Source organism: Peromyscus californicus, unplaced genomic scaffold (genome assembly GCF_007827085.1).
Source record: "Peromyscus californicus insignis strain IS unplaced genomic scaffold, ASM782708v3 Scaffold_17__1_contigs__length_78620276, whole genome shotgun sequence".
In the NCBI taxonomy this organism is placed as follows: Eukaryota; Metazoa; Chordata; class Mammalia; order Rodentia; family Cricetidae; genus Peromyscus; species Peromyscus californicus.
The window spans coordinates 59267-131355 of NW_026294469.1; the positions used below are offsets into that span (position 1 = coordinate 59267).

At 42.2% G+C, this 72089-nt stretch overlaps 1 protein-coding gene across 2 annotated transcripts; it reads right to left on the bottom strand.

The window, feature by feature from the left end:
* Positions 1-13360: 13360 nt before the first annotated feature.
* Positions 13361-40105, bottom strand: LOC128112513 (monoacylglycerol lipase ABHD6-like). Of its 2 annotated transcripts, none has more exons than XM_052741501.1 (4): positions 40019-40105; positions 33020-33074; positions 32736-32836; positions 13361-15416 (listed from the first exon to the last, which is right to left on the bottom strand). In XM_052741501.1, exons 1-4 carry the CDS (start codon positions 40049-40051, stop codon positions 15366-15368), a joined length of 240 nt encoding a protein of 79 aa, XP_052597461.1. In that variant the 5' UTR covers positions 40052-40105; the 3' UTR covers positions 13361-15365. The 2 variants fall into 2 exon arrangements, with proteins under 2 accessions (XP_052597461.1, XP_052597459.1); XM_052741499.1 differs by lacking the exon at positions 40019-40105 and adding an exon at positions 37049-37306.
* Between the last annotated feature and the right edge of the window lie 31984 nt (positions 40106-72089).

The following is a 72089-nucleotide window of genomic DNA, read 5'->3' on the forward strand; positions in this document are numbered from 1 at the left end:
AGCACTCTTCTACTCTACTGTGTTTCCTATAGAGCCAGAAGAATCAGCTGGCTCAGAACAAAGGAACTGTGCTTCCAACACACACGGGCCATATCTAGTTCAACTCTGCTTAGGAAATTGAAAAGAACAGTAGCTTCTCTTGCGTCCAATACACTGTATTGCTGGGAACAGACGCGAGTGCTATTTGCACTGTGTATGGACAATTGAGCACAATAGAGATTCTCCTTACCAGAAAACAACTCTTGCTGCTAGGACGAGAAACTGCATGTGATTCAACTCTGTTTATGAAAGAGAATTTAACTATAGTTCGCCCTACAAGAAACACACTCTGCTTTTGAGAAAGCAGCACTCTTCTACTCTACTGTGTTTCCTATAGAGCCAGAACAGTCAGCTTGCTCAGAACCAAAGAACTGTGCTTCCTACACACAAGGGCCATAACTAGTTCAACTCTGCTTAGGAAATGACAAGAACAGTAGTTTCTCTTGCGTCCAATACACTGCACTTGCTGGGAACAGACGCGAGTGCTATTTGCACTGGATATGGCCAAATGAGCACAATAGTGACTCCCCTTTCCAGAAAACAACTCTTGCTGCTAGGACCAGAAACTGCATGTGATTCAACTCCGTTTATGTAAGGGAATTCAACTCTAGCTCGCCCTACAAGAAACACACTCTGCTTTTTAGAAAGCATCCCTCTTCTACTCTACTGTGTTGCCTATAGAGCCAGAACAGTCAGCTTGCTCAGAACCAAAGACCTGTGCTGTCTACACACACGGGCCATAGCTAGTTCAACTCTGCTTAGGAAACTGACAAGAACAGTAGCTTCTCTTGTTCCAATACAATACACTTGCTGGGGACAGACGCGAAGGCTATTTACACTGTGTATGGCCAATTGAGCACAATAGTGACTCTCCTTACCAGAAAACAACTCTTGCTGCTTATACCAGAAACTGCATGTGATTCAACTCCCTTATTGAAAGAGATTTCAACTCTAGCTCGCCTTACAAGAAACACACGCTGCTTTTGAGAAAGCACCACTCTTCTACTCCTATAGAGCCAGAACAGTCAGCTTGCTCAGAACAAAAGAACTGTGCTTCCTACACACACGGGCCATATCTAGTTCAACTCTGCTTAGGAAACTGACAAGAACAGTAGATTCTCTTGCGTCCAATGCACTGCACCTGCTGGGAAAAGACTCGAGTGCTATTTACACTTTGTATGGCCAATTGAGCACAATAGTGTCTCTCCTTACCAAAAAACAACTCTTGCTGCTAGGAAGAAGAATCTGCATGTGATTCAACTCCGTTTATGAAACGGAAATAAACTATAGCTAGCCTTACAAGAAACACACTCTGCTTTTGAGAAAGCAGCACTCTTCTAGTCTACTGTGTTTCCTATAGAGCCAGAAGAGACAGCTGGCTCAGAACAAAGGAACTGTGCTTCCTACACACACGGACCATATCTAGTTCAACTCTGCTTAGGAAACTGACAAGAACAGTAGCTTCTCTTGCGTCCAATACACTGCACTTGCTGGGAACAGACGCGAGTGCTCTTTGCACTGTGTATGGACAATTGAGCACAATAGAGATTCTCCTTACCAGAAACAACTCTTGCTGCTAGGACCAGAAACTGCATGTGATTCAACTCCTTTTATGAAAGGGAATTCAACTCTAACTCTATTTGACCTGGATGAGCACAATAGTGATACTCCTTACTAGAAAACAACTTTTGCTGCTAGGACCAAAAACTGCATGTGATTCAACTCCATTTATGAAAGGGAATTCAACTCTAGCTTGCCCTACAAGAAACACACTCTGGTTTTTAGAAAGCATCACTCTTCTACTCTACTGTGTTGCCTATAGAGCCAGAACAGTCAGCTTGCTGAGAACCAATGAACTGTGCTTTCTACACACACGGGCCATAGCTAGTTCAACTCTGCTTAGGAAACTGACAAGAACAGTAGCTTCTCTTGTTCCAATACACTGCACTTGCTGGGAACAGACACGAGGGCTATTTACACTGTGTATGGCCAATTGAACACAATAGTGACTCTCCTTACAAGAAAACAACTCTTGGTGCTTATACCAGAAACTGCATGTGATTCAACTCCCTTATTGAAAGAGATTTCAACTCTAGCTTGCCTTACAAGAAACACACGCTGCTTTTGACAAAGCAGCACTCTTCTACTCCTATAGAGCCAGAACAGTCAGCTTGCTCAGAACGAAAGAACTGTGCTTCCTACACACACGGGCCATATCTAGTTCAACTCTGCTTAGGAAACTGACAAGAACAGTAGATTCTCTTTATTCCAATGCACTGCACCTGCTGGGAACCGACGCGAGTGCTATTTACAATGTGTATGGCCAATTGAGCACAATATTGTCTCTCCTTACCAAAAAACAACTCTTGCTGCTAGGACTAGAAACTACATGTGATTCAACTCTGTTTTTGAAACGGAATTCAACTCTAGCTCGCCTTAAGAAACACACTCTGCTTTTTAGAAAGCATCACTCTTCTACTCTACTGTGTTGCCTATAGAGCCAGAACAGTCAGCTTGCTCAGAACCAAAGAACTGTGCTTTCTACACACACGGTCCATAGCTAGTTCAACTCTGCTTAGGAAACTGACAAGAACAGTAGCTTCTCTTGCGTCCAATACACTGCACTTGCTGGGAACAGACGAGAGTGCTATTTGCACTGTGTATGGACAATTGATCACAATAGACATTCTCCTTACCAGAAAACAACTCTTGCTGCTAGGACCAGAAACTGCATGTGATTCAACTCCTTTTATGAAAGGGAATTCAACTCCTACTCTATTTGCCCTGGATGAGCACAATAGTGACACTCCTTACCAGAAAAAAACTTTTGCTGCTAGGACAAGAAACTGCATGTGATTCAACTCCGTTTATGAAAGGGAATTCAACTCTAGCTCTATTTGCCCTGGATGAGCACAATAGTGACACTCCTTACCAGAAAACAACTTTTGCTGCTAGGACCAAAAACTGCATGTGATTCAACTCCGTTTTTGAAATGGAATTCAACTCTAGCTCGCCTTACAAGAAACACACTTCGCTTTTGAGAAAGCAGCACTCTTCTACTCTAGTGTTTCCTATATAGCCAGAACAGTCAGCTTGCTCAGAACCAAAAAAGTGTGCTTCCTACACACACGGGTCATACCTAGTTCAACTCTGCTTAGGAAACTGAAAAGAACAGTAGCTTCTCTTGCGTCCAATACACTGACCTTGCTGGGAACAGACACGAGTGGATTTGCACTGTTTATGGCCCATTGAGCACAATAGTGTCTCTCCTTACTAGAAAACAATTCTTGCTGCTAGGACCCGAAACTGCATGTGATTCAATTCCATTTATGAAAGGGAATTCAACTCTAGCTTGCCCTACAAGAAACACACTCTGGTTTTTAGAAAGCATCACTCTTCTACTCTACTGTGTTGCCTATAGAGCCATCACAGTCAGCTTGCTGAGAACCAAAGAACTGTGCTTTCTACACAAACGGGCCATAGCTAGTTCAACTCTGCTTAGGAAACTGACAAGAACAGTAGCTTCTCTTGTTCCAATACACTGCACCTCCTGGGAACAGACGCGAGGGCTATTTACACTGTGTATGGCCAATTGAGCACAATAGTGACTCTCCTTACCAGAAAACAACTCTTGCTGCTTATACCAGAAACTGCATGTGATTCAACTCCCTTATTGAAAGAGATTTCAACTCTAGCTTGCCTTACAAGAAACACACGCTGCTTTTGAGAAAGCAGCACTCTTGTACTCCTATAGAGCCAGAACAGTCAGCTTGCTCAGAACAAAAGAACTGTGCTTCCTACACACACGGGCCATATCTAGTTCAACTCTGCATAGGAAACTGACAAGAACACTAGATTCTCTTGCGTCCAATGCACTGCACCTGCTGGGAACAGACTCGAGTGCTATTTACACTTTGTATGGCCAATTGAGCACAATAGTGTCTCTCCTTACCAAAAAACAACTCTTGCTGCTAGGAATAAGAATCTGCATGTGATTCAACTACGTTTATGAAACGGAAATAAACTCTAGCTGGCCTTTCAAGAAACACACTCTGCTTTTGAGAAAGCAGCACTCTTCTACTCTACTGTATTTCCTATAGAGCCAGAAGAGTCTGCTGGCTCAGAACAAAGGAACTGTGCTTCCTACACACACGGGCCATATCTAGTTCAACTCTGCTTAGGAAACTGAAAAGAACAGTAGCTTCTCTTGCGTCCAATACACTGCACTTGCTGGGAACAGACGCGAGTGCTATTTGCCCTGGGTATGGCCAAATGAGCACAATAGTGACTCCCCTTACCAGAAAACAACACTTGCTACTAGGACCAGAAACTGCATGTGATTCAACTCCGTTTATGAAAGGGAATTCAACTCTAGCTCGCATTACAAGAAACACAGTCTGCTTTAGAGAAAGTAGCACTCTTCTACTCTACTGTGTTTCCTATAGAGCCAGAACAGTCAGCTTACTCAGAACCAAATAACTGTGCTTCCTACACAAAAGGGCCATATCTACTTCAACTCTGCTTAGGAAACTGACAAGAACAGTAGCTTCTCTTGTTCCAATACACTGCACTTGCTTGGAACAGACGCGAGGGCTATTTACCCTGTGTATGGCCAATTGAGCACAATAGTGACTCTCCTTACCGGAAAACAACACTTGCTGCTTATACCAGAAACTGCATGTGATTCAACTCCCTTATTTAAAGAGATTTCAACTCTAGCACACCTTACAATAAACAAACGCTGCTTTTGAGAAAGCAGCACTCTTCTACTCCTATAGAGCCAGAACAGTCAGCTTGCTCAGAACAAAAGAACTGTGCTTCCTACAAACACGGGCCATATCTAGTTCAACTCTGCTTAGGAAACTGACAAGAACAGTAGATTCTCTTGCGTCCAATGCACTGCACCTGCTGGGAACAGACGCGAGTGCTATTTACAATGTGTATGGCCAATTGAGCACAATATTGTCTCTCCTTACCAAAAAACAACTCTTGCTGATAGGAAGAAGAATCTGCATGTGATTCAACTCCGTTTATGGAACGGAAATAAACTCTAGCTGGCCTTACAAGAAACACACTCTGCTTTTGAGAAAGCAGCACTCTTCTACTCTACTGTGTTTCCTATAGAGCCAGAACAGTCAGCTTGCTCAGAACCAAAGAACTGTGCTTCCTACATACAAGGGCCATAACTATTTAACTCTGCTTATGAAATGACAAGAACAGTAGTTTCTCTTGCGTCCAATACACTGCACTTGCTGGGAACAGACGCGAGTGCTATTTGCACTGGTTATGGCCAAATGAGCACAATAGTGACTCCCCTTTCCAGAAAACAACTCCTGCTCCTAGGACCAGAAGCTGCATGTGATTCAACTCCGTTTATGAAAGGGAATTCAACTCTAGCTCGCCCTACAAGAAACACAATCTGCTTTTTAGAAAGCATCACTCTTCTACTCTACTGTGTTGCCTATAGAGCCAGAACAGTCAGCTTGCTCAGAACCAAAGAACTGTGCTTTCTACACACACGGGCCATAGCTAGTTCAACTCTGCTTAGGAAACTGACAAGAACAGTAGCTTCTCTTGTTCCAATACACTGCACTTGCTGGGAACAGACGCGAGGGCTATTTGCACTGTGTATGGCCAATTGAGCACAATAGTGACTCTCCTTACCAGAAAACAACTCTTGCTGCTTATACCAGAAACTGCATGTGATTCAACTCCCTTATTGAAAGAGATTTCAACTCTAGCTCGCCTTACAAGAAACACATGCTGCTTTTGAGAAAGCAGCACTCTTCTACTCCTATAGAGCCAGAACAGTCAGCTTGCTCAGAACAAAAGAACTGTGCTTCCTACACACATGGGCCATATCTAGTTCAACTCTGCTTAGGAAACTGACAAGAACAGTAGATTCTCTTGCGTCCAATGCACTGCACCTGCTGGGAACAGACTCGAGTGCTATTTACACTTTGTATGGCCAATTGAGCACAATAGTGTTTCTCCTTACCAAAAAACAACTCTTGCTGCTAGGAAGAAGAATCTGCATGTGATTCAACTCCGTTTATGAAACGGAAATAAACTATAGCTAGCCTTACAAGAAACACACTCTGCTTTTGAGAAAGCAGCACTCTTCTACACTACTGTGTTTCCTATAGAGCCAGAAGAGTCAGCTGGCTCAGAACAAAGGAACTGTGCTTCCTACACACACGGGCCATATCTAGTTCAACTCTGCTTAGGAAACTGACAAGAACAGTAGCTTCTCTTGCGTCCAATACACTGCACTTGCTGGGAACAGACGCGAGTGCTATTTGCACTGTGTATGGACAATTGAGCACAATAGAGATTCTCCTTACCAGAAAACAACTCTTTCTGCTAGGACCAGTAACTGCATGTGATTCACCTCCTTTTATGAAAGGGAATTCAACTCTAACTCTATTTGCCCTGGATGAGCACAATAGTGACACTCCTTACCAGAAAACAACTTTTGCTGCTAGGACAAGAAACTGCATGTGATTCAACTCCGTTTATGAAAGGGAATTCAACTCTAGCTCTATTTGCCCTGGATGAGCACAATAGTGACACTCCTTACCAGAAAACAACTTTTGCTGCTATGACCAAAAACTGCATGTGATTCAACTCCGTTTTTGAAACGGAATTCAACTCTAGCTCGCCTTACAAGAAACACACTCTGCTTTTGAGAAAGCAGCACTCTTCTACTCTACTGTTTCCTATATAGCCAGAACAATCAGCTTGCTCAGAACCAAAAAAGTGTGTTTCCTACACACACGGGTCATATCTAGTTCAACTCTGCTTAGGAAACTGAAAAGAACAGTAGCTTCTCTTGCGTCCAATACACTGACCTTGCTGGGAACAGACACTAGAGCTATTTGCACTGTTTATGGCCTATTGAGCACAATAGTGACTCTCCTTACTAGAAAACAATTCTTGCTGCTAGGACCCGAAACTGCATGTGATTCAACTCCGTTTATGAAAGGGAATTCAACCCTAGCTCGCCCTACAAGAAACACACTCTGCTTTTTAGAAAGCATCACTCTTCTACTCAACTGTGTTGCCTATAGAGCCAGAACAGGCAGCTTGCTCAGAACAATAGAACTGTGCTTCCTACACACAAGGGCCATAACTAGTTCAACTCTGCTTAGGAAATGACAAGAACAGTAGTTTCTCTTGCGTGCAATACACTGCACTTGCTGGGAACAGACGCGAGTGCTATTTGCACTGGGTATGGCCAAATGAGCACAATAGTGACTCCCCTTTCCAGAAAACAACTCTTGCTGCTAGGACTAGAAACTGCATGTGATTCAACTCCGTTTATGAAAGGGAATTCAACTCTAGCTCGCCCTACAAGAAACACACTCTGCTTTTTAGAAAGCATCACTCTTCTACTCTATTGTGTTGCCTATAGAGCCAGAACAGTCAGTTTGCTCAGAACCAAAGAACTGTGCTTTCTACACACACGGGCCATAGCTAGTTCAACTCTGCTTAGGAAACTGACAAGAACAGTAGCTTCTCTTGTTCCAATACACTGCACTTGCTGGCAACAGACGCGAGGGCTATTTACACTGTGTATGGCCAATTGAGCACAATAGTGACTCTCCATACCAGAAAACAACTCTTGCTGCTTATACCAGAAACTGCATGTGATTCAACTCCCTTATTGAAAGAGATTTCAACTCTAGCTTGCCTTACAAGAAACACACGCTGCTTTTGAGAAAACGGCACTCTTCTACTCCTATAGAGCCAGAACAGTCAGCTTGCTCAGAACAAAAGAACTGTGCTTCCTACACACACGGGCCATATCTAGTTCAACTCTGCTTAGGAAACTGACAGGAACAGTAGATTCTCTTGCGTCCAATGCACTGCACCTGCTGGGAACAGACTCGAGTGCTAATTACACTTTGAATGGCCAATTGAGCACAATAGTGTCTCTCCTTACCAAAAAACAACTCTTGCTGCTAGGAAGAAGAATCTGCATGTGATTCAACTCCATTTATGGAACGGAAATTAACTCTAGCTGGCCTTACAAGAAACACACTCTGCTTTTGAGAAAGCAGCACTCTTCTACACTACTGTATTTCCTATAGAGCCAGAAGAGTCAGCTGGCTCAGAACAAAGGAACTGTGCTTCCTACACAAAAGGGCCATATCTACTTCAACTCTGCTTAGGAAACTGACAAGAACAGTAGTTTCTTTTGCGTCCAATACACTGCACTTGCGGAGAACAGAAGCGAGTGCTATTTGCACTGTGTATGGCCAATTGAGCACAGTAGTGACTCCCCTTACCAGAAAACAACTCTTGCTGCTAGGAATAGAAACTGCATGTGATTCAACTCCGTTTTTGAAACGGAATTCAACTCTAGCTCGCCTTACAAGAAACTCACTCTGCTTTTGAGAAAGCAGCACTCTTCTACTCTACTGTGTTTCCTATAGAGCCAGAACAGTCAGCTTACTCAGAACCAAAGAACTGTGCTTCCTACACAAAAGGGCCATATCTACTTCAACTCTGCTTAGGAAACTGACAAGAACAGTAGTTTCTTTTGCGTCCAATACACTGCACTTGCGGAGAACAGAAGCGAGTGCTCTTTGCACTGTGTATGGCCAATTGAGCACAGTAGTGACTCCCCTTACCAGAAAACAACTCTTGCTGCTAGGACTAGAAACTGCATGTGATTCAACTCCGTTTTTGAAACGGAATTCAACTCTAGCTCGCCTTACAAGAAACTCACTCTGCTTTTGAGAAAGCAGCACTCTTCTACTCTACTGTGTTTCCTATAGAGCCAGAAGAGTCAGCTGGCTCAGAACAAAGGAACTGTGCTTCCTACACACACGGGCCATATCTAGTTCAACTCTGCTTAGGAAACTGACAAGAACAGTAGCTTCTCTTGCGTCCAATACACTGCACTTGCTGGGAACAGACGCGAGTGCTATTTGCACTGTGTATGGCCAACTGAGAACAATAGTGACTTCCCTTACCAGAAAACATCTCTTGCTGCTAGGACCAGATACTCCATGTGATTCTACTCCGTTTATGAAAGCTCATAGCACTCGCGTCTGTTTCCAGCAAGGACAGTGTATTGGAGGGATGATTAGCTACTGTTCTTGTCAGATTCCTAAGCAGAGTTGAACTAGATATGGCCCGTGTGTGTAGGAAGCCCAGTTCCTTTGTTTTGAGCAAGGTCATTGTTCTGGCCTTACAGGAAACACAGTAGAGTAGAAGAGTTCTCCTTTCTCAAAAGCAGAGTGTGTTTCTTGTAACGTGATCTAGTTTTGCTTTCAACTTCATAAACGGAGTTGAATTACATGCAGTTTCTTGTCCTAGCAGCAAGAGTTGTTCTCGGGTAAGGAGAATCACTAGTGTGCTCCCATTGCCATACATAGTGCAAATAGCACTCGCGTCTGTTGCCAGCAAGGACAGTGTATTGGAGGGAAGTGAAGCTTCCGTTCTTTTCAGTTTCCTAAGCAGAGTTGAACTAGATATGGCCCGTGTGTGTAGGAAGCACAGTTCTTTGGTTCTGAGCAAGCTCAGTGTTCTGGCTCTATAGGAAACACAGTAGAGTAGAAGAGTGCTCCTTTCTCAAAAGCAGAGTGTGTTTCTTGTAAAGCAAGCTAGTGTTGCATTTCCCTTCATAATCGGAGTTGAATCACATGCAGTTTCTGGTCCTAGCAGAAAGACTTGTTATCTGGTAAGGAGAGTCACTAGCGTGCTCCCATTGACATACACAGTGCAAATAGCACCTGTGTCGGTTCCCAGCAAGGACAGTGTTTTGGACTGAATAGAGGCTACAGTTATTTTCAGTTTCCTAAACGGAGTTGAACAAAAATGGCCCGTGTGAGTAGGAAGCACAATTCTTTGCTTCTGAGCAAGGTCACTGTTCTGGCCCTGTAGAAAACACAGTAGAGTAGAAGAGTGCTCCTTTCTCCAAAGCACAGTGTTTTTCTTGTAAGGCGCGCTAATGTTGCTTTTCCCTTCATAAACGGAGTTGAATCACATGCAGTTTCTGGTCCTAGCATCAAGAGTTGTTTTCTGGTAAGGAGAGTCACTTGTGCGTTCCAATTGCCATACGCAGTGCAAATAGAACTCTCGCCTGTTCCCATCAAGGACAGTTATTGAAGGGAAGAGAAGCTACTGTTCTTGTCAGTTTTCTAAGCAGAGTTGAATTAGATATGGCCCGTGTGTGTAGGAAGTGCATTTTTTTCGTTCTGCGCAAGCTCACTATTCTGGCTCTATAGGAAACACAGTAGCGTAGAAGAGTGCTCCTTTCTCAAAAGCAGAGTGTGTTTCTTGTAAGGGGAGCTAGTGTTTCTTTCTCCTTCATAAACGGAGTTGAATGAATGCAGTTTCTGGTCCTAGCAGAAAGAGTTGTTTGCTGGTAAGGACAGTCACTAGTGCGTTCCCATTGCCATACACAGTGCAAATAGCACTCGCGTCTGTTTCCAGCAAGTGCAGTGTATTGGAGGGAAGAGAACCTACTGTTCTTGTCAGTTTCCTAAGCAGAGTTGAAGTAGATATGGCCCTTTGTTGGGGAAGCACAGTTCTTTGGTTCTGAGTAAGCTTACTGTTGTGGCCCTATCGGAAACACAGTAGAGTAGAAGAGTGCTCCTTTTGCAAAAGCAGAGTGTGTTTCTTGTAAGGCGAGGTAGTGTTGCTCTCCCCTTCATAAATGGAGTTGAATCACATGCAGTTTCTGGTCCTAGCAGCAAGAGTTGTTTTCTGGTAAGGAGGGTCACTAGTGTGCTCCCATAGCCATACACAGTGCAAATAGCACTCGCGTCTGTTCCCAGCAAGGACAGTCAATTGGAGGGAAGAGAAGCTACTGTTCTGTGTTTAGAGTAGGTAGGTAGTTAGGCAGGCGGCAGACAGACAGACAGAGAGACAAAACAAATAGAATCAACTTTGAAAAACAAACATAGAACATACATCTGTGTATGAGAATGTACATCTGAGTACAGTTGCCCATAGAAGCCAGAAGAGGCATCAGATCTGGAATTAGAGTTCCAAGCAGTTGTGAGCCAATTGATGTGGGTGCTGGGAACCAAATTTGGGTCATCTGGAAGAGAAGTCTGTGCTCTTAGGCACTGAGCCACCTTTCTAGCCTCTTTTAACCTTTCTTGGATAAATTTTCCACTGTATGAAATGTTTCTGTACTAATTCTACAATGCAGAAAATCATCATCAGGAAAAACAAGAAATTCATTTTGCCCCTTTTTTGTTTCTTACCCACTCACAAAGAAGAAACATTGGGCTCCAAATGGGCAGTTATTTACTGGATATAAACCAAAATTTTAAAACATTTCTGAGTTCATCAAGAAGAATGATTCATCCTTCATGTTTACAGTAGAACCATTGCCAGAGAAAATTATTTTTCCACAGGATTCTTCTCTATTATCAGGGCTCACTCTCACTTTAGTCATAAAATCCATGTAGCTAATGGCAGCGGTCTCACTGATCTGCATTGGATATGCAATCACAACTTCCAGGGACTATGTTTGATATCTACATAGACAAAAGTCATGTTTTCATTCTGGAAGTTGAAATTCTATATATGTGTTTATTTGTTCAGTGTTTAATGCAACAGAGGTTTCCAGCTTTAACTCTGTTCTAGGCCTAGGGGGCTAGGGCTGAGGTCAGTTAATGGCAGCTAGGTTTTTTTCTTTTGTGGTCAACATAGATCAAGTAAAATGCTGTGTGTTTACTGAGTGACTGACTGTTCATAAGTTATGAGATCTACAGGTTGGAAATGCAACAGGCTGCAGCCACACCCGCCAAGGCTGAAGCTTATGTCAGGCCCACGGTAGTGAATGACCTCAGCAGCACTACACCCTGTGATTTTTTTTAATCAGTTTTCTATAGGAAAGCAACCGAGAAGAGAGAATTAGTTATGCAAAGGCAAATTTTTCTCTTGTTCCATCACTGTTTTTCAAAAGCGGAAGAGACATCAACAATGGTTCACAGAAAATGATTTCACTTAAGTCCTGTATGCCTTGAAGTGACAATGTAATGCAAATCGTTGCCTAGGATTGTCCCCTCACCGGTTATATGCAGCTATGTGAAATACCAGGTTTCTTAACCATTGAAACTTGTGTATAACTATGATAAGCAGGCCAGAAGAGGGAACCAGATCTCAGTATAGATGGTTGTGAGCCACCATTTGGTTGCTGAGAATTGAACTCAGGACCTCTGGAACAACAGCCAGTGCCCTTAACCTCTGAGCTATCTCACCAACTCCCCCCCATCTCTTTCTATCAAGATATAATCTGAATTCAAAAGTAGTTTGAGGGATAAACAGAGATGCTATGACTACACAAATCTGTACAATAGAATATTACTACTGATTCATACCTAAAGTAACCTGTATCCCCAAACCCTAGTGCACTAGAACTAAATGTACTAGATGATTTTCTGTTGCTCGCTGTTTTGAACTTTGAAAGTATAAGAATAGTCTACCAATTTGGCCTCTGGCCACTGGGACCTTGGTTATGTCACATCAAACAGCATCATGTCAGGGAAATGAATGGTCGACTACAAACCTCATAAGGTTTTCTTTTCCTATCTATACAAATAAAACACAGTGTTATTTGGCATGGAGTTGTTGTGACATGTACATTCTTATTCAGACCCCCAAACACTGACTAATAACGAATGGGTTTTTGTATTTATACCATACAGACATTCAAAATTGTTGCCATGAATTAATTTTAGGAACTATAATTTGATTCATTGCAAATTTACTTTAAATGTAAGATATTTATACATTATAGCTTATTGGTGTCCCCCCCCCATCACTATACTAATCATCTTTACAGGTGGGTAATTTTTTTTTCGTTTTGGCGTAATGACTCTGTTTTTCAAAGAATTCACAAGCACACCAATTAGATATATGAAGGCAGATTCCAAATAATACTTACAGGAACAGTGTAACCAATCTCTGCCAGAATCGCACCATTTACCTACCAGTATCAAATCCCACAGTGAAGTTGTGTGTGATGGGAAATTGAAACCCTCTCTCAAATCCCACAGTGAAGTTGTGTGTGATGGGAAATTGAAACCCTCTCTCCTTTGTTGTCGGTCTCATATGTTCAGAGTTAGTGAAAGGAGAATATTGGATTATGCACATTTGTCCCATATGAGTCAAAAGCGAATACTCGGGGGGTTGTATGAGACATCACCATTCACTCTTTGAAATAGGAGGGATGAAAAAATATCAGATTGGGTTTGGGGATTTAGCTCAGTGGTAGAGCGCTTACTTAGCAAGCAAAAGGCCCTGGGTGTAGATGTAACCAACCTTCTTATTAAATAAGAAACACAGAACCAATGCAAAGAAGAAAGCCAAGAGGTCAGAGCTAAGAGCTAAAACCTTACCCTTCCTCCTGCGGTGGTCCTACCTCTCCGAACCAGAGCTTCCCGTGTGTTAAAGTCTTTATATAGAGTTCCTGTTCTGCCTTCTCATTGATTGTAAACCCAACCACATGACCGCCTCATCACAGCCTGTCTGTATAGACCTCCAGGTTTTCCATGATCGGTATTGAGATTAAAGGCATGTGTATCCAATACTGGCTGTATCCCAGAACACACAGAGACTTACCCAGCTCTGCCTACCAAGTACTGGGATTACCAGCGTATGCCATCACTGCCCTGCTTTCCTATGGCTTGCTAATAGCTCTGACCCCCGGGCAACTTTATTTATTAACATACAAATAACATTTTAATACAAATAAAATATCACCATAGTTCCCTTTTTCTATTTTAATAAAAAGAAAAAAAGAAAAAGCTTATAATTAACATAAGAAAACCTATATACAAAAGTACAATAACTATATACAATATATACAAGTAATAAATACCTAAACAATGTCTAGTTCATTTGTATTTGACAAATTCAGAGAAAATAAATCCATTATCTACCCTATTGTATCTAATTCACTTTCTATCCTAATTAATCTTCAACTATAACTAACTAATCTTCAACTCTCTCAGAGACCCAAGAAGGAAATAATATTAGCTAACAAAAAAATAAAAACAGGAAGCATATGCAAGCAACTTCCAAAAAATTGTGAGTTGACAGAAACAGCCAGCTGCCTGGACAATCATCTGAGGTTTCTCCGCAGTGTCGGGGCATCATCTTCAGCCTATAGGCTTAGCGTATCTTAGCGTATTTGGGAAGTAGGATGTACACAAGGTCAACAGTTCAATCTCACATTGGTGTGAGAGCAGTCTATATACCAGAAACACCTGAATTCCACTAGTGTCATGTCATGATTCAGGATTTTAAATTCTGGAAATTGTTGATGTTTTTTTGAATTCAGCTGTCCATTCTTCTTGGCTATGTGTGTATGTGGCTTCATCTCAGCATCCCGTTCTTCTCCACATCCCTCTATTAAATGCCATTCTACTGTTGAGAGACGTGCGCTTAATTACTCTTGAAGAATAACTGTTTCAGCCACTGTCCCATTGCACATCAGAAGCCATCGGCCCACTGCCTGTTCAGCTGCCTTCGAAGAAAAGGGCACTGTACTTTTCCCAGATTGGGAAGGCCACTTCAGGGATGGTGCCATATTGTCCATAACCACACTTGTTTTGACAAGAATCAGTAGTTCTTTGTTTCGTGTCCTGTCTGTCCTGTTTGTCAGCAGTTGATTTGAGGATACTTTGTTGTCCAGTGGCTAACTTTTGCCACAATGGAAGTTAACTCCAATTGCAGTTTTTTCAATGCCCATATTTTCTCTGAAGTAGATTGGTACTGCCAGGAGCCGGCATGTCTCATAGTCATAACAAAAAAGAAAAGTTTTCTAAGTTACTAAAACATTTTAAATGTCATATTCTGTAGATCTCTGAAGGGTCTGAAGATAACCTGTCTATCTAAAATATATGTACTCAATCTTTAAAACACACCTAATATAACTACAAGTTCTATTATAATGTCTAACTACTAACTTTCATTTTTTTATATCCTAATAGTTGGTAATAACAACATTCAAGGATCAGAAAATTGCATTACATTGTTAAATGAACGGTACAATTAGAAATATACATATAGCATTTTCTAACAATATCAATTTCAATGTATATAACTTGTATACAATATAAAACGATCCAATCCAATGTAAAGTATTTACATTTTTCTTTTCTTTCCTTCTTTCTTTCTTTTTTTTTAAAATAAGAACCTTAAATCTAATCTCCTTTGCTTAGCCCTTTTCCTAACCCTTGACAACTTGTAACCAACCCCCCCAATCAATGAAAATTATCCCAGACCCAAGACCCATTAAAAGACAAAAAAAAACCACCCCCCACACACACACCACCTCTTTGGGTATGTGGGCGTCACATTCTTGAAATCGCTTCCTGCTGGGTATGGGCGAAGGTATCTTTATCCTGAAAAGGAAAATTTTAGGTTAATTGTCAAATTCTAGGAAACGTAACTATATCCTTCGTTATCCAGTCTGTGTATAATGCCAAAGTTCAGGGTCTATCTCAAATCCTTATTCAGGTAGTCTTTGAGACTGGAGCATCTCAGCTAGCTCTCTCAAAATTGCTCTGAGCACTTTGTAGTTCAAAGCTGATCTGTAGATGATGTTTGTCAGCTTAGTGATGTTATTACTGTCCACGTGGAATTGTTGTTGTTGTGGGGCCCCAAATCTTCCTGGTTGTTACTGTCTCCTTATACTTGTGTCAACCCATAGTCCCTAAGGAAGCTTGGTAATCTTATTTATAAGGTTCAAGTTGGTGTTTTCCTTTCTCCTTCAGTTTTTCCTAGGCAGTTTATTTATTTTACATGGCAGTGTGTTTAAGCTTTATTAGTAAGTGTCAGTGCTTGCATTCAAACTCAGTTTGATCTGATGATAGAGCTAACATAATTTACCCACATTTACATATCTCCTTGTATAAACAGCTTTGAATGGTACTTTTAAAACTTTTTAGTTAAAATACAAATATATTATTTTTTCTCTTGGTCATCCCTTTAGATAATATAAAACTCCCCAACTCCCTTTAAATAATATAAAATATTGAATCCCTGTGTCATTCAACCATCCATGATTCATCATTCCCTCTTCCTCTCCTTCTGTATTTTCCTCCTTCTTTCTTCTCCAGTTAAAAGTCCCTCCCATTTTCCCCATTTCTCCTTCATATTACCTGTGTCCTCCTATTTCCCTCTTAGGGGTTCCCCTTGTCATAGCCCCATTTTAGTTACCTCCTTTCTGTAATCAGTTTTTGTTGTATACACATATATGGAGATTGAGGGCTAGGAACCAAAGGTGTGAAATAACGGGGTATTTGTCTTTGTGGGTCTTGGTTATCTCACTCAATATAATATTTTCTAGTTCCACTAATCTACTGCATGGTTTCAATTTTCTTTACAGCTAAATGGTATTCTGTTATATACATATACCACATTTTTCATTATCTATTCACTATCTATTAATTGAAGGATATATAAGTTGTTTTCATTCCTAGTAATTGTGAACAGAGCATCAGTGAACATATCTCTGCAAGCATCTGTGGAGTAGGATGTTGTCTTTTTGAAGAACTGTCAAGAAGTGGTAAATCTGGGTTATATATTAGATGTATGTTTGGTTTATTGAAGAACTAATCACAATGATTCTCAGATTGCACTAGTTTGCAATCACACAGTAGATTATGATTCTATTTTCCTACATCCTCACTAGTATTTGTTGCTATTGGTTGTCTTGATTTTAGCCATTCTGAGATTGGTAATATGAAATCTCAAAGTTGTTCTAAGTTTTATTTACCTAATTTCTATAGGTAACGAATATTGGGTAGATATTTTTAGACTTTTTATTTCTTCTTTTGAGAATTTTTTTCAACTTCATTACCCACCTTCCTTGAGATATAGTGTCTCTTCATAGCCCTGGTTGTCCTTGAACTCATTATGTCGACCAGGCTGTTCTTCTAATCGCTAGAATCCAACTTCCTCTACATCTGGAGTACTGGTATTAAAGGTGTGAGACTATGCCCGTCTCTCATATCTCATTTTTAAATTGAGTCATTTGTTTTCTTAAGTCTTTGTTTTTTGGGGGTACCTTATAGATTCTGATATTAAACTATTATCAGATATATAGCTGGCAAAGATTCTCACTTTGTAGAGTTTGCCTTCACTCAATGGACTGCCTTCTCTGCTGTACAAAGCTTTTTAATTTTGTGAGGCAATATTTGTCAATTGTTGACCTTAATTTCCAGACAAATGGAGTCCTGTTCATGAGATCCTTTCCTACACCCATATTCTTTTGGGTCCTGCTTCAGTTTTCTTCTGGAAGATCTAGAATTTCAGATTTTTCACTGACGGTTTTGGTCTATTTGCAGTTAGTTTTCTGCAAGATGATCAATATGGGTCTATTTCATTCTTCTACATGTGGACATCCTGTTTTCACAGCACATTTGTTGAAGATGCTGTCTATTCTTCAGTGTGTATTTTTGGATCTTTGTCAAATATCACGTGACTGTAGTCATGTGTACTCATGTTTGTGTCATATTTTTTCTTCCATTGATCTATATATCTGTTTTTGCAACTGTAGGACACTATGTTTATTAATACTGCTTTAGAACATATTTTGAAATCTGGAATAAGTATTTCTGCATTGTTCTTATTATTAAGGATTGCTGTGGCTATCCAGAATCTTGTGTGATTCCATATAGATTTTAGGAATTTTTTCTAGTTCTTTGAAGAATGTCATGGTGATTTTCTTGGTGTTGCCTTGAATCTATAAATTGCTTTTGGTAGGATCATTGTTTTCACAATGTCAGTTCTACCATTCCTGAATCAAAGGATGTCTTTCCATCTTGTAGTATGTCAGTCTCTTTATTCTATGATTTAAAGCTTTCACTGTAGAATTCTTTCCCCTCCATGATTAGGATCATTGCAAGGTTTATTATATACTTTGAAGGTATTTTAAAAGGAAACAATCTCCTTCTTAGCCTGCTGGTGTACATAAAAACTACTGATTTTTGTAAGCTGAATTGTATCCTGACTCTACTGAAATTGTTCATCATTCAACAAGTTTTCTGGTAGAATATATATATGTGTGTGTGTGTGTGTGTGTGTGTGTGTGTGTGTGTGTGTGTGTGTGTGTGTATTCTGTAAATAAGGTTAATATGACTTTCTCTTTTTCTATAATTTCATTCTTCTGTTGCTTATTGTAGCTAGTGATTTGAAGATTGTATTGAAAGAGAGTTAGTGAACAGCCCTGTCTCACTCTTGATTTTAATTTATTTCAATGTTATTGCTTGAGTTTTCTCCATTGAGGATAATGTTGGCTGTGAGTTTGTAATATAAAGCATTTGTTATTTTGATGTGAATTATGTATTTTATTTGATGTATGCTTCTGTCATTCCTAGTCTCTCTAGAACTTTTATAATGAGGGCATGTTTTTTTATTTCAAACACTGTCTCAAAATTATCTCTGCCAGTGCTAGAACTCAATACGTAGTCCAGGCTGATGTTCACCTCACAGATATCTAAATGCCTCTCTATCCTGTGTGCTGAGCTTAAAGCATACAGCAACAGTGTGTTGAATTTTTTAATCATTTATTTTTTATTTTCATAATTTTTATGTTTAATGTAAAAATTATGTGTGTGCCTGTGCATCAGTATATGGGTATGCACACATGAGTAATGATAGTAATTCTTATTTTTTAATGTCTCTATTTTTCATATATGTGTGTATTATAAATTTTCTTATGATATTATTGCAATATATAGAATGCATTCTAACATACGGACATATAATACATGCATATATATGTGTATATATATATATATATATATGTATTTTGCTTATAATCACATCCTATTGCCTCATCTTGTCTCTCTCCCACTCTTACTGTTCTTATCCCTCTTCTATATTATTTTTTTCTACTCTAATGTCTTTAAATAAATTTGGTGACTCACATAGATCCTCAGGGAGAGACAGAACCTCATGAATCCTACCCTTCTCCATAGCGGAATGTTGATAGGTCTTATCCTGTGAATGGTCCTGGGTCATTAACCACAATTTCTGGGATTTCAAGAGTGCAATGAGCTTTTCATGCCCAGAAGTGAACTTTATATATGTCTCTACCTTTCCTATAGATTCTAAAATGTTTAAGAAACTTTATTTATTTAAAATGTGTATGTGTTTGTGTATATGGGTAAAGTGTCCATGAAGACCAGAAGAGGGTGTTGGATCCCCTGGTTCTGGAGTCACAGGCAACTGCCCAAAGTGATAGGGGTTCTGGAAACTGAACCCAGATCCCTGTCAAGAGCAGTATATGTTCTTAACTAGTGAGCTTCTTCTCCAGTCCAGACCTTATATTTCTTCTGCTCCTTTCCCTTTTTTGTAAATCTTCCCTGAGCCTTTGAGAGAGTGATTTAGATGTCATATTTAGGAGTGAGCATTCTGTAGTCTTTTTTTTTTACTTTGTTTAGTTAAAAATTTCTGTATAAATCTTTGCCCATGGTAAAATGAAACATTTTCTCTGTGTAGCTTTGTGTCTTTACTGGAACTTGCTTTGTAGACCAGGCTGGCCTCGAACTCACAGAGATCCACCCATCTAGTGCTGGGATTAAAGGCGTGGACCACCAACCTGGCAAATGAACTTTTAAGACAAACATTGACAGCAATAATCTGAGGGTATAAACATAAGAATCTAAAAGCCAATTAGATAAGCATCACATTTCATTTAGTAGCAACAACAGTAGTTTGTGCACTAGGGCCTATGACATGCTTTTATATGTTTTAAAATACTGCATGTGGAGAGATGGCTCAGACATTAAGAAAAAATAACTCTACAGATGGGGATGATAACATCACAAGCGTCTTTCCCGTCTGTGCTGGATTTTTACATTGGATTGCTCTTCTAGATGTCTAGTGGGGATAACCATAGCAACTGTGAGTCCATGTGAATCATACCCATGTCACTCCCAGAATTAAGCCCTTTGTGGCACTCCTTTGGCTCTAGCTGTCTTTTCACCACATCTCCCAGAAAGTTCCCTGAGCCTTGAGTGTGAGTGGTTGTAGGTATTCTGTCACTTTCAATTTCCTTAATTCTTTTTGTATAATCTTATTTGTTCCACATAGTTAATAACATAACTTGAATATGGAAATATTTCCACTTCCAGTGAAGTCTGTGTGCCTTTGAGTGTATCTTTTTTTCTCTAATTTCAATAGCTAGACACCAGGTTAGGATGTAGTAAGAGGTGAGAACTGGTCTTTTAAAATTGTTGCTTAATAGGAAAATCAGTGTTTCTTAACAAAGTGAGGTGCTAGATGAAGGTTTTGTGTGATGTAGTTTTTATCACATGTATGAAGTTTCCCTCTCACTATTAACAAGTATATGTATAATTAAGAACTATTGAAATATTCCAAGTCAGAATCAAATACAGGGGCATATGGCAGAAGAAACATTCTATCAGGAAAAGAGAAGTATAGTGTTCTTTTGCTTATATTTCAGTATAAAAAAAATCAAGGAGAAATAGTGCCATTATATTCAATTAATGCTTAGGCTAATAATACTTAGTCCTTCATATTTGTGATAATTTAATGGCTACTATGTCATGTCACTTCCTTTCAAAATAGCTCAACCTGAAGATACTTGTAAGTGCAAAACTGGTCTAAGGAAAAGTTTGCTAATATAGCCCTCTTATATGTACCCTATCGTTTTCATTGCATTTTGGCTACTTGAAGCAAACCTAGACATAGTTAGGAAGAGAAACCTCAGTAGAGAAATGCCTCCATCTGCTTACTTGTAGAAAGGCTGTGGGGCATTTTCTTCATTAGTGACTGTGCGCAACTCACTGTAGTTGGTGCCACCCCTGGGCAGTTAGTCCTGGTTGTATATGAAAACAGGGGGAGCAAACCATGGTGAGAAAGCTAGTAAGTGGCATTCCTCCAAAGCTTCTGCTTCAGTTCCTGCCTTCAGGTTCCTGCCTTCAGTTCCTGCCTTGAGTGCTCTCAGTGACAGACTGTGGCCTGAGAGTTGTAAGATTATTAAACCCTCTCCATCACAAGTTTCTTCTATTCATAGTCCTCATCATATCAATAGAAACCTATCTAAGTAACCAACATTTTCTGTACTGACTTGGAGAATACTTTTGTTCTCCCACCTATGTTTTCACATAGAAAGACAGTTTTTTTTCTATAGAAGAAATCATATTGAAATGAAGATTGTAATATAACAGCTTTATCCCACACAGGTGGCTATATGTATCCTTATTTAATTTTGGGGGTATTTTACATATTTTATTTTTTATGAATGTGTGCCTGAATGTATGTATGTGTACTGCATGTGTGAAGGTACTCACAGAGAGCAGAAGAGGGCATCAGACACCCAGAACTGGAGTTACTGGCAGTTGTGAACCACCTAATGTAGATACTGAGAATTGAACCAGAGTCCTTTGCAAGTGGTATTAACCACTGAGCCATTGCTCCAGCCCTAGTTTGAGGAACTGTTAGAGGCTAGCATAAAACCTGCCACCTATAAGAGGGTTAGTAGCTATTAACAAATGTTTTCTATTTATACAGATTTTATAACTGTTAAGATAACCAATCTAATAGAGGGAATAATCTATTTTCTTTGTATGGTAGCCTTTTGGTCCACCTGGAATAATGAAAAAAGGTATAACAAGATCTGAGAATGAAGAATGGAAAAGAATCCAATCATTGCTGACACCAACCTTTAGTAGTGGAAAACTGAAGGATGTAAGTTAATGGAGGACTTTTTATTATAAATGTAATATACTCTATCAGAGGACTGGTAGAGATAATATTATACTCTTTAAAGAGAAGTTCCTTTGAGCATTACATTGCTAATAATGGTCTTTGTTTTTCTGTTTCATTATTGTGTTGGTTCTTTGTTTTGTTTTGTTGTTGTTATTTTGTCTTATATAGCACTTTTGAAAATATGATGATCTTTTTATAACTTCAAAGACTTGCTTGTTATTTGGGGACTCAGATGTTGCCATTTACCATGAGACTGTGTTGTGTTTTGTGCTTAGATGTTCCCCATCATCCAAGAATATGGAGAGGTGCTGGTGAAAAACATGCCTTAAAGAATTTTTTCAGTTTCATGAGGTCCAAATTGTTGATTGTAGATCTTAGTACTGGTGTTATTGATGTACTGTTCAGGAAATTGTTCTCTGTGTCAATGCATTCAAGGCTGCTTTCCACTCTCTCTTTTACCAGGTTCAATGTAACTGGTTCTATGTTGAGGTCTTTGACCCACTTGTGCAGCAGGGTACTGTGCTGTTGTTCCCTTTGGGGGAGGGGGCCAAGTAGGCACAGAGTCAATGACACAGACTCTGGGAGAATGTCAAAACAACAAACTCAGTTTATTTAGGGAGAGACAAGACTTATATACCCTCCACCCCACCCTGGGGGAAGGTCTGATGAATATACATCTGCTGGAGTGACCTGGCTGCCTCTCATTGGTCCAGGTAAACTCCAGATCATGTCTCAGCTGCTGTTGCTAAGGCCCTTCAGTAGACCCAGGTTTGGCTCTCAGAAAGTATCTTTTTTACTGGTTTGTGCTGTAACTTTGGGATGGCCCTTAAGCCTGTTAGGGATGAGTGATCCCACATATCCACCCCTTTTATTATTTTATAGGACATGCTCAGTGGGAGCTAGGGTGCAGTGCCCTTACCTTATTTATCCCACTTTAGGAGAGTTCAGCATAATGGACTGTGCCTACCTTAGGTTGGCTTGCCAAATAAGCTCATACCTGTCATTGACTACCAGCCCTCAAAGAGCATCAATCCTGGATAGCTGTCCAGGTGGTGGGGTTTAGGCAGTAGCCTTCTGTATCTCAGTGAGCCATGCATGCATTAGCTCTCTAGTAGGACTTTGTGTTAGGTGTCTGAAAGCCAATAAAATCTGTAGTGTCACCTTTGTGGCCACCTTCTGTTCTTGAACCTGTTGCAGAAGATATTTGAACAAGAAAAGGATTAGTAAAAAAATTCAGTCTAAATGACATGGATGGGACCCTAGTCATATTTATTGTACCAATTGAAGTCTTTCTGGTGATGCATTAGCAACCATGTAGGGGGTGAGGCAATTGCTTTATATCTAGGTTCACATGCCAATAATGACATAACTTTTACTAATGCCATAGTAGTGGGGCAAATCATACATTACCCCTCTGAAGCTTCTTCTTTGACCAAAGTCTCTTGGTCTGTTGCTGGACACACATATCTGGAGGGTATTCATATCTGCATGGTGATATCCTGGGGAAAAAATCTAAGCATATCTTTGCCTTCAGGTTGATAGGGGAGCAGGGGTTTGCCACTGAAGGGTGATGGGATCTTTCCAACCCACCAAGCACAATGGTGTCTCATGAGGCAAGTAAATAGGTGTGTTGATCAATTTGGGCTTATGTGACAGGGTTAACATATGGTTCTCAGCCCATGAGCATCTCAAGAGAAACAGTGATGTTATACTGTATATTAAAATGAGCCTGAGCCTCAACATGATCATCATAGGCAGTTTGCCAATTAAGAAAGACCACAGGCTCCAACATATCCTTCATCAAATGATTATCAGTCATAATAAGTCTCTGAATGCATTGTACATTGCTATAGGACTTGCTCAGAATACGGCAATTCAGGACGTGATTCATTAGCAGCCTTACAGACCAAAGACAAATCTGAAAGAAAAGTAGGTAACCATGGCTGGTTAGCCACATTGGGGCCCACATTAACTGGAAATGCCATGGTTGGGCATGTGGGCACCATAGGTGAAATAGGCTGGGAGGTATGTGGAGCAGCTGGCTTGGCAGGCAGACATCCAGGCAAATCACTCCATGGATACTGCAGTGGGGGGTAGCCACTCCAGGCATGGAGGAACAGAGAGAGGGGTTTCTGGTGTAGGCTTAGGTGCTGCTGCAAGCATTTCCTCTCTCTTTCTTTACCTTTTCTTTACACCTATTCTCATCCATTTCCTTGTCAGCAGAGGCACAGGAATATCAGTCATGGACAGAATGAAGGTGATACATAAGTTGGTGTTACATTGTTCCTGGCAGTGCTTATTATGGACCTCAATGACCCCCTCAGAGCCACTGAGTGCCACCGCAGCTGTCTGAGTATTTGAATGGTGGCACGACCAAGACTCAAGCTGTGGGGAGCTGCAGCCACCTTGAACAGGGTGCCAGAGACATGATCCCCATGCCCCAGAGAAAGGAGACTCGGGCCATAATTGAGGGGGGCAGAGGGGCCAGGCATACAAGGCAGCAGACTTACCCTGTCCCACCCCACTCATCAGGCAGCTGTTCAGGAGCACTGTCCTACCCCCACCAATTTTTGAGATAAGCCTGCTCTTTTTCCCCAGCCACCCTCAGATAAACCCATGAGCTGTTTCCCCCTGCTAAGGAGAGGGCATGTCTGCCTGAACCCCAAGGGCTTTCTCCCATCTGCTGGTCCTAGGGCAGAGAGAAGGAGGGTCTGACTGAACCCTGAGCACTTCCCCCTGCCCCCCGCCCCTCGCTGGTTGCAAAGGCAGAGAGATGGCATATCCTCTTAAAATCGGAGCACTCTCTTATGCCTGCCTGGTACACAGGCAGGAGAAAAGGCAGGCCCCTCCCACCAGGTCTCCAAGCATCAGGCTGTGGCTGCAGCTACAATCACTAAGGGGCTTTTGGGCCCCAAGTTTCTACAGCCTTTCATGCCCATGCTTCAGAAGCACCCAGCCCCATTCAGAGGCTGAAGCTCTGATCAGGAGAGGGCTGCAACTTTTAACTCCTGCTGACAGCTTTCTCAAGTACCCCAGGAGAGTGTAATTTTACCCTCCCTTGGACTAACAATGGGTAACTTTCCTGCTACTGCAAAAGAAGCTCAGATATTAGAACTTAAAGATCTCTATAGACCAGGGATATTCATGTTAAGTGGGCAAACGTGGCTAGCTTTTGAGTTGAAGCCTCTGCCATAGCACCCTGGATATCTCCTGATAATCTGGGATCCAGCTCTTTGGATGCAGATCTTATTCTTAGCCAAAAAAAAGAGGTTTGGAAAGGTAAATCTTCACACACATGATTTATTCCTGTTTTATTAGGTATTATAGCTTGTATAAAAGAAGGTACCAAGATGATGTTCTTAAAGCTTTCAATGACCACTGTAAAACACAGAAGATGGATACCCTCTTGCTTGAATTCCCACCTCCATATGTAGAGCCAGATTCAGAGGATGAGACTGACCCATCAAAGAAACCTCCTAAACAATCCCTTCCTGCCTCACCTCCCAAAGAGGAAAGTCTCTATCCTTGAGCAAAACTGCCTTCATCCTCATGCCCTGAAGAGCATCACTGTGATTCCCTTAAGGCAAAACCAACCTCAGTAACTAAAGCCTGCCTTGCTCAGGTACCTGAGCACCTTATGCAAGCTCCAACAATGAACTATCACTCTACCAATCCTTTTGCCCTTCCAGGTAATGTAGGACTAAATGCTGCCACCCAGACCTGGGCACCCACCTCTCTTACAGATCTGTCTTTGATTCACAAAGCTGCTAATGAATCAGGTCCTGACAGGTCATATTTCGAACAAGTGCTAGGACAATGGACAATGCATTTACAAACCTACTATGACTGGTTGCATTTAATGAAAGCTGTATTGGATCCCAAAGTTTTTCTTAATTGGTGTGCTGCTTATGAAGAAGAAGCTGAAACACAGGTAAGCCTAAATATTCAATGTAATATTGTTATATCCCTATACATGCTGACTGGCAGGGACCAATATGTTAGTCCCACAACCCATGCCCAGATTACCCTGCATGCCTATTTTCACCAAGTCTCTCCTTGCATTTAAACCCTTGAAGTCCTATACTCCTCAGGAGCCAATCGGGTACTTTTGTAATCTGATACAGCAGCCAGGGGAAATGTTTACTGACTTCTTAGCCCAGTAAATGAGGCAGTGGAGAAACAGGTTGATTCTGGCCCAACCAGGGAAATGATCATTAAGTAATTAATATGGGAATGGCTTAATGCCCCTACTTCCAATGCAAGTGCAGCAGTTTGTAATGAGGACATCCATAAATGGGTCATTGCTACTTGAGATCTCGACCCCTAGGTAGAACCAATAGCTGCCCTTACAGCTTCCCTCAATGCACTATTAGCTTCCAAAGATAATGATCATGGACAGTCCTCCCCCTCCAACCACCTGACCATTCTTGCTTGGGATGTGGTCAATCAGGACACCTTCGTAGAGACTGTCCCAAAGCTAGGCCCAAAACTAAATGCCCCAAATGCCAAAAATGCTTTCACTGGGCATGTGATTGCAGGAGCTCTTCACAAGTTCCTTTAAAGTCAAGGAGGGGCATCCCTCACCCAGAAAGAAAGAGGAGATCCCTCCAAACTCAGACTGTTCTGGACCCTTCCAATATTCCCCCATTCTTCCATGATGACCATCTAACTGGATGGCAGACCCACCAAGGGTCTGGTAGACACTGGTGCAGAAGCCACTGTGATAACTCTTAATGATGCTCAAGCCTTCCCACACTGGAAACTTAAAGATGGCCCAACTGTTACTGGGGTAGGAGGAGATAAGCCTTCTAAAACAACCCTTCACCTGGTTCACTGGAAGGATCTTGATGGCAATCAGGGGTGATTTTGACCTATTATAGCTGATACACCTGTACATTTCGGGGTTGCGACCTATTAGAAGAAATGGGGGCTATGCTTACCACAGATGATAAAACCTTTTATGAAGATATAGTAACACTTGACATGACAGGTCAATCTGGTAGAAACTCTAGCCTTCACCCCTAATTCTAAGGGCCACTGCCCTTCCCACAGATATAAACCTTCCAAGGCCCCTGCCATTATATTGGACATTGCAGAAGCTTGTGTGGGTAGACCAGTGGCCTATTATGAAACCCAAACTATCAGAGTTGAGAAAATTAGTTGAAGAGTAATTGTTATTAGGCCATATTGAATCTTCCTCAAGTAGATTTAACACCCTCATTTTTGTAATTAAGCAAAAGTTGGGAAAATATTGTCTCTGCAAGACTTAAGGCAAATCAATGCACAGATGGAAAAAATGGGCTCCCCTCAAGCTGAGTGACCATACCCAGGTGTTATTCCACCAGGGTGGCATATTCTTATAATAGATATTAAAAATTGCTTTTCCTTAATGCTACTGGCTCCAGAGGGCAGAGAGGGCTTTGTGTTCATTGTCTGGGAGCCCAATTTTCAAAAACCTTTTTCCTGTTATCACAGGAAAGTGTTACCCCAGGGTATGAAAAACAGTCCAATAATCTGTCAGTTGTATGTTCAACAGGCCTTGGCTTGAGTCCCTGATGAGATATTAATGATTTGCTATATGGATGGTATTCTTTTGGCCCACTTAAGCAGACAGAGACCTCAGGAGTTATTGCCCCCACTCCTTGAAGACCAAGGAGCACTTCACCTCAAGGTTGCCCCAGAAAAGATACAATGGCTACCTCCATTTGCTTTTTTGGGCCACCAAATCAGCCAAGTTAACCAACCACTCAATGACTCTATTATAATATGAAAGTCTTACTCTCTTACAGACCTCCAGGAACTCTGTGGTACCATTGATTGGCTCAAGCAATTTCTCCCAATTCCCAATGAGGACATGAGACAACTGTTTTCCCTTCTTGAGGGGCATCCTCCCCCTCTGCAAAGATACAGTTGACAGAGGGGACCAAGGATCTGTTAGAGAGGGCTAGTGATCTTGCCTATAACGCTTCCCTAAGGGGATATAATCCAAATATTCCCCTGATAGCCCTAGTCCTTTGGACTAAGGGTGGAGTATTGGGAGCACTGTGGCGATCAGGCCTACTAGTCTGGATACATCTATCACATTCTGAGTAATTCCATATCAACTCGAAATTTGATATTGCCTTTGAGATAGGCAATAAAGCAGGAGCAACTGCCAGGAGAATCATGGGCTGCAAACCAGACAAGATTGTCCTCCCCTTCTCCCTCCAAAATACCCAGCCCTTATGGGCAGACTCCCTTCCCTTCCAGAAAATGATGACAGGTTTTCCAGGGATCTTGGATAACCACTTCCCCCAAGATGAACATGTGTCAATACTGTCACTTCTTGAGTTAACTGTAAGCCCATGTGCTAATCCTTCAAATGTCCCTCTCCCTCAAGTGGCTATAGCTTTTACAGATGCCAATAAGATCAATTTTGGTTTAATAATAACCATGCCTGATGATAAAAAAAAAAATGTACTCACGCCCACCTCAACCCAGACTCCGTTCAGTTGGGAGAATTTTTGGCCATCCTTAAAGTATTAGAGTTGAGCCACTCAATGCCCATCAACATTTTTTCAGACAGCCAATACACGATCCAGGCATGTAAGCTGTTATCCTTTGCTAAGGAGCCTTAGAGATCCCATCTCCATAACCATGAAAACAATACAAGACATGCTAGAGAACAGAAGGCATCCATGGTATATATCTCATATTCAATCACACTTGGGATTGCCAGAAATGCTGGCTGCTGGCAACCACCATGAACATAAAATGATCATGACAGTGTGACTACCAGTGCTAGAGCAGTCCAGGCTCTTACACCAACAGTTCCACCTGTCACCTCATAACCTCCATAAACTTCTGCCTGTCTTGCCCCTGTCCAGTTGTAAGCACCTAGCACAAATCTGTACCACCTGTGCTCCCTAGCACCCTTTGGACCACTAAATGGAGCAACAGTCAACCCCAGAGGCCTAATGCCCAATGCACTGTGGCAAATGGATATTACTCACAACCCACCCTTTGGTAACTTAAAATACAACACGTAATAGTAGATACATACTCCTCATTTACCTTTTCCCTATCACAGACTGGGGAAAAAGCCTCCTAGGCAATCAAGGCATTAAAAAACACTATGATGGTCATGGGAATGACTTGGAGCATAAAAACTTATAACAGCCCAGCATATACCTCTCAACAGTGTAATGTAGATGTAATTCAGTGTAGATGTAGCCAACGGTTTTATCAAACAAGAAACACAGAGCCGATTCAGAGAAGAAAGCCAAAAAGTCAGAGCCAAGAGCCTCACCCTTCCTGATTCAGGGATCCTCCTCAGCCCAGAGAGCTCTCCGAAAAGAGAGCCCTACTTCCTGTGTGTCTGTCTCTATAGTCTCCTTGTTCTGGCTTCTCATTGGTTGTAAACCCAATCATGTGACTGCCTCGTCTCTGCCTGTATGTACTGCCCTCCAGGTCCTTAAAGGAGTACGCCACCACTCTGGGACTAGCTCCTTGTCGTCTTTATAGATCAGTAGTTGACAGTTTCAGACCAACTTTTGCTGTCATTTGTTTCTTTGGCCTAGGATACAGTAGGCAGTGAGTAAATATATTTATATAGCCTGGCCTGAGAAACTTATTCAAATTTTTCTTCGTAACAGCTTTTTTCTCATTTGTTACAATTGGAATAAGCCACATCTGTTAAAACAACAGCTTTGTTGCTGTTTTTGTTGTTGTTTGGTTGTTGGTTTGGGTATAAACAACAAAACAGTTTTTAGTAAGTAAAATTTATTTGCATAAATAAGTTTGAAAATGATCCTTATTGCTTAGCAAATAAAACAAAATTTGGTGTTACTGAGGAAAGAACTAGTATAAGTAAATATAGTTTTGATTCATTTATAGCCAACAAATTACCATAAAAATAATAATTATATGACTCTAGGTTGTCCAGAGAAACAGAACTGTGTGTGTGTACGTTTTATATTTATTATATGGCTTCTGACTTTGGCTTATAAACTTACAGAATATAGTGATGGACACAGAGAAGTCCTATAAGTCATACAAAACAAGCTGGAGAATCTGGAGGGCTGGTGATATACTATGACTGAAAGACCTAGGAACTAGGAAAGCTGTCATTTGAAGCTTTAGTTCAAATCTTGACTCCAAGTCCCAAGGAAGAAGAATGATGCCCCATCCAAAAACAGGCAAAGAGCAAATTCTCCCCTACTCCACTTCCCTAGGACGAGCTGAGGCCTCCTACATTCTGTAGGTGATCTGTTCTACTTAGTCTGCCTATCCCAAACCAACTTTCGCTTACATTCCTAGAATAAATTTTTAACCTAGTCTGTTATCACTCAGGGAGGATGATACAGAGAAGCAGTAATTACAGTCATAGTACATAATGTAAGCTTAACTTGAAGATGAACTTTAGAAATCCTTTTTTAATTTAAATTTATTAGTTTGAGAATTGCATACTTGAGTACTATATTTACAACATTTCCCTCCCTGTCCATGGTGCAACTCTTCCCATGTCCCTTCTATTCCTTCTCAAATTCAAGACCTCTTCTTTAATTATTAGTTACCTATATGTGTATGCATAGACACTCAGACTCACACACAAAATTTACTGAATCCATTTAGCGTTGCTTGTATATACAATGCATTTAGGGCTGATGACTTGGAATTTGATAGCTATCAGGCAGCAGCTCCTCTCCAGAGAAAATTGATTCTCCTTCTCTCAGCAACCTTAGATTGCCTATAGCTCTTCATCTAGGAATAAGGCCTTATGAAATTTCCCCTCTTGCGTTGACATATTCATTAATGTTGTCATTATGCAGGTCTTATTTAAGCAACCATAGCATTGAAATTCCCTGGGAACAGCCTGTCGTGTCTAGAAGACACTGTCTAGCAACACTGGCTCTCTGGCTTACACTTCCATCTCCTCTTCATGGTTTTTCCTGAGCCTTAAGTACAAGGGTTGCATTGTAGGTGTAGCAGCTGGGTTTGAGCATCCCTTTATGTTTACCACTGTAGTGCAGTGATAGTCTCTACTGTTGTAAAAAGAAGCTTCTTTGGAAAGGGGGGAGGGCTGCACTTACTCGTGAGTAGAAGGATGAGCGTTTTGAACACAGCTAGATTATGGTGGTTTAGGAAAATACCAATAGTAGATTCCCCTAATGTTTCCTATTCAAAATCAGCCTAATTTTAAAAATGTTGTAATTCATTCTTGTTTTAAATAAAATTTTCATTTTAATTTCTAGAATAATGTTTTGATGGGAAATTATTGACAACAGTTTCTGCTGAATTACAATTGAAAACATGAAGACTTGGTGTAGTTGTTTGGGAAAATTTTCAGGTGCAGAGGAGTTTTCAGTCTAAAACATAGATTTGGTGGATGGAGAAAATCTTTCATGTGATGGTACAGAGGAAGGCAGGCTGCCTTGTGCAACTCTCTCTCCTAATATTCTCTTCAAAGTGGCCTCACAAGGCTGTGCAGTGAGGGTAGTAACCCTTGTCAATCCAGAGAGAAGAGGTATAGGTTGTGCTGCCAGAAGGGTCTGGGAGCACGGTGCACAATTTCTACCACTGAGGCCTGGCAGGGGTCAGGAAGATGGGGTAAATGGAAGCCGTTGGCATGTCTCCTGTTTGACTCTGAAATGTGGTAATAGAAGTACAACACTGCCAATGATAACCAGGTAGAAAAGACAGAGTTCCTGTCTGCAAGGAGGTTAAGCCGGAGGGGGAGCCAGAACTATCAAGAGATGACTGTATCATTATGTGAACAGGGGCTCCATAGATAGGGGCTGAGAGGGCAAATAAGACAAAGAAAGGGAAGACACTATTCCTGAGTTCTCTTTCCCTTTCTGTAAAGATTCCTCTACTTCCTCAGCTGCATCAGAACTCAGGTCTGCCGAGCTTGAAGGTGTCCCTTATAAGTTCATGCATTGGAAACTTTATCCTTCTGCCCTCCTAAGTGGACTAATAGATCATTGAGATCTCTGCCCTCAGGAATGGATTAATGTCACTATCATGCTGTCCTCGACCAAATATGGAACAGAAAGCCCCTCACTACATGCTGGCAGATGCTGGCACTCTACACATGGACTTCCCAGTCAACCAAACATTAACCTTTACACGTCTAGTCCTTTTAAATTACTCAGTCTCAGACATTTTGTTATGGCACCAGAAAACAATCAGAAAAAAGCCTGTTTTTAATATCTTTTTCTTACAATATTCCTTAATGAAAGATTCTTGTGTACCCTTTATAATACACTGTCATTCGTTTGCATTATACATTTCTCACTGCCTCCTCTTGCTTTAAACATTATGAAAAATCTTTGGTAGGCATGATTTCTCAGAGGCAGTTACAAAGGTACTTCTGGGAATAAACTTGGTGTGTCTTTGGAGAGCTGGTTATGAGCTGAATGGAGTCCCCATATTCTTATGCTGAAGTCCTAATTCCAGTACTCAGCATTGGCCTGTTTTGGAATAGTGCATTGCAGGTGTAACTGGTTAAGATGATGTCATAAGAGAGCAGGGAAGCCCTAAGCCATATGACTGGTGTCCTTTAAAAAGTGGATTGTGAATACAGATACACACACACACACACACACACACACACACACACACACACACACCACAGAATGTCATGTGAAGATGAAAGTAGAACCCAGGGAATACATCTATAAGACAGGGGATACCAAAGATGGTTGCAAGCAACAGAAGCTGGAGGAAAATGGGGAGAGTCTCCTTCAGAGTTCCTAGAGGAATCAGCCCTGTTGATCCCAGATTTGAAGCCAGGAAGATCCTATGTACAAGGTCAGCTTGGGCTACCTATCTCAATAAACAAACAAATAAATTTCCTTTCATGTTAAAAGTCAAATGTCATTGTTCCCAGCTTAAAGAATTGTGGCAGCAGACATTGGCACCTGACACAATAAACCCACCATGGAGGCCCACTTTAAAGATCACCACTTGCTTTTTTTCCACAGGGCCCTATGACATACCTGGTCCTGTTTTCCCCAAATGATCTGTGTTGGGACCTTGATCTTGTCCATGTTCTGATGCAGAGAGTATCTGGATTTCTCACTGACAATTTCCAAAAACACTTGTCAGAAAAGAAAAACACAGTGAGTATATGCAGAGTCTGCACATAGGTACCACAAAAGTCAGAGCTTCAAGTCCAGGCCATTACTTCTCTTCAGGGGACCAGAAAACAGGACATGTACAGAGGTTTACAAACTACAAGGCAGCTGGCCGCAAAGCTGCAAGCTAGAGCAGGGCTACTTACGTTTCTGGTAGAAACTGTTATGAGGGATGCGAACATCAACAAGGCCTTGAAGGATCTGAGGATGAATAATCCAAGGTTAGAAAACAAGAGAAGTCCCACATCCTCCAGCGTCTTATAGCTCGGGGGCAGCACTGCCTAGGGTTGGGCTTGTGAATCCCCAGAATGTAGAATATAATTGGGAGGCTTTAAAAAACAAACTGAGCTGGAGAGAGAGCTCAGTGCTCTTACATAAGACCTGGTTTGATTCTCAGCATATACAAGGAAGCTCACAACCATCTGTAACTCTAGTTCCAAGGGCTCTGATGCTCTCCTCTAACCTCTGTAGGCACTTCATGCATGTGGTGCACAAAATACAGGCAAAACACTTTTCACATTAAAAAATAATAAAAAATTAGGGGGGAACTTGGGAAATGCTGTGAAGCCAGAGGTCTGCATATTATGTTAAAGACATTATAAAGACATTAGCATGGCATCTTGAGAAACTCTTGGTTTAATTCAAGACAAAAATTTGGATAAACAAAATATCAGGCCATTATTCAATGATATCTAAATGCAGAACAAGATTGAACCATCAGGATTGATGATCCTATAAACACTGGCCTAGCATCATGCACCAAGCCTCGACCATCTCCAGCACCACATAAACCTGGTGTGGTACAGCATGCCTATAATCCTAATACTCTAGAGATAGAGGCAGAAGAATTGAGGGTTTAAATTCATCTTCAGTTATTTGGTGAGTTTCAGGATAGTCTGTAATACATAAAAAGACCCTCTTGAAAGAGGAAGAGGAAAAAGAGGAGGAAGAGGAGAAGAAATAAACTATTAAGAAAACTCTGGTGAGAACCCCATAGTTTCAGAGAGCCCAGATTATTGTCTGACATTGCCTTTGTTTTCTTTGCTGAGGGCTGCAGCAAATATAGGTAGGCCCTGGGCTACTAACCCAGATAGGTGGCTATGGCAATTGTAAAGCAGTTCCTTGCCTCAGGACTCTAAGTCAAAGCAGAGGGTTCACAAAGATAGCTGTCACTCCTCTCATTCACCAGAGAACAGGTCTAGACGCCTTCAACATACCTTCTCAGGAGTCTTATGCAGACCAAAGTTGGGAAGACTAGTGTTATGTTCCTCAAAAGGTCATGTACTGAATGCTTGGTCTTCAGCCTGTGGGGTGGGCTTTAGGAGGTGGGACCCACTTGGAGAGGTCATTGAATGATATATTGGGACCCTGGCTCCAGCCTTGTCTGGTTCCTGTCCACCATGAGATGAGCAGTTCTGCTCTACTGCATGCTTCCTGCCATGATGTTCTGCCTCACTATACGCTCAAAATGAAGGGGCCAAGTAACCATGGCCTGAAACCTCTGAACCCATGGCACTGTCAGGTATTCTCCCACAGTGATAGAAAGCTCACTAATATATTGAACCATGACTGCTTTTGACTAAACCAGCTCTTTTTTTTTGTTTGTTTGTTTTTTGTTTTTTGTTTTTTGTTTTTCGAGACAGGGTTTCTCTGTGTAGCTTTGTGCCTTTCCTGGAACTCGCTTGGTAGCCCAGGCTGGCCTCGAACTCACAGAGATCCGCCTGCCTCTGCCTCCCGAGTGTTGGATTTAAAGGCATGCACCACCACCACCCGGCGAAACCAGCTCTTTAGAATCCCAGAGGTTCTGAAATTAGCAGCACAGAGGTGAGGGAAATGACTGTTTACTTAATAAACACTGTGCTCCATGACAGATATTTTCTTCTTTCTACTATCCATCCAGTATCCATGCATCCATCTATCCTTTTCCAACTCTGCTTAATTCAGTGGTTCTCAACCTTCCTAATGCTGTAACCCTTGAGTACAGTTCCTCATATTGTAGTGACCCCCAACCATAAAATTATTTTCATTGCTACTTCATAACTATAATTTTGCTACTGTTATGAATTGTAATGTAAATATCTGATTATTTCCTATGGTTTGAGGTGACCCCTGTGAAAGGGTTGTTCAACCCCCAAAAGGGTTGCGACCCACAGGTTGAGAACCACTGGCTTAATTGATGGATCAGTTCATCCATTTATCTTATTTCCCTGAATCATTTATTTATGTCTGTATTTGCTAATCTATCCTTTCTCCACCCCTATACTATCCAGTCATCATCCCATCCCTCCAACCAACCAACCATCCACCCATGGTTCCATCCTGCAGCCTTAAACCATATAAGCATAACATGCATTAACTCATTTATCTATCTATCATGTACCTATATAACTATCCATTCTCTATCTCTGACACTAAGACATCCTATAATATCCACCATCCATGCAATCTATATAAGTAGGACCTTCTTCATGAAAGTGCACTGCTAAAGTTTGGAGATAGGCAGGCCCTGACAGAGAACAGAGCAGAAGACACACATGAACAAACGAAACCACAAGATGGCCTAATGGACTCAATGGTAGGTGGCCCTACCCTACTAGGAAAGAAAGGCTTCTGAAATCAACATATATTTTCTCCCAGTGTTTTCTTATCCCTGACAACTAAAAGCAAGGAGTCTTCTTTGGTCACAATATTCTAAAGGTATTATAGCTGGAAGAGGACAGTGCCACTTTATGACTAAAAAGATATCAAGGACAGATTACACCACAGACACAGATTTTGGATTCTTCTCCAGAAACGTACTGCACTTATTAACTAAGTCATGGTCACAAAGTCTGTGTAGCATCCATTCTCACAGCTTAGGAGGACCTCACCTCACTCTGAGGCAGGGTTCATTGCTTACAACATAGGAAGATAATCTGGGTTCATAAGGCCGCAGCTGTGGACTTTTTTCTCTACACCTTTTCCTCAAACGACCTCATTCAGACATGACCCTCAATATCTTCCTCTGTCTATGGCTCCTGCTTTATGTTTAGGCCAGAAATCCCTTTGCACCACTTAAATGTCCAACTGCCCATCCCTTGGAAGCCTCAAAAGCAATCTGAACTTAATATATCCAAAAATGGAACTCTCAGCATATGTCCCAAACCTGAAATTCCTCCTCTCCTTTCCCTGTGCAGAAAATGCTACCTTTACCCATTCAGTCTCAAGAACTGGAAGTCATCTATGACCACTCACTTTTCCTCACCTCTACTTCCAACCTGCCCTAAGTCCTGTCCATTCTTCCTCACAACACATCTTAGCTAGTGCTACTACCCCAGTTGGTACCAGCATCACCTCTAAGCCACAGTATATCCCAAGTAGCCTCTGTTTCTATTTGTGTCCTCTACAGTCTTTCAGTGGCTCTCCCATTATGCTTAGAAAAAACAGACTCACTCCCATAAACTACAAGGACATACAAGATCTTCTCCAGAGCAGCTCTTAGGAAACCATGAGGTCACACTGTGATCATACTCAATGACACTCAACATCATTGCCTTTCACCTACATTCTCTTAAAAGCATACTATATATGATAAGATAATATCATCTCTTATGGCAAATGTTTATCTTTGTTTTTTTAATTTTTTTGAGTTTCAATATCAATAAATATAACCCTCATAGATAAAAAGCCCTCCGGGTTCATCCAAAATAATTTTTTTAAATGTACAAGTCTAAGAGTCTTAATTTTTTAAATTGAGAATGTGATTTAGCCCCTGACTCCATTTCCAACTCCTTTCTCTTTTACTCTCTAGGCTCCAGCCACTTGCTTTTTTCCATTGCCATCAATCTGTGTGTGTTTTTTCCACTCTACACATGACCCTTCAAATTACCTTATCAGAGCTATCCCTCCCTCCCCATTTTAAATATTTATACCATCTTCATTTTACCTCTAAAATTTGTCTCAACTTGTAAATTTTTGTCTATTAGTTGTCTGTTTCCTGCATTGGATTGCATCTGCTCAGTTGAAACTCCCTGTGTTTATATTTACCATAGTGTTCAGCACAGTGTCTAACATAATCACAGGTAAGCTACATGTTGAATAATGGAGCAGACAGAATGGAGTCAGAGAGTAGATGCAAGAGGCCATGCTGGGGGAGGCTGCATGGAGGGCAAGGGTGTGGCACTGATACACTGTACCTGCTGGGGCACTTTGAATCGGACATAGGAGCAGAGCTGGAGCATCTCACTCATCTCTTCCGGGGTGGATGGGATCAAGGGAATTTTCTGAATGGCAGCTGAGTTGTACAAACTGATTGTCAGTTGAATACTGCAGGCCTGGGATGCAAAACAAAAGAGCCCAATGATACACCTATCAGGTGTATTGTGCCCCTGTGTGCAGGAAATGTTCAATGAAAACCCAGGGACTCAGGTTAACATGTCAGGTTTCTTTCACCAGGAGACAATCCTCTTTTTTTTTCTCTTTGAGACAGGGTTTCTCTGTGTAGATCTAGCCATCTTTGGAACTCACTCTGTAGACCAGGCTGGCCTCAAACTCAAAGATCTGCCTGCCTCTGCCTCCTGAGTGCTGGGATTAAAGTTGTGCACCACCACCACCTGTCTAAGAGATCACTTTTTAATTGGTACTGGCACCCTTGCTCAAAGTAAACATCATATTCTGAGAATTATAGAAAAAAATATATCATCTAAGATATTTTAGGGTTGGAGTTAAGCATGGTGGTACATACATGCCTCAAGAGGTGGAGACAAGAGAATCACAAGTTCAAGACCATCATGGGCTTACATAATAAATTCTAAGCTAGTCCAGATTAAAACAACAGCATTATGTTTTAGGGCTGATTGCACATACCATGGCCACAGACTAGCAAGATACGCAGAAACGGAGGCTGTCCCCAAGCCTCTTGAACCAGAACCTGCATTTCCACAAGCTGCAAGGGGGTGAGAATGGCAGAGTATGGGGAGTACCAGATGGTGCCTCACTTGAGCTGTTTTCATGCCTGTGTTATTTCGAGGAGATTGAAGGAAGTGAGAGATGGAAAGAAAGCATGGAGCTGCCATGACTGCAGCTCCCTCCCTTGATCTGGATGCCCTCCTCTCTGTGGCCAATGCATAAGACACAAGAGAGTGTAAGTGCAGCACAAAGGCTCTCTTCCTTCAGAAGAAAATTAGGTGAGGGGTGACTCCTTTTGAGACTGCCCACTGTCTCATGACACAAGAGGCTCTGATAGCTAACACTATGCTAGGTATGGCCTGTGATCCCAGAATTTGGGAGGTAGATGTGGAAAGATTATGAATTTAAGGCCAGTCTTGACTACATGAGACCTTGTCTTAAAAACAAACAGGCAGTTGCATCTTTAATACTGGCCATCCTATAGAAAACAACATGTTAGGACCAGGGAAATGGCTCACTGGTAAAGCTCTTGCTGCATAAGTATGAGGATGGAAGTTCAGAACCCCAGAACCCATGCAGAAGCTGTAACAGTCACCTGTAATCTCAACTCTTGGAGATAAACAGGAGACTCTGTGGCCAGCTTGCTAGCTAGACCAGCCATAACTGGCAAGTTCCGGGTTCAGCTAGAAACCCCACATCAACAAATAAAGTGGACAGTGACCAAGAAGATACTCAGCTTCAACTTTGTCTCTTACCCATAAAGAAAACCACACATTATGTATCTATGTCCTGAAAAGCCTGCTGAGATAGTATGCTCCTATAATCCTAGCCACACAGGAATCTGAAGCAAGAGGATTGCAAGTTCAAAGCCAGCCTAGGCTACATACACAGGGAATTAAAGCCAGCCATAGCAAGAACCTAACCTGTGGGATGGGGGGATACATAGAACCTGTCCAGAATTGTCCATATCCAATACTGTTTCACAGTGACTTCTCTTTAATTTTAATCACAGAATATGTCCTTTTAGAGCACAGGCAATTTCATGAGGTAGTCCTAAAAGCTTTCAAAAATGGCCTCATAACTTTCTGTAATAGCCTTTAGAAGTTGTGTTAAGATAACATCTATGTTATAAACAAACTAACTTAAGATGTGGGCGTGCAGCTCAGTAGCAGAGCCCTTGCTTAGCCTGTATGAGGCCCTGGTTTGAAATTCAGCACCATAGAAAGGAAAAAAAAGTCATTGTTTTTGCATTCAAATGAAAGTTTTGATAAAAAGTCACACCCTGACAGATGATCAAATAATAAAACTCATTTTTTATCTGTTAGCCTTTACATCTCTTCTCTTTTAATTTATATTGTCACTGGCCCCCCAAAGTCATATATATATATATATATATATATATATATATATATATATATATATATATATATATATTTTTGGTTTTTCGAGACAGGGTTTCTCTGAGTAGCTTTGCGCCTTTCCTGGAACTCACTTGGTAGTCCAGGCTGGCCTCGAACTCACAGAGATCCGCCTGGCTCTGCCTCCCGAGTGCTGGGATTAAAGGCATGCGCCACCACCGCCTGGCCATATATATTTTTAAGAAAAAAATTAATCTTAGGTTTAATATCTTGTGGTATCCTACACTGGATTCTGATACTCAAAAGCAACACGGGTGGAAAAATGAAGTCAAATTCAAATGAAGCTTGGGATTCAGTTGATAGTAAGGCACCAAGCTCAACTCCTTAGTTGTGACAGGGTCACTGTGGGGATGTGAGCTGTTCACATAGACAAAACTGGGTAAAGGGAATATGGGAATCTGCACTACCTTGGCAATGTTCCTATAAATTTAAAATTATTTCAAAGTTAAGACAAAACTTATATGGAAAAATGTAGGTAGGATGTGATCCTAACTTGTTTCCACCTTCTCACATGCAAACAATCAATCTTAAATTTCCACTGTCTCCCTCCTTCTCTGTGGAGAAGGACAGGTTCCACAGTTAAGTACAGGAGCCACACAGCACCATGCACATGGCCACTGCCTCCCTCCTTCTCTGTGAACCAGGTCTGGCTCCAATTAAGTCAGTCTGGCTATGGTTCTCATCACACAACTGTTATCTGGTCAGAGTTATCACAAAGCATTGTCTATCTCTGAGGTCTATATCAGAAGGGTAACTTTTTAAAGGAGTCATAGCAGAAGCTGTGTGGATGCTTCTTTAAATTCAAGTTACTTGGAAGGTTGTTCTGGTAATGTAACTCACCAGCAGGTCACACAAGACACAGGCTGCAGACATCAGATGGGTAGTAAGCAGCGTATACTCCAGTCACGTGGCCACCCATGGAGGTGCTATAAGGTGAAAGGGCTTTTTTTCAGCTTAAGGCACTCTACAAACTAGGAAGAGAAATGAAAAGGAGGCATGATTACAGCTGAGATGTCAGCAACTACTGCAGAGCAGAGACCCCTCCCCTCAGTAAAACTGAACACTCTACTGGGTCTGACACTGATTATTACACCCAACATTTAGTTGAGCCCTGTGACATATGTGTACTTTGCTTTATAAGGCACATGTGGCTGTAGGGTCATTTATAAGTATAAATCAAACAACAATGATCCCCTTAAGTCATAAACTGTTCTATAAAGGACCAAGGCATCGATGTTTTTTTTCCTCTCTCTATGGGTCGGCTGGTCTCTGTGGTAACTATTCAACTAGGCTACTGCGTCACAAAAGTTGCCGGAGGCAATACATACCTAAGTAAGCTAAGTAAGCATGGATGTGTTCCAGTAAAATTTAGTTTACAAAAGTAGGTTGACAGCTCTGGGGCGATAGTTTGATGACTCCTGCTTCATTTGAAGCCCTATCTGGCTAGACATGGGTCCAATCAACCATCTACATATTTATCCCTCACTGGAAAAATATTATTAGATATTTATTAGGTACAAGTAACTATGGTTAGCCCTTGAGGACACAGCAAAGAGCCAGACAATAAGCCCTCGTTAAAATATATAGTTTAATGGTGGAGGCAGAAATTATCAACTAAATATTCTTTTTTTTTTTGAGACAGGGTTTCTCTGTGTAGCTTTGTGCCTTTCCTGGATCTTGCTCTGTAGACCAGGCTGGCCTCGAACTCACAAAGATCTGCCTGCCTCTGCCTCCCGAGTGCTGGGATTAAAGGCGTGTGCCACCACTGCCCGACTCCTAAATACTCTTATTTAGAAAAAAAAATCAATGTGAACGTGAAACTTACAAACTATTCTGTTAAGAAAAGGCTTTATACATAACCTTAGGAGAGAGCCAGAGATGGATACTAAAACACAACAACATGCAAAGAGTTCGCCCCAACCACACAGAAGGAGAAAAACAGACCTCCACAGGGGAACAGTTTTGTAGAATTCTAAATGCCTTTTTAAAGGGCTGAGAAACTGCCTAGATTACATTTCTTCATGTACAAATTGGCAGGAGATGTAACTCAGTGGGCAGAGTGGGTTAGCATGCACTGATTCCTTGATTTGTTATTGATTCCCAGCACCACATAAAATGGTAGTACATTACTGTAATCATTGCACTTGGGAAGTAGAGGCAGGAGGATCAGAAGTTTAAGGCACCTTCCACTACATGATACCCTATTTCAAAAAATAAAACAAAAAATACAATAGGCTTAAAGGAAAACTGACCAAAGATATCCCTAGGCTGCCATTCTGTTTGCAATCACTTAAAGACAGATGTACTACGGAATGGCCATGAGCTAGTGTGCAATTCTTGCCTGCTTTCCATGTGCTGAGAAGATACAATCTGGGCAGTTTGGGTAAAGCCTCCTGCTTACCTGATGTACCCTCTTAACTTGCCCATCTATAGACAGGTCATCCAGGGACGAGCGGGTGGTGCCTTCATGACCAGGCATGTCCATGCAGACCAAGTGCAGGTTCTTTGGAAGGAACTGAAGACCCAGAGCCAGACAGTCAGTATGTGATCTAGAAAAACATGTCTACCCATTTCTCTGGGGAGGAAGCTGCCACCTACTCAATGACCCAGACAGCCACTGAGATTATGTTTCTGAGCCTCTATGTGTCTTATACATGTGAATAAAGTATCAACAGAGCCTCATATGGAGAAGAGGACCCCAAGACTGGTGCACAGATGAAAAGAGGCTCAGTGGGTGAAAGGAGAGAGGATACAAAACTCAGGCTAGCAGGCTTACATCTTGCACTTAATTTTTTAAAATATTTACCATTATGTTTTAGGTATCCATTCTCTCTTTCCACTTTTATGTGGGTTCCAGGGATCAAACTCAGCTTATCAGGCTTGCACTGCAAGTGCTTTTCCCTCCAAGGTAACATCTGAAAACTTCTTAATACTGTTTGCTCAGTACTATTTCCTTCCCTTCCATGCTACACTTCCTGGGGAAAGGCATTGCTCCTTTTGGCTCTGGACCTGGCCAGGGCTCTGGGAACCATCTCTTCTAGTTCCAGGACAACAGCCACATGGCTGGAGGAAGTGTTGTCCTGGAACTAGAAGAGATGGTTCCCAGAGCCCTGGCCAGGTCCAGAGCCAAAAGGAGCAAAGCCTTTCCCCAAAGCCATAAGGCTGGTTTCAACTTTCTTTTTTCCTTCATCAGGGTCTAATTATTGAGATGATGATTCTCCCAAATCACCTTTCCTCTATGTTTAAAAGATGCACCAACTTTAGCCATGAGTCTGAGAAACATTAGTTATCAAAGATGTTTACTGAAGAGGGGACAAAAAGGATTAAGGCTTGAAGATGGCTGTCCTCATGGTGGCATTTGGAAAGAACACAAATAACCCAATGACATGTGCACTTTTCCTCCTAGTGACACTTACGATCTTTCAGATATTGTCCCATTTGAAGTAGGAACCTGGGATGCTGCTCTCTCAAGACAAACACCAGCCTCAGTCCCGCCCCCTGTCCCCCATTAGCTGGCCACTCTCCCAAAGTACAGTGAGAGGCCACACAAGTCAACAGTACAAAAAGTGACTTGGAAAAGGATTCTAAAAAGCTGCCAGATCAAGACCATTTCTCTAAATGATTAAGGAAAAGAAAAAAGAACAAATAGCAGAAGGAAGAGGATTTTGGGGGTAGGCAGGGAAAGGAAAAGAATGTTTAAGAACAAACACTTTTGGAAAAGGCCCAGCCTTGACCACCATCATGGCAGTTCTGAGGTAGAGCTGTGCTGAAACATCCCCAACCCTCCCCATGCCTAAAAATATCTCCATGGTAAGAAGATTCCAGAGACACAGTTTTTAAAATACTACCCAATCAATTCTGTAATGCAAAAAAAAGAGTCTCAGTAATATATTATATATTTCATTAATTTAAAGATGAATTTGAACTGTGGTCCACCCCTTTTAAGAGAGAAGAGTCTGGAAGTGTACCTTGACTACACTGAGCCACATATCCTTGTGTGCAGAGAATCCATGGAGCATGAGGATGGACGGTTTGTGTCCTGGCCTGCCCCGGAAGGAGTAACAGAACTGATAGTCCTCATGGTGTACATAGCGGACTTGCATACCCAGTGTCCTCCGCCAGTACCTAGGGTGAAGAAAGGCAAGACACAAGCAGCATGTTCAGGGTACGTGGCTTTGGGAGGGGCACAGGTTCTCTCTAGAGATCCTACTTGGTGGCAATATGACTCCAAGCCATATCTCCCAGCTCTTGTCCTTTACTTCCCCCTCAAGGAGCACTAAGAAGAGAAGTATGTTACACATGTTTGGAAAACAGAAGGGGACCAGCACAGTGTGTATGTGTGTGTGTTGGGGGTGATGATGAGTGGATAGCAGAGAGTAACAGGATCAATATACATTACATACATGCATGGAAATGTCGTCATAAAACTCAATATGCTGTGCAATTAATATATGGTAATAAAGAAATGAAAAGACTAAAAGTAATAAAGAACTAGCACCTGAATGAAAAACAAAACAGGACACCACACACAACACATTTTTTGTGAGACAGCTCTCAAGGCTCCAGAACTCAGTGCTCAAGACCTACATGCACTGACTGTTCTCTGGCTTTATTCCTCACAGCATATGGCAACGGCTGAAGGCTCAGCTTCTATTAGTTATATAAGCCTTGGCAAGGCTGTAGTTTGGCCCCAAGTCTATTTCAATACAAAATTACCATTGAAACAAATTGAACTCTCAGCCTGCAAAAAAATCTCTTCAAAGATGAAATGTAATTAAATCATCCCAATATCTTCTCTCTAATAGAATTTATAACACAGGAACAACCAAGTCTTGCAAAATCAAGTGACCAAAACAGTGTTTGTTTTGTGTGACCTAAGGGAAAAAAGAAGTCAAGCTATATTATCACGTTTACCTGTATCTACAAGGCACTGTTAAGGATCTGGAGTGGAAGCAGAGAATGAGGTGAAGAGTAGGAAAGGAAAGAGAGGGGCCAGCGAGAGCTAGAACTACATTCCTTTTGATCCTTTGGCAATGACTGCATTGCCTACTCAAAACATTAAAACAATAATAAAATTGGCTAGCATAAGTCCCTTTATAGGAAAAAATTAGGCCTATTTCATTACTCTAAGTAATACACACGGGCCATATCTAGTTCAACTCTGCTTAGGAAACTGACAAGAACAATAGCTTCTCTTGCGTCCAATACACTGCACTTGCTGGGAACAGACGCGAGTGCTATTTGCACTGTGTATGGCCAATTGAGCACAATAGTGACTCTCCTTACCAGAAAACAACTCTTGCTGCTAGGACCAGAAACTGCATGTGATTCAACTCCCTTTATGAAAGGGAATTAAACTCTAGCTCAGCTTACAAGAAACACACTCTGCTTTTGAGAAAGCAGCACTCTTCTACTCTACTGTGTTGTCTCTCCATACCAAAAAACAACTCTTGCTGCTAGAACCAGAATCTGCATGTGATTCAACTCGGTTTATGAAACAGAATTCAACTCTAACTCGCCTTACAAGAAACACACTCTGCTTTTGAGAAAGCAGCACTCTTCTACTCTAATGTGTTTCCTATAGATACAGAACAGTCAACTTGCTCAGAACAAAAGAACTGTGCATCCTACACACACGGGCCATATCTAGTTAAATTTTGCTTAGGAAACTGACAAGAACAGTAGCTTCTTTTGCGTCCAATACACTGCACTTGCTGGGAAGAGACGCAAGTGCTATTTACACTGTGTATGGCCAATTGAGCACAATAGTGACTCTCCTGACCAGAAAACAAATCTTGCTTCTAGGACCAGAAACTGCATGTGATTCAACTCCCTTTATGAAAGGAAATTCAACTCTAGCTCACCTTATAAGAAACACACTCTTCTTTTAATAAAACAGCACTCTTTTACACTACAGAGTTTCCTATAGAGCCAGAAGAGTCAGCTTGCTCAGAACAAAAGAATTGTGCTTCCTACACACACGGGCCATATGTAGTTTAACTCTGCTTAGGAAACTGACAAGAGCAGTTGCTCCTCTTGCGTCCAATACCTGCACTTGCTGGGAACAGACGTGAGTGCTACTTGCACTGTGTATGGCCAATTGAGCACAATAGTGATTCTCCTTATCTGAAAACAACTCTTGCTGCTAGGACCAGAACAGTCCGGAGTGCTATTTACACTGTGTATGGACAATTGATCACAATAGAGACTCTCCTTACCAGAAAAGAACTCTTGCAGCTAGGACCAGAAACTGCATGTGATTCAACTCCCTTTATAAAAGGGAATTCACTGTACCTTGCCTTACAAGTAACACACTCTGCTTTTGAGAAAGCAGCACAATTCTACTCTAATGTGCTGTCTCCACTTACCAAAAAGCAACTCTTGCTGGTAGAACCAGAATTTGCATGTGATTCATCTCCGTTTTGAAACGAAATTCAACTCTAGCTCACCTTACAAGAAACACACTCTTTTGAAAAGCAGCAATCTTCTACTCTAATGTGTTTCCTATAGAGACAGAACATTCAACTTGCTCATAACAAAAGAACTGTGCTTCCTACACACACGGGCCTTATCTAGTTCACTCTGGTTAGGAAACTTACAAGAACAGTAGCTTCTCTTGCGACCAGTACACTAAACTTGCTGGGAACAGTCGCGAGTGCTCTTTGCACAGTGTATGGCAAATTGAGCACAATAGTGACTCTCCTTACCAGAAAACAACTCTTGCTCCTAGGACCAGAAACTGCATGTGATTTAACTTCGTTTATTAAAGGGAATTAAAATCTAGCTCGCATTACAAGAAACACACTCTGCTTCTGAGAAAGCAGCACTCTTCTACTCTACTGTGTTTCCTTTAGAGCTGTTCAGTCAGCTTGCTCAGAACAAAAGAGGGTGCTTCCTACACACACGGGCCATATCTAGTTCAACTCTGCTTAGGAAACTGACAAGAGCAGTAGCTTCTCTTGCTTCCAATACTTGCACTCGCTGGGAACAGACGTGAATGCTATTTGCACTGTGTATGGCCAAATGAGCACAATAGTGACTCTCCTTATAAGAAAACAACTCTTGCTGCTAGGACCAGAAACTCCATGTGATTCAAATCCGTTTATGAAAGGAAATTCAACTCTAGCTCTCCTTAAAAGAAACACACTCTGCTTTTGAGAAAGTAGCACTCTTCTACTCTACTGTGTTTCCTTTAGAGCTGTTCAGTCAGCTTGCTCAGAACAAAAGTAGGGTGCTTCCTACACACACGGGCCATATCTAGTTCAACTCTGCTTAGAAAACTTACAAGAACAGTAGCTTCTCTTGTGTCCAATACACTGCACTGCTGCGAAAAGACGCGAGGGCTATTTGCACTGTGTATAGCCAATTGAGCACAATAGTGTCTCTCATTACCAAAAAAAAAATCTTGCTGCTAGGACCAGAATCTGCATGTGATTCAACTCCGTTTATGAAACGGAATTCAACTCTAGCTCTCCTTAAAAGAAACACACTATGCTTTTGAGAAAGTAGCACTCTTCTACTCTACTGTGTTTCTTATAGAGCCAGAACACTCAGCTTGCTCAGAACAAAAGAACTGTGCTTCCTACACACATGGGCCATATCTCAATCAACTCTGCTATGGAAACTGAGAAGAGCAGTAGCTTCTCTTGCGTCCAATACACTGCACTTGCTGGGAACAGACGCGAGTGCTATTTGCACTGTGTATGGTCAATTGAGCACAATAGTGACACTCCTTACCAGAAAACAACTCTTGCTGCTAGGACCAGAAACTCCATGTGATTCAACTCCGTTTATGAAAGGGAATTCAACTGTAGCTCGCCTTACAAGAAAAACATTCTGCTTTTGAGAAAGCAGCACTCTTCTACTCTACTGTGTTTCCTATAGAGCCAGAACAGTGAGCTTGCTCAGAACAAAAGAACTGTGCTTCCTACACACACGGGCCATATCTAGTTCAACTCTGCTTAGGAAACTGACAAGAACAGTAGCTTCTCTTGCGTCCAATACACTGCACTTGCTGGGAACAGACACGAGGGCTATTTGCACTGTGTATGGCCAATTGAGCACAATAGTGACTCTCCTTACCAGAAAACAACTCTTGCTGCTAGGACCAGAAACTGCATGTGATTCAACTCCCTTTATGAAAGGGAATTCAACTCTAGCTCGCCTTATAAGAAACACACTCTGCTTTGAGAAAGCAGCACACTTATACTCTACTGTGTTGCCTATACAGCCAGAACAGTCAGCTTGCTCAGAACCAAAAAACTGTGCTTCCTACACACACGGCCATATCTCATTCAGCTCTGCTAAGGAAGCTTACAAGAGCAGTAGCTTCTCTATGGTCTAATACACTGCACTTGCTGGGAACAGAGGCGAGTGCTCTTTGCACTGGGAATGGCCAATTGAACACAATAGTGACTCTCCTTACCAGAAAACAACTCTTGCTGCTAGGAACAGAATCTACATGTGATTCAACTCCGTTTATGAAACGGAATTCAACTCTAGCTCGCCTTAAAGGAACACACTCTGCTTTTGAGGAAGCATTAATCTTCTACTCTACTGTGTTTCCTATAGAGCCAGAACAGTCAGCTTGCTCAGAACAAAAGAACTGTGTTTCCTACACACACGGGCCATATCTAGTACAACTCTGCTTAGGAAACTGACAAGAAGAGTAGCTTCTCTTGCGTCCAATACACTGCACTTGGTGGGAACATTAGCGAGTGCTATCTGCACTGTGTAAGGCCAATTGAGCACAATAGTGAATCTCCTTCTCAGAAAACAACTCTTGCTGCTTGGACCAGAAACTCCATGTGATTGAAACTCCGTTTATGAAAGGGAATTCAAATCTAGCAATCCTTAAAAGAAACACACTCTGCTTTTGAGAAAGTAGCACTCTTCGACTCTACTGTGTTTCTTATAGAGCCACAACACTCAGCTTGCTCAGAACAAAAGAACTGTGCGTCCCACACACATGGGCCATATCTCATTCAACTCTGCTTAGGAAACTTACAAGAGCAGTAGCTTCTCTTGGGTCCAATACACTGCACTTGCTGGGAACAGATGCGAGTGCTATTTGCACTGTGTATGGCCAATTGAGCACAATAGTGAATCTCCTTACCAGAAAACAACTCTTGTTTCTAGGACCATAATCTGCATGTGATTCAACTCCGTTTATGAAAGAGATTTCAACTCTAGCTCGCCTTACAAGAAACACACTCTGTTTTGAGAAAGCAGCACTCTTCTACTCTACTGTGTTTCCTATAGAGCCAGAACAGTCAGCCTGCTCAGAACAATAGAACTGTGCTTCCTACACACACGGGCCATATCTAGTTCAACTCTGCTTAGGAAACTGACAAGAACAGTAGCTTCTCTTGCGTCCAATACACTGCACTTGCTGGGAACAGACACGAGTGCTATTTGCACTGTGTATGGCCAATTGAGCACAATAGTGACTCTCCTTACCAGAAAACAACTCTTGCTGCTAGGACCAGAAACTGCATGTGATTCAACTCCCCTTATGAAAGGGAATTCAACTCTAGCTCGCCTTACAAGAAACACACTCTGCTTTTGAGAAAGCAGCACACTTCTACTCTACTGTGTTTACTCTCCTTACCAAAAAACAGCTCTTGCTGCTGGGACCAAAAACTGCATGTGATTTTAACTCCGTTTATGAAAGGGAATTCAACTCTAGCTCAACTTACAAGAAACACACTCTGCTTTTGAGAAAGCAGCACTCTTCTACTCTACTGTGTTGCCTATACAGCCAGAACAGTCAGCTTGCTCAGAACCAAAAAAATTGTGCTTCCTACACACACGGCCATATCTCATTCAACTCTGCTTAGGAAGCTTACAAGAGCAGTAGCTTCTCTTGGGTCTAATACACTTCACTTGCTGGGAACAGAGGCAAGTGCTATTTGCACTGGGAATGGCCAATTGAACACAATAGTGACTCTCCTTATCAGAAATCAACTCTTGCTGCTAGGACCAGAATCTACATGTGATTCAACTCCGTTTATGAAAGGGAATTCAACTCTAGCTCTCCTTACAAGAAACACACTCTGCTTTTGAGAAAGTAGCACTCTTCTACTCTACTGTGTTTCCTATAGAGCCAGAACAGTCAGCTTGCTCAGAACCAAAGAACTGTGCTTCCTACACACACGGGCCATATCTAGTTCAACTCTGCTTAGGAAACTGACAAGAACAGTAGCTTCTCTTGCGTACAATACACTGCACTTGGTGGGAACAGTCGCGAGTGCTATCTGCACTGTGTATGGCCAATTGGGCACAATAGTGACTCTCCTTACCAGAAAAGAACTCTGGCTGCTAGGACCACAAACTCCATGTGATTCAACTCCGTTTGTGGAAGGGAATTCAACTCTAGCTCGCCTTACAAGAAACACACTCTACTTTTGTGAAAGCAGCACTCTTCTATTCTACTGTGTTTCCTATAGAGACAGAACAGTGAGCTTGATCAGAACAAAAGAACTGTGCTTTCTACAAACATAGGCCATATCTAGTTCAACTCTGCTTAGGAAAGTGTAAAGAACAGTAGCTTCTCTTGCGTCCAATACACAGGACTTGCTGAGAACAGTCGCGAGTGCTATCTGCACTGTGTATGGACATTTGAGCACAATAATGACTCTCCTTACCAGTAAACAAACCTTGCTGCTAGGACCAGAAAGTGCATTTGATTTAACACCCTTTTGGAAAGTGAATTCAACTCTAGCTCGCCTTACAAGAAACACACTCTCTTTTGAGAAAGCAGCACTCTTCTACTCTACTGTGTTTCCTATAGAGCCAGAACAGTCAGCTTGCTCAGAAAAAAAGAACTGTGCTTCCTACACACACGGGCCATATCTAGTTCAACTTTGCTTAGGAAACTGACAGGAACAGTAGATTCTCTTGCATCCAATACACTGCACTGCTGGGAAAAGACGCCACGGCTATTTGCACTGTGTATGGCCAATTGAGCACAATAGTGTCTCTCCTTAAAAAAAAACAACTCTTGCTGCTAGAACCAGAATCTGCATGTGATTCAACTCCGTTTCAGAAACAGAATTCAACTCTAGCTCGCCTTACAAGAAACACACTCTTTTGAGAAAACAGCACTCTTCTACTCTAATGTGTTTCCTATAGAGACAGAACAGTCAACTTGCTCATAACAAAAGAACTGTGCTTCCTACACACACGGGCCTTATCTAATTCAACTCTGCTTAGAAAACTGACAAGAACAGTAGCTTCTCTTGTGTCCAGTACACTGCACTTGCTGGGAACAGTCGCGAGTGCTCTTTGCACAGTGTATGGCCAATTGAGCACAATAGTGACTCTACTTACCAGAAAACAACTCATGCTGCTAGGACCAGAAACTGCATGTGATTTAATCTGTTTATGGAAGGGAATTCAACTCTAGCTCGCCTTACAAGAAACACTCTGCTTTTTAGAAAGCAGCACACTTCTACTCTACTGTGTTGTATCTCCTTACCAAAAAACAACTCTTGCTGCTAGAACCAGAATCTGCATGTGATTCAACTCCGTTTATGAAACAGAATTCAACTCTAGCTCGCCTTACAAGAAACACACTCTTTTGAGAAAGCAGCACTCTTCCACTCTAATGTGTTTCCTATAGAGACAGAACAGTCAACTTGCTCAGAACAAAAGAACTGTGCTTCCTACAAACACCGGCCATATCTAGTTCAACTCTGCTTAGGAAACTTACAAGAGCAGTAGCTTCTCTTGCATCCAGTACACTGCACTTGCTGGGAACAGTCGCGAGTGCTCTTTGCACAGTGTATGGCAAATTGAGCACAATAGTGTCTCTCCTTACCAGAAAACAACTCTTGCTCCTAGGACCAGAAACTGCATGTGATTTAACTCTGTTTATGGAAGGGAATTCAACTCTAGCTCGCCTTACAAGAACCACACTCTGCTTTTGAGAAAGCAGCACTCTTCTACTCAACTGTGTTTCCTATAGAGCCAGAACAGTCAGCTTGCTCAGAAAAAATGAACTGTGATTACTACACACACGGGCCATATCTAGTTCAACTCTGCTTAGGAAACTGACAAGAGCAGTAGCTTCTCTTGCTTCCAATACTTGCACTTGCTGGGAACAGACGTGCATGCTATTTGCACTCTGTATGGCCAATTGAGCACAATAGTGAATCGCCTCATCAGAAAACAACTCTTGCTGCTCGGACCAGAAACTCCATGTGATTCAAACTCCGTTTATGAAAGGGAATTCCACTCTAGCTCTCCTTAAAAGAAACACACTCTGCTTTTGAGAAAGTAGCACTCTTCTACTCTTCTGTGTTTCTTATAGAGCCAGAACACTCAGCTTGCTCAGAACAAAAGAACTGTGCTTCCTACACACATGGGCCATATCTCATTCAACTCTGCTTAGGAAATTTACAAGAGCAGTAGCTTCTCTTGGGTCCAATACACTGTACTTGCTGGGAACAGACGCGAGTGCTATTTGCACTGTGTATGGCCAATTGAGCACAATAGTGACACTCCTTACCAGAAAACAACTCTTGTTGTAGGACCAGAAACTGCATGTGATTCAACTCCGTTTATGAAAGGGATTTCAACTCTAGCTCGCCTTACAAGAAACACACTCTGTTTTGAGAAAGCAGCACTCTTCTACTCCACTGTGTTTCCTATAGAGCCAGCACAGTCAGCTTGCTCAGAACAATAGAACTGGGCTTCCTACACACACGGCCATATCTAGTTCAACTCTGCTTAGGAAACTGACAAGAGCAGTAGCTTCTCTTGCACCCAATACACTGCACTTGCTGGGAACAGACGCGAGTGCTATTTGCACTGTGTATGGCCAATTGAGCACAATAGTGACTCTCCTTACCAGAAAACAAATCTTGCTGCTAGGACCAGAAACTGCTTTTGATTCAACACTCTTTTGGAAAGGGAATTCAACTCTAGCTCGCCTTACAAGAAACACACTCCGCTTTTGAGAAAGCAGCACTCTTCTGCTCTACTGTGTTTCTTATAGAGCCAGAACACTCAGCTTGCTCAGAACAAAAGAACTGTGCTTCCTACACACATTGGCCATATCTCATTCAACTCTGCGTTGGAAACTGACAAGAGCAGTAGCTTCTCTTGCTTCCAATACACTACACTTGCTGGGAACAGACGCGAGTGCTATTTGCACTGTGTATGGCCAATTGAGCACAATAGTTACACTCCTTAACAGAAAACAACTCTTGCTGCTAGGACCAGAAACAGCATGTGATTCAACTCCAATTATGAAAGGGAATTCAACTCTACCTGGCCTTACAAGAAACACACTCTGCTTTAGAGAAAGCAGCACACTTCTACTCTACTGTGTCATCTCCCCTTACCAAAAAACAACTCTTGCTGCTAGAACCAGAATTTGCATGGGATTCAACTCCGTTTATGAAACGGAATTCAACTCTAGCTCGCCTTACAAGAAACACACTCTTTTAGGAAAGCAGCACTCTTTTACTCTACAGTGTTTCCTATAGAGCCAGAACAGTCACCTTGCTCAGAACAAAAGAACTGTGATTCCTACACACACGGGCCATATCTAGGTCAACTCTGCTTAGGAAACTGACAAGAACTGTAGCTTCTCTTGGGTCCAATACACTGCACTTGCTGGGAACAGACGTAAGTGCTATTTGCCCTGTGTATGCCAACTGAGCACAATAGTGAGTGACTCTCATTACCAGAAAATACTCTTGCTGCTAGGACCAGAATCTGCATGTGATTCAACTCCGTTTATGAAATGGAATTCAACTCTAGCTCGCCTTAAAGAAACACACTCTGCTTTTGAGGAAGCAGCACTCTTCTACTCTACTGTGTTTCCTATAGAGCCAGAACAGTGAGTTTGCTCAGAACAAAAGAACTGTGCTTCCTACACACACGGGCCATATCTAGTTCAACTCTGCTTAGGAAACTGACAAGAACAGTAGATTCTCTTGCATCCAATACACTGCACTTGCTGGGAACAGTCGCGAGTGCTATATGCACTGTGTATTGCCATTTGAGCAAAATAGTGACTGTCCTTACCAGAAAACAAATCTTGCTGCTAGGACCAGAAACTGCATGTGATTCAACACCCTTTTTGAAAGGGAATTCAACTCTAGCTCGCCTTACAAGAAAGACACTCTGCTTTTGAGAAAGCAGCACTCTTCTACTCTACTGTGTTTCCTATAGAGCCAGAACAGTCAGCTTGCTCAGAACAAAAGAACTGTGCTTCCTACACACACGGGCCATATCAAGTACAACTCTGCTTAGGAAACTGACAAGAACAGTAGTTTCTCTTGCGTCCAATACACTGAACTTGCTGGGAACAGACGCGAGTGCTATTTGCACTGTGTATGGCCAATTGAGCACAATAGTGACTCTCCTTACCAGAAAACAAGTCTTGCTGCTAGGACCAGAAACTGAATGTGATTCAAATCCCTTTATGAAAGGGAATTCAACTCTAGCTCGCCTTACAAGAAACACACTCTGCTTTAGAGAAAGCAGCACACTTCTACTCTACTGTGTTGTCTCTCCTTACCAAAAAACAACTCTTGCTGCTAGAAGCAGAATCTGCATGTGATTCAACTCCGTTTATGAAACGGAATTCAACTCTAGCTCGCCTTACAAGAAACACACTCTTTTGAGAAAGCAGCACTCTTCCACTCTAATGTGTTTCCTATAGAGACAGAACACTCAACTTGCTCAGACCAAAAGAACTGTGCTTCCTACAAACACCGGCCATATCTAGTTCAACTCTGCTTAGGAAACTTACAAGAGCAGTAGCTTCTCTTGCATCCAGTACACTGCACTTGCTGGGAACAGTCGCGAGTGCTCTTTGCACAGTGTATGGCAAATTGAGCACAATAGTGACTCTCCTTACCAGAAAACAACTCTTGCTCCTAGGACCAGAAACTGCATGTGATTTAACTCTGTTTATGGAAGGGAAATCAACTCTAGCTCGCCTTACAAGAACCACACTCTGCTTTTGAGAAAGCAGCACTCTTCTACTCAACTGTGTTTCCTATAGAGCCAGAACAGTCAGCTTGCTCAGAAAAAATGAACTGTGATTACTACACACACGGGCCATATCTAGTTCAACTCTGCTTAGGAAACTGACAAGAACAGTAGATTCTCTTGCGTCCAATACAGTGCACAGCTGGGAAAAGACGCGAGGGCTATTTGCACTGTGTATGGCCAATTGAGCACAATAGTGTCTCTCATTACCAAACAAAAAATCTTGCTGCTAGGACCAGAATCTGCATGTGATTCAACTCCGTTTATGAAACGGAATTCAACTCTAGCTCTCCTTAAAAGAAACACACTCTGCTTTTGAGAAAGTAGCACTCTTCTGCTCTACTGTGTTTCTTATAGAGCCAGAACACTCAGCTTGCTCAGAACAAAAGAACTGTGCTTCCTACACACATTGGCCATATCTCATTCAACTCTGCGTTGGAAACTGACAAGAGCAGTAGCTTCTCTTGCGTCCAATACACTACACTTGCTGGGAACAGACGCGAGTGCTATTTGCACTGTGTATGGCCAAATGAGCACAATAGTGACACTCCTTAAAAGAAAACAACTCTTGCCGCTAGGACCAGAAACAACATGTGATTCAACTCCCATTATGAAAGGGAATTCAACTCTACCTCGCCTTACAAGAAACACACTCTGCTTTAGAGAAAGCAGCACACTTCTACTCTATTGTGTCATCTCCCCTTACCAAAAAACAACTCTTGCTGCTAGAACCAGAATCTGCATGGGATTCAACTCCGTTTATGAAACGGAATTCAACTCTAGCTCGCCTTACAAGAAACATACTCTTTTAGGAAAGCAGCAATCTTTTACTCTACAGTGTTTCCTATAGAGCCAGAACAGTAACCTTGCTCAGAACAAAAGAACTGTGATTCCTACACACACGGGCCATATCTAGGTCAACTCTGCTTAGGAAACTGACAAGAACTGTAGCTTCTCTTGGGTCCCATACACTGCACTTGCTGGGAACAGACGTGAGTGCTATTTGCCCTGTGTATGCCAACTGAGCACAATAGTGAGTGACTCTCCTTACCAGAAAACAATTCTTGCTCCTAGGACAAGAAACTGCATGTGATTCAACTTCGTTTATTAAAAGGAATTCAAATCTAGCTCGCCTTACAAGAAACACTCTCTGCTTTTGAGAAAGCAGCTCTCTTCTACTCTACTATGTTTCCTTTAGAGCTGTTCAGTCAGCTTGCCCAGAACAAAAGAAGGGTGCTTCCAACACACACGGACCATATCTAGTTCAACTCTGCTGAGGAAACTGACAAGAACAGTACCTTCTCTTGCGTCCAATACTTGCACTTGCTGGGAACAGACGAGAAAGCTATTTGCACTGTGTATGGCCAATTGAGCACAATAGAGTCTCTCCTTACCAAAAAAAAATCTTGCTGTTAGGACAAGAATCTGCATGTGATTCAACTCCGTTTATGAAACGGATTTCAACTCTAGCTCTCCTTAAAAGAAACACATTCTGCTTTTGAGAAAGTAGCACTCTTCTACTCTACTGTGTTTCTTATAGAGCCAGAACACTCAGCTTGCTCAGAACCAAAAAACTGTGCATCCTACACACACGGTCAAATCTCATTCAACTCTCCTTAGGAAACTTACAAGAGCAGTAGCTTCTCTTCGGTCCAATACACTGCACTTGCTGGGAACAGGCGAGTGCGATTTGCACTGGGTATGGCCAATTGAACACAATAGTGACTCTCCTTACCAGAAAACAACTCGTGCTGCTAGAACCAGAATCTACATGTGATTCAAATCCGTTTCTGAAACGGAATTCAACTCTAGCTCGCCTTAAAGATACACACTCTGCTTTTGAGGAAGGATCAATCTTCTACTCTACTGTTTTTCCTATAGAGCCAGAACAGTCAGCTTGCTCAGAACAAAAGAACTGTGTTTCCTACACACACGGGCCATATCTAGTTCAACTCTGCTTAAGAAACAGACAAGAACAGTAGCTTCTCTTCCCTCCAATACACTGCACTTGGTGGGAATAGTCGCGAGTGCTTTTTGCACTGTGTATGGCCAATTGAGCACAATAGTGACTGTCCTTACCAGAAAACAACTCATGCTGCTAGGACCAGAAACTGCATGTGATTTAACACTGTTTATGGAAGGGAATTCAACTCTAGCTCGCCTTACAAGAAACACACTCTGCTTTTGAGAAAGCAGCACACTTCTACTCTACTGTGTCGTCTCTCCTTACCAAAAAACAACTCTTGCTGCTAGAACCAGAATCTGCATGTGATTCAACTCCGTTTATGAAACGGAATTCAACTCTAGCTCGCCTTACAAGAAACACACTCTTTTAGGAAAGCAGCACTCTTTTACTGTACAGTGTTTCCTATAGAGCCAGAACAGTCACCTTGCTTAGAACAAAAGAACTGTGCTTCCTACACACAAGGGCCATATCTAGCTCAACTCTGCTTAGGAAACTGACAAGAACTGTAGCGTCTCTTGCGTCCAATACACTGCACTTGCTGGGAACAGTCGCGAGTGCTATCTGCACTGTGTATGGCCATTTGAGCAAAATAGTGACTCTCCTTACCAGAAAACAAATATTGCTGCTAGGACCAGAAACTGCATGTGATTCAACACCCTTTTTGAAAGGGAATTCAACTCTAGCTCGCCTTACAAGAAACACACTCTGCTTTTGAGAAGCAGCACTCTTCTACTCTTCTGTGTTTCCTATAGAGCCAGAACAGTCAGCTTGCTCAGAAAAAAAGAACTGTGCTTCCTACACACACGGGCCATATCTAGTTCAACTTTGCTTAGGAAACTAACAGAAACAGTAGATTCTCTTGCGTCCGATACACTGCACTGCTGGGAAAAGACAGGAGGACTATTTGCACTGTGTATGGCCAATTGAGCACAATAGTGTCTCTCCTTACCAAAAAACAACTCTTGCTGCTAGAACCAGAATCTGCATGTGATTCAACTCCGTTTATGAAACAGAATTCAACTCTAGCTCGCCTTACAAGAAACACACTCTTTTGAGAAAGCAGCACTCTTCCACTCTAATGTGTTTCCTATAGAGACAGAACAGTCAACTTGCTCAGAACAAAAGAACTGTGCTTCCTACAAACACGGGCCATATCTAGTTCAGCTCTGCTTAGGAAACTTACAAGAACAGTAGCTACTCTTGCGTCCAGTACACTGCACTTGCTGGGAACAGTCGCGAGTGCTCTTTGCACAGTGTATGGCAAATTGAGCACAATAGTGACTCTCCTTACCAGAAAACAACTCTTGCTCCTAGGACCAAAACTGCATGTGCTTCAACTTCGTTTATTAAAAGGAATTCATATCTAGCTCGCCTTACAAGAAACACACTCTGCTTTTGAGAAAGCAGCACTCTTCTACTCTACTGGGTTTACTTTAGAGGTGTTCAGTCAGCTTGCTCAGAACAACGGACGGGTGCTTCCTGCACACATGGGCCCTATCTAGTTCAACTCTGCTTAGGAAACTGACAAGAGCAGTAGCTTCTCTTGATTCCAATAATTGCACTTGCTGGGAACAGACGTGCATGCTATTTGCACTGTGTATGGCCAATTGAGCACAATAGTGAATCTCCTTATCAGAAAACAACGCTTGCTGCTCGGACCAGAAACTCCATGTGATTCAAACTCCGTTTATGAAAGGGAATTCCACTCTAGCTCTCCTTAAAAGAAACACACTCTGATTTTGAGAAAGTAGCACTCTTCTACTCTACTGTGTTTCTTATAGAGCCAGAACACTCAGCTTGCTCAGAACAAAAGAACTGTGCTTCCTACACACATGGGCCATATCTCATTCAACTCTGCTTAGGAAACTTACAAGAGCAGTAGCTTTTCTTGGGTCCAATACACTGCACTTGCTGGGAACAGACGCGAGTGCTATTTGCACTGTGTATGGCCAATTGAGCACAATAGTGACACTCCTTACCAGAAAACAACTCTTGCTTCTAGGACCAGAAACTGCATGTGATTCAACTCCGTTTATGAAAGGGATTTCAACTCTAGCTCGCCTTACAAGAAACACACTCTGTTTTGAGAAAGCAGCACACTTCTACTCTACTGTGTTTACTCTCCTTACCAAAAAAAAGCTCTTGCTGCTAGGACCAAAAACTGCATGTGATTTAACTCCGTTTATGAAAGGGAATTCAACTCTAGCTCGCCTTACAAGAAACACACTCGGCTTTTGAGAAAACAGCACTCTTCTACTCTACTGTGTTGCCTATACAGCCAGAACAGTCAGCTTGCTCAGAATCAAAAAACTGTGCTTCTTACACACACGGCCATATCTCATTCAACTCTGCTTAGGAAACTTACAAGAGCAGTAGCTTCTCTTGGGTCCAATACACTGCACTTGCTGGGAACAGAGGCGAGTGCTATTTGCACTGGGTATTGCCAATTGAACACAATAGTGACTCTCCTTACCTGAAATCAACTCTTGCTTCTAGAACCAGAATCTACATGTGATTCAAATCCGTTTATGAAAAGGAATTCAACTCTAGCTCGCCTTACAAGAAACACACTCTTTTAGGAAAGCAGCACTCTTTTACTCTACAGTGTTTCCTATAGAGCCAGAACAGTCACCTTGCTCAGAACAAAAGAACTGTGATTCCTACACACACGGCCCATATCTAGCTCAACTCTGCTTAGGAAACTGACAAGAACTGTAGCTTCTCTTGGGTCCAATACACTGCACTTGCTGGGAACAGACGTGAGTGCTATTTGCCCTGTGTATGCCAACTGAGCACAATAGTGAGTGACTCTCCTTACCAGAAAATACTCTTGCTGCTAGGACCAGAATCTGCATGTGATTCAACTCCGTTTATGAAACGGAATTCAACTCTAGCTCACCTTAAAGAAACACTCTGCTTTTGAGAAAGCAGCACTCTTCTATTCTACTGTGTTTCCTATAGAGATAGAACAGTGAGCTTGCTCAGAACAAAAGAACTGTGCTTCCTACACACATAGGCCATATCTAGTTCAAATCTGCTTAGGAAAGTGTAAAGAACATTAGCTTCTCTTGCGTCCAATACACAGCACTTGCTGGGAATAGTCGCGAGTGCTATCTGCACTGTGTATGGCCATTTGAGCAAAATAGTGACTCTCCTTACCAGAAAACAAATCTTGCTGCTAGGACCAGAAACTGCATTTGATTCAACACCCTTTTGGAAAGGGAATTCAACTCTAGCTCGCCTTACAAGAAACACACTCAGCTTTTGAGAAAGAAGCACTCTTCTACTCTACTGTGTTTCCTATAGAGCCAGAACAGTCAGCTTGCTCAGAAAAAAAGAACTGTGCTTCCTACACACACGGGCCATATCTAGTTCAACGTTGCTTAGGAAACTGACAAGAACAGTACATTCTCTTGCGTCCAATACACTGCACTGCTGGGAAAAGACGCGAGGGCTATTTGCACTGTGTATGGCCAATTGAGCACAATAGAGTCTCTCCTTGCCAAAAAAAAAATCTTGCTGCTAGGACCAGAATCTGCATGTGATTCAACTCCGTTTATGAAAGGGAATTCAACTCTAGCTCTCCTTACAAGAAACACACTCTGCTTTTGAGAAAGTAGCACTCTTCTACTCTACTGTGTTTCCTTTAGAGCTGTTCAGTCAGCTTGCTCAGAACAAAAGAAGGGTGCTTGCTACACACATGGGCCATATCTAGTTCAAGTCTGCTTAGGAAACTGACAAGAGCAGTAGTTTCTCTTGTGTCCAATACTTGCACTTGCTGGTAACAGAGGTGAATGCTATTTGCACTGTGTATGGCCAATTGAGCACAATAGAGTCTCTCCTTACCAAAAAAAAAATCTTGCTGCTAGGACCAGAATCTGCATGTGATTCAACTCCGTTTATGAAACGGAATTCAACTCTAGCTCTTCTTAAAAGAAACATGCTCTGCTTTTGAGAAAGTAGCACTCTTCTACTCTACTGTGTTTCTTATAGAGCCAGAACACTCAGCTTGCTCAGAACAAAAATCTGTGCTTCCTACAACATGGGCCATATCTCATTCAACTCTGTTTAGGAAACTTACAAGAGTAGTAGCTTCTCTTGCGTCCAATACACTGCACTTGCTGGGAACAGACGCGAGTGCTATTTGCACTGTGTATGGCCAATTGAGCACAATAGTGACACTCCTTACCAGAAAACAACTCTTGCTGCTAGAAGCAGAATCTGCATGTGATTCAACTCCGTTTAGGAAACAGAATTCAACTGTAGCGCGCCTTACAAGAAACACACTCTGCTTTTGAGAAACCAGCACTCTACTACTCTACTGTGTTTCCTCTAGAGCCAGAACAGTGAGCTTGCTCAGAACAAAAGAACTGTGCTTCCTACACACATGGGCCATATCTAGTGTAACTCTGCTGGGAAACTGAAAAGAACAGTATCTTTTCTTCCCTCCAACACACTGTATTTGCTTGGAATAGACGAGAGAGCTATTTGCACTGTGTATGTCAATGGGAGCACAATAGTGACTCTCCTTACCAGAAAACTACTCTTGCTGCCAGGACCAGAAACTGCATGTATTTCAACTCTGTTTATAAAGGGGAAACAAACAATAGCTGGCCTTACAAGAAACACACTCTGCTTTTGAGAAAGGAGCCCTCTTCTACTCTACTCTGCTTCCTATATTGCCAGAACAGTGAGCTTGCTCAGAACAAAGAGCTGTGCTAACTACACACAGGTGTAGCTAGAGTTTTCCTGCCTGTCCCACAGTCAAGACAAATCTCTTCCATCTGTCAGTCCCTTAGCTGCACAAACCCGACTAAGTAATCACAGAGACTTATATTTGTTACAAACTGTATGGCCGTGGCAAGCTTCTTGTTAACTGTTCTTACAGCTTAAATTAATCCATTTTATTAATCTATACCTTGCCACATGGCTCGTGGCTTACCGGCATCATCACATGCTGTTTGTCATCCTGGCAGCTGGGAGTGTCTCTGTGACTCAGCCTTCCACTTGCCAGCTTTATTCTCCTCCTTGTCCCGCCTACACTTCCTGCCTAGCCAATGGCCAAAAAGAGTTTTATTGATTGACTAATTAGCAACACATTTGCCATACAGAACATCCCAGAGCACACGGGCCATATCTAGTTCAACTCTGCCTTGGAAACTGACAAGACCAGGAGCTTCTCTTCTGTCTAATACACTGAACTTGCTGTGAACAGACGCGAGAGCTATTTGTACTGTGTATGGCATTGGGAACGCACTAGTGAATCTCCTTACCAGAAAACAACTCTTGCTGCTAGGACCAGAAACTGCATGTGATTCAACTCCGTTTATGAAGAGGAAACAAACACTAGCTCGCCTTAAAAGAAACACACTCAGCTTTTGAGAAAGGAGCACTCTTCTACTCTACTGTGTTTCCTATAGGGCCAGAGGAGTGAGCTTGCTCAGAACAAAAAAACTGTGCTTCCTACACACATGGGCTATATCTAGTTGAACTCTGCTTAAAAAACTGACAAGAACAGTATGTTCTCTTCCCTTAAATACACTGTACTTGCTGGGAACAGACGCGAGTGCTATTTGCACTGTGTATGGCAAAGGGGGCGCACTAGTGACTCTCCTTACATAAAAACAACTCTTGCTGCTAGGACCATAAACTGCATGTGCTTCAACTCCGTTTATGAAGGGGAAACAAACACTAGCTCATCTTACAAGAAACAAACTCGGCTGAGAGAAAGGAGCACTCTTCTATTCTACTGTGTTTCCTATAAGGTCAGAAGAGTGAGCTTGCTCAGAACAAAAGAACTGTGCTTCCTACCCACATGGGACGTATCTAGTTCAACTCTGCTTAGAAAACTGAGAAGAACTGTGGCTTCTCTTCCCTCCAATACACTGTAATTGCTGGGAACAGCCTCGAGTGCTATTTGCACTGTGTATGGCAATGGGAGCTCACTAGTGACTCTCCTTACCAGAAAACAACTCTTGCTGCTAGGTCCAAAACTGCATGTGATTCAACTGCTTTTATGAAGGGGAAATCAACACTAGCTCGCCTTACAAGAAACACACTCTGCTTTTGAGAAAGGAGCACTCTTCTTCTCTACTGTGTTTCCTATAGGGCCAGAGGAGTGAGCTTGCTCAGAACAAAAGAACTGTGCTTCCTACACACATGGGCCATATCTAGTTCAACTCTGCTTAGGACTGACAAGAACACTATCTTCTCTTCCCTTCAATACACTGTACTTGCTGGTAACAGATGAGAGTGCTTTTTGCACTGAGTATGTCAATGGGAGCACACCAGTGACTCCCCTTACCAGAAAACAACTCTTACTGCTTAGACCAGAAACTGCTTGTGATTCAACTCCGTTTTTGAAGGGGAAACAAACACTAGCTCGCCTTACAAGAAACACACTCTGCTTTTGAGAAAGCAGCATTCTACTACTCTACTGTGTTTTCTATAGGGCCCGAACAATGAGCTTTCTCAGAACAAAGAACTGTGCTAATTACACACTGATGTAGCTAGAGTTTTCCTGCCTGTCCCACAGTAAAGACAAATCTCTTTCACCTGCCAGTCCCACAGCTGCACAAACCCGACTAAGTAAACACAGAGACTTATATTGGTTACAAACTGTATGGCCGGGGCAAGCTTCTTACTAACTGTTCTTACAGCTTAAATTAATCCATTTTATTAATCTATACCTTGCCACATGGTTTGTGGCTTACCGGCATCATCACATGCTGTTTGTCATCCTGGCAGCTGCGACTGTCTCTGTGACTCGGCCTTCCACTTGCCAGCTTTATTCCCCTCCTTGTCCCGCCTACACATCCTGCCTAGCCAATGACCAAAAAGAGTTTTATTGATTGACTAATTAGCAACACATTTGCCATACAGAACATCCCAGAGCACACGGGCCATATCTAGTTCAACTCTGCTTAGGAAACTGATAAGACCAGTAGCTTCTCTTCTGTCCTATACACTGAACTTGCTGTGAACAGAAGCGAATGCTATTTGCACTGTGTATGGCAATGGGAGCTCATGGTGAATCTCCTTTCCAAAAAAAACAACTCTTGCTCCTAGGACCGGAAACTGCATGTGATTCAACTCCTTTTATGAAGGGGAAAGCAACACTAGCTCCGCTTACAAAAAACACACTCTGCATTTGAGAAGGAGCACTCTTCTACTCTACTGTGTTTCCTATAGGGCCTACTGTGTTTCCTTAAGGGCCAGAAGAGTGAGCTAACTCAAAACAAAAGAACTGTGCTTCCAACATTGGGCCACATCTAGTTCAACTATGCTTTGGAAACTGACAAGAACAGTAGATTCTCTTCCCTCCAATACACAGTCCTTGCTGGGAACAGACACAGGTGCTATTTGCAATGTGTATTGCAATGGGAGCACACTAGTAATTCTCCTTACCAGAAAACAACTATTGCTGCGAGGACCAGAAACTGCATGTGATTCAACTGCTTTTATGAAGGGGAAAGCAACACTAGCTCGCCTTACAAGAAACACACTCTGCTTTTGAGAAAGGAGCACTCTTCTACTCTACTGTGTTTCCTTTATTGCCAGAACAGTGAGTTTCCTCAGAACAAAAGAAGGGTGCTTCCTACACACACGGGCCATATCTAGTTCAACTCTGCTTAGGAACCGACAAGAACAGTAGCTTCAATTCCCCAATACACTGTCCTTGCTGGGAACAAACGGGTGTGCTATTTGCACTGTGTTTGGCAATGGGAGCGCACTAGTGACACTCCTTAACAGAAAAAAACTCTTGCTGCTAGGACCAGAAACTGCATGTGATTCAACTCCGTTTATGAAGGGTAAACAAACGCTAGCTCGCCTTACAAGAAACACACTCTGCTTTTGAGAAAGGAGCACTCTTCTACTCTACTGTGTTTCCTATAGGGCCAGAACATTGTGCTTGCTCAGAACTAAAGAACTGTGCTTCCTACACACATGGGCCATATCTAGTTCAACTCTGCTTAGGAAACTGACAGGAACTGTAGTTTCTCTTCCCTCCAATACACTGTGCTTGCTGGGAACAGAGGCCAGAGCTATTTGCACTATGTATGGCAATGGGAGTTCACTAGTGACTCTCCTTACCAGAACACAACTCTTGAAGCTAGGACCAGAAACTGCATGTGATTCAACTCCGTGTATGATGGGGAAAAAACACTAGCTCGCCTTACAAGAAACACACTCGGCTCTTGAGAAAGGAGCACTCTTCTACTCTACTGTGTTTAATAAAGGGCCAGAACAGTGAGCTTGCTCAGAACAAAAGAACTGTGCTTCCGACACACATGAGCCATATGTAGTTCAACTCTGCGTAGGAAACTGACAAGAACAGTATCTTCTCTTCCCTACAATACACTGTACTTGCTGCGAACAGACGCGAGTGCTATTTGCACTTGTGTGGCAATGGGAACGCAGTGGTGACTCTCCTTACCAGAAAAAAACTCTTGCTGCTAGGACCAGAAACTGCATGTGATTCAACTCCGTTTATGAAGGGGAAACAAATACTGGCTCACCTTACAAGAAACACACTCGGCTTTTGATAAAGGAGCACTCTTCTCTATTGTGTTTTCTATAGGGCCAGAACACTGAGCCTTCTCTAAATATGTGCTTCCTACACACATGGGCCATATCTAGTTCAACTCTGCATAGGAAACTGACAAGAACAGTATCTTCTCTTCCCTCCAATACACTGTACTTGCTGGGAACAGAAGCGAGATCTATTTGCACTGTGTATGGCAATGGGAGAACACTAGTGACCCTCCTTACAAGAAAACAACTCTTGTTGCTAGGACCAGAAACTGCATGTGATTCAACTCTGTATTTGAAGGGGAAACAAACCCTAGCTCGCCTTACAAGAAACACACTGTGTTTTTGAGAAAGGAGCACTCTTCTTTTCTACTGTGTTTCTTTTAGGCCAGAACAGTGAGCTTGCTCAGAACAAAAGAACTGTGCTTCCCACACCCATGGGCCGTATCTAGTTCAACTCTGCTTAGGAAACTGACAAGAACAGTATCTTCTCTTCCCTACAATACACTGTACTTGCTGGGAACAGACGTCAGTGCTATTTGTACTGTGTAATACAATGGGAGTTCACTAGTGACTCTCCTTACCAGAAAACAACTCTTGCTGTTAGGACCAGAAACTGCATGTGATTCAACTCCGTTTATGAAGGGGAAACAAACACAGCTCCCCTTACAAGAAACACACTCGGCTTTTGAGAAAGGAGCACTCTTCTACTCTACTGTGTTTCTTATAGAGCCAGAACAGTGAGCTTGCTCAGAACAAAAGAACTGTGGTTCCTACACACATGGGCCATATCCAGTGCAACTCTGCTAGGAAACTGAAAAGAACAGTATCTTCTCTTCCCTCCAATACACTGTATTTGCTTGGAATAGACGAGAGAGCTATTTGCACTGAGTTTGTCAATGGGAGCACAATAGTGATTCTCCTTACCAGAAAACTACTCTTGCTGCTAGGACCAGAAACTGCATGTGATTCAACTCTGTTTATAAAGGGGAAACAAACACTAGCTCGCCTTACAAGAAACACACTCGGCTTATGAGAAAGGAGCACACTTCTACTCTACTGTGTTTCCTATAAGGCCAGAACAGTGAGCTTGCTTAGAACAAAAGAACTGTGCTTCCCCCACACATAGGCCTAATCCAGTTCAACTGTGCTTAGGAAACTGACAAGAGCAGTAGCTTCCCTTCCTTCCAATACACTGTCCTTGCTGGGAACAGACGCGAGTGCTATTTACACTGTGTATGGCAATGGGAGTGCACTAGTGACAATCCTTCACAGAAAACAACCCTTGCTGCTAGGACCAGAAACTGCATGTGATTCAACTCCGTTTATGAAGGGGAAAGCAACACTACCTCGCCTTACAAGAAACACACTCTGCTTTTGAGAAAGGAGCCCTCTTCTACTCTACTCTGCTTCCTATAGGGCCAGAACAGTGAGCTTCCTCAGAAAAAAGAGCTGTGCTAACTACACACAGGTGTAGCTAGAGTTTTCCTGCCTGTCCCACAGTCAAGACAAATCTCTTCCACCTGTCAGTCCCTTAGCTGCACAAACCCGACTAAGTAATCACAGAGACTTATATTTGTTACAAACTGTATGGCCGTGGCAGGCTTCTTGTTAACTGTTCTTACAGCTTAAATTAATTCATTTTATTAATCTATACCTTGCCACAGGGCTCGTGGCTTACCGGCATCATCACATGCTGTTTGTCATCCTGGCAGCTGGGAGTGTCTCTGTGACTCAGCCTTCCACTTGCCAGCTTTATTCTCCTCCTTGTCCCGCCTACACTTGCTGCCTAGCCAATGGCCAAAAAGAGTTTTATTGATTGACTAATTAGCAACACATTTGCCATACAGAACATCCCAGAGCACACGGGCCATATCTAGTTCAACTCTGCATAGGATACTGACAAGACCAGTAGCTTCTCTTCTGTCCAATACACTGAACTTGCTGTGAACAGACGCGAGAGTTATTTGCACTGTGTATGGCATTGGGAGCACACTAGTGAATCTCCTTACCAGAAAACAACTCTTGCTGCTAGGACCAGAAACTACATGTGATTCAACTCCTTTTATGAAGGGGAAAGCAACACTAGCTCACCTTACAAGAAACATACTCTGTTTTTGAAAAAGGAGTACTCTTCTACTCTACTGTGTTTCCTAGAGGGACAGAACAGTGAGCTTGCTCAGAACAAAAGAACTCTGCTTCCTACACACAGGTGTAGATAGATTTTTTTCCTGTCTCACAGTCAGGACAAACCTCCTCACCTGCCAGTCCCACAGCCGCTCAAACCCGACCAAGTAAACACAGAGACTTATATTGGTTACAAACTGTATGGCCGTGTCAGGCTTCTTACTAACTGTTCTTACAGCTTAAATTAATCCATTTCCATTATTCTATACCTTGCCACATGGCTGTGTCTTGCCGGCATTGTCACATGCAGTTTGTCATCATGGCGGCGGGCAGTCTCTCTGTGACTCAGACGTACACTTGCCAGCTTTATTCTCCTCCTTTTCCCGCATACACTTCCTGCCTAGCCAATGATCAAAGAGAGTTTTATTTATTGACTAATTACCAACACATTTGCCATACGGAACATCCCACAGCACACGGGCATATATATTTAAACTCTGCTTAGGAAACTGACAAGAACAGTAGATTCTCTTCTGTCCAATACCGTGAACTTGCTGTGAACAGACGCGAGTGCTATTTGCACTGTGTATGGCAATGGGAGCTCACTAGTTAATCTCCTTAAAAGAAAACATCACTTGTTGCTAGGACCAGAAACTGCATGTGATTCAACTGCTATTATGAAGGGGAAAGCAACACTAGCCTGCCTTACAAGAAACACACTCTGCTTTTGAGAAAGCAGCACTCTTCTACTCTACTGTGTTTCCTTTAGGGCCCGAACAGTGAGCTTCCTCAGTACCAAAGAACTGTGCTTCCTACACAAACAGGCCATATCTAGTTCAACTCTGCTTAGGAAACTGACAAGAACAGTAGCTTCTCTTGCGTCCAATACACTGCACTTGCTGGGAACAGACGCCAGAGCTATTTGCACTGTGTATGGCCAATTGAGCACAATATTGTCTCTCCTTACCAAAAAACAACTCTTGCTGCTAGGACCAGAAACTGCATGTGATTCAACTCCCTTTATGAAAGGGAATTCAACTCTACCTCGCCTTACAAGAAACACACTCTGCTTTTGAGAAAGCAGCACACTTCTACTCTACTGTGTTGTCTCTCCTTACCAAAAAACAACTCTTGCTGCAATGACCAGAAACTGCATGTGATTAATCTCCGTTTATGAAGTGGAAACAAACATTAGCTTGCCTTACAAGAAACACACTCGGCTTTTGAGAAAGGAGAACTCCTCTATTCTACTGTGATTCCTATAGGGCCAAAACAGTGAGCTTGCTCAGAACAAAAGAACTGTGCTTCCTACACACATGTGCCATGTCCTGTTCAACTCTGCTTTGGAAACTGATGAGAACAGTATCTTCTCTTCACTCCAATACACTGTACTTGCTGGGAAAAGACACGAGTGCTATTTGTACTGTATATTGCAATGCGAACACACCAGTGACTCTCCTTACCAGATAACAACTCTTGATGCTAGGACCAGAAACTGCATGTGATTCAACTCCGTTTATGAAGGGGAAACAAACACTAGCTTGCCTTACAAGAAACACACTCGGCTTTTGAGAAAGGAGCACTCCTCTACTCTACTGTGATTCATATAGGGCCAGAAAGTGAGATTGCTTAGACCAAAGAACTGTGCTTCCTACACACATGGGCCATATCTAGTTCAACTCTGCTTTGGAAAGTGACAAGAACAGTATCTTCTCTTCCCTTCAATACACTGTACTTGGTGGGAACAGACACGAGTGCTATTTGCACTGTGTTGGCATGGGATCACAGTGGTGACTCTCCTTACCAGAACACAACTCTTGCTGCTAGGACCAGAAACTGCATGTGATTAAACTCCGTTTATGATGCGGAAATCCACTAGCTCACCTTACAAGAAACACACTCTGCTTTTGAGAAAGGAGAACTCTTCTACTCTACTGTGTTTCCTATAGGGCCAGAAGAGTGAGCTTGCTCAGAGAGAAGAATTGTGCTTCCTACACACATGGGCCATATCTAGTTCAACTCTGCTTAGGAAACTGACAAAACAGTAGATTCTCTTCCGTCCAATACACTGTGATTGCTGGGAACAGACGCGAGTGCTACTTGCAGTGTCTATGGCAATGGGAGCACACTAGTGACTCTCCTTACCAGAAAAAAACTCTTGCTGCTAGGACCAGAAACTGCATGGAATTCAACTCCATTTATGAAGAGGAAACAAACACTAGCTCGCCTTAAAAGAAACACACTCAGCTTTTGAGAAAGGAGCACTCTTCTACTCTACTGTGTTTCCTATAGGGCCAGAGGAGTGAGCTTGTTCAGAACAAAAGAAATGTGCTTCCTACACACATGGGCTGTATCTAGTTGAACTCTGCTTAAAACACTGACAAGAACAGTATGTTCTCTTCCCTTAAATACACTGTACTTGCTGGGAACAGACGTGAGTGCTATTTGCACTGTGTATGGCAATGGGAGCGCCCTAGTGACTCTCCTTACATAAAAACAACTCTTGATGCTAGGACCATAAACTGCATGTGCTTCAACTCCGTGTATGATGGGGAAACAAACACTAGCTCGCCTTACAAGAAACACACTCGGCTGAGAGAAAGGAGCACTCTTCTATTCTACTGTGTTTCCTATAAGGCCAGAAGAGTGAGCTTGCTCAGAACAAAAGAACTGTGCTTCCTACCCACATGGGACATATCTAGTTCAACTCTGCTTAGAAAACTGACAAGAACTGTGGCTTCTCTTCCCTCCAATACACTGTAATTGCTGGGAACAGCCTCGAATGCTATTTGCACTGTGTATGGCAATGGGAGCGCACTAGTGACTCTCCTTACCAGAAAACAACTCTTGCTGCTAGGTCCAGAAACTGCATGTGATTCATCTCCGTTTATGAAGGGGAAACATAGACTAGCTCGCCTTAAAAGAAACAAACTCGGGTTTTGAGAAAGGAGCACTCTTCTACTCTATAGTGTTTCCTATAGGGCCAGAGGAATGAGCTTGCTCAGAACAAAAGAACTGTGCTTCCTACACACATGGGCCATATCTAGTTCAACTCTGCTTAGGACTGACAAGAACACTATCTTCTCTTCCCTCCAATACACTGTACTTGCTGGGAACAGATAAGAGTGCTTTTTGCACTGAGTATGTCAATGGGAGCACACCAGTGACTCCCCTTACCAGAAAACAACTCTTACTGTTTAGACCAGAAACTGCTTGTGATTCAACTCCGTTTTTGAAGGGGAAACAAACACTAGCTCGCCTTACAAGAAACACACTCTGCTTTTGAGAAAGCAGCATTCTTCTACTCTACTGTGTTTTCTATAGGGCCCGAACAATGAGCTTTCTCAGAACAAAAAACTGTGCTAATTACACACTGATGTAGCTAGAGTTTTCCTGCCTGTCCCACAGTAAAGACAAATCTCTTTCACCTGCCAGTCCCACAGCTGCACAAACCGGACTAAGTAAACACAGAGACTTATATTGGTTACAAACTGTATGGCCGGGGCAGGCTTCTTACTAACTGTTCTTACAGCTTAAATTAATCCATTTTATTAATCTATACCTTGCCACATGGTTTGTGGCTTACCGGCATTTCACATGCTGTTTGTCATCCTGGCAGCTGGGACTGTCTCTGTGACTCAGCCTTCTACTTGCCAGCTTTATTCCCCTCCTTGTCCCGCCTACACATCCTGCCTAGCCAATGGCCAAAAAGAGTTTTATTTATTGACTAATTAGCAACACATTTGCCACACAGAACATTCCAGAGCACACGGGCCATATCTGGTTCAACTCTGCTTAGGAAACTGATAAGACCAGTAGCTTCTCTTCTGTCCTATATACTGAACTTGCTGTGAACAGAAACGAGAGCTATTTGCACTGTGTATGGCAATGGGAGCTCATGGTGAATCTCCTTTCCAGAAAACAACTCTTGCTGCTAGGAACGGAAACTGCATATGATTCAACTGTTTTTATGAAGGGGAAAGCAACACTAGCTCCGCTTACAAAAAACACACTCTGCATTTGAGAAAGGAGCACTCTTCTACTCTACTGTGTTTCCTATAGGGCCTACTGTGTTTCCTTAAGAGCCAGAAGAGTGAGCTAACTCAGAACAAAAGAACTGTGCTTCCAACATATGGGCCATATCTAGTTCAACTTTGCTTTGGAAACTGACAAGAACAGTAGCTTCTCTTCCCTCCAATACACGGTCCTTGCTGGGAATAGACACGGGTGCTATTTGCACTGTGTATTGCAATGGGAGCACACTAGTAACTCTCCTTACCAGAAAACAACTATTGCTGATAGGACCAGAAACTGTATGTGATTCAACTCCGTTTATGAAGGGGAAAGCAACACTAGCTCGCCTTACAAGAAACACACTCTGCTTTTGAGAAAGGAACACTCTTCTACTCTACTGTGTTTCCTTTATTGCCAGAACAGTGAGTTTCCTCAGAAAAAAAGAACTGTGCTTCCTACACACACGGGCCATATCTAGTTCTACTCTGCTTAGGAACCGACAAGAACAGTAGCTTCAATTCCCCAATACACTGTCCTTGCTGGGAACAAACGGGTGTGCTATTTGCACTGTGTTTGGCAATGGGAGCACACTAGTGACACTCCTTAACAGAAAAAAACTCTTGCTGCTAGGACCAGAAACTGCATGTGATTCAACTCCGTTTATGAAGGGTAAACAAACGCTAGCTCGCCTTACAAGAAACACACTCTGCTTTTGAGAAAGGAGCACTCTTCTACTCTACTGTGTTTCCTATAGGGCCAGAACATTGTGCTTGCTCAGAACTAAAGAACTGTGCTTCCTACACACATGGGCCATATCTAGTTCAACTCTGCTTAGGATACTGACAGGAACAGTAGTTTCTCTTCCCTCCAATACACTGTGCTTTCTGGGAACAGAGGCGAGAGCTATTTGCACTATGTATGGCAATGGGAGCACACTAGTGACTCTCCTTACCAGAACACAACTCTTGAAGCTAGGACCAGAAACTGCATGTGATTCAACTCCGTGTATGATGGGGAAACAAACACTAGCTCGCCTTACAAGAAACACACTCCGCTACTGAGAAAGGACCACTCTTCTACTCTACTGTGTTTCCTAAAGGGCCAGAACAGTGAGCTTGCTCAGAACAATAGATCTGTGCTTCCAACACACATGGGCCATATGTAGTTCAACTCTGCTTAGGAATCTGACAAGAACAGTATCTTCTCTTCCCTACAATACACTGTACTTGCTGCGAAAAGACGGGAGTGCTATTTGCACTGTGT

Coding starts and splice junctions, on each gene's coding strand:
- LOC128112513 (XM_052741499.1), bottom strand. CDS start 37,102: ATGAGTGAGATGCTCCAGCTCTGCTCCTATGTCCGATTCAAAGTGCCC. Junction 32,837..33,019: donor TAACAGTTTCTACCAGAAAC/GTAAGTAGCCCT, acceptor TTTTCTGACAAG/TGTTTTTGGAAATTGTCAGT. Junction 15,417..32,735: donor TTTGGGGAAAACAGGACCAG/GTATGTCATAGG, acceptor TTTCCTTTTCAG/GATAAAGATACCTTCGCCCA.